This window comes from Lactuca sativa, chromosome 2 (genome assembly GCF_002870075.4).
Source record: "Lactuca sativa cultivar Salinas chromosome 2, Lsat_Salinas_v11, whole genome shotgun sequence".
Taxonomy (NCBI): domain Eukaryota; kingdom Viridiplantae; phylum Streptophyta; class Magnoliopsida; order Asterales; family Asteraceae; genus Lactuca; species Lactuca sativa.
In genome coordinates, this window is record NC_056624.2 from 44,239,702 (window position 1) to 44,311,790 (window position 72,089).

General features: G+C 37.0%; 2 protein-coding genes across 2 annotated transcripts; one reads left to right on the forward strand and one right to left on the reverse strand.

Moving 5' to 3' along the window:
• Window positions 1-1,621: 1,621 nt before the first annotated feature.
• On the forward strand, window positions 1,622-2,203 carry LOC111887167 (uncharacterized mitochondrial protein AtMg00810-like). Its single transcript, XM_023883327.1, has one exon. It carries the CDS (start codon window positions 1,622-1,624, stop codon window positions 2,201-2,203), a length of 582 nt encoding a protein of 193 aa, XP_023739095.1.
• Window positions 2,204-40,107: 37,904 nt separating this feature from the next.
• LOC111887181 (aspartic proteinase 36) lies at window positions 40,108-47,105 on the reverse strand. Its single transcript, XM_023883338.3, has 10 exons — window positions 46,808-47,105; window positions 46,002-46,131; window positions 45,100-45,350; window positions 44,000-44,224; window positions 43,422-43,584; window positions 43,255-43,328; window positions 42,153-42,243; window positions 41,987-42,059; window positions 40,954-41,025; window positions 40,108-40,377 (listed from the first exon to the last, which is right to left on the reverse strand). The coding sequence occupies exons 1-10, from the start codon at window positions 47,026-47,028 to the stop codon at window positions 40,232-40,234; spliced, it is 1,446 nt and encodes a 481-aa protein (XP_023739106.1). The 5' UTR covers window positions 47,029-47,105; the 3' UTR covers window positions 40,108-40,231.
• Window positions 47,106-72,089: the final 24,984 nt, after the last annotated feature.

Here is a 72,089-nt window from a genome sequence, read left to right on the forward strand (position 1 = left end):
TATGTTCTAGGAGCTTGAATGATCGTTTTTGGCCAAGAACACTAGTGTGTGTTCTTGGAGTTCTTGAAGAACACTTGAAGATCTAGCCAAAAATTGAAAATACATGGATGAAATGAAGTAAAAACACTAGATTAAGTGTTATATGAACGAATCTAGGCAAGAAACACTTACGTTTTAGCGGATTTGACGGAAGGATTTTGTGATACTTGAGAGAGAATTCTTGGGGTGGAAGTTGGAAAAATGAGAGAAAATGACAAAGTGTCATATTTATACTCTTGGGGGTTTGCGGTCAAAAACTACGAGTTTTCGTCCGTAAATTCCAAATTTTTGGAGTTCCGCGACTTATGCTAAACACGGCAACTCTAAATTTTACTTCCTTATTTTTGGTTCGCTTGACAAATACTATTTAAAATATTCTAACGGGCTTAAATCTAGCCAAAAATATTTTTGGGATAAATTTGGCTAATTTTTTTGACGTGCTTAATTACGGCGTTAAAACAAACGGAAATTTTGGGTTGTCACACACACAAACATTCATGGAATTTGTCTTTCGAGAGCCATTCGCTAATGAATTTGTGGCAAGTACTTCTCATGATCATAGAACGTCTAAAGGAGGGGATTCGGAAGCAGGCAGATTTGACAACATCATAAATCTTCCAGTCATAGTCAATGATATCAACCATCCAATCCTAACCAGATTTCAACGCGATCATCCTATCCAGAACATTATTGGTCTAGTAGAAAGTGGAGTTCAGACCAGAAGTCAAAGCGAAGATGTCAACGATTGTCTCTACCCGTGCTTCATATCCTAAATTGAACCAAAGAATATGGACATGGCTTTAAATTTACCGAGTTGGGTAGATGCAATGCATGAAGAACTGAATCAGTTTAAGAAGTTGAGAGTATGGTAGTTGGTAGAGCTACCAAAAGGCATGAAGTCTTTGGATACGCGTTGGGTTTCAGAAATAACCAAGATGATATCGGCGTTATTATGCACATCAACGCTCGTTTGGTCGTTCGTGGATTCAGGAAGATAGAGGGTCTTGACTACACCGAAGTGTATGCTCATGTGGCGCCTTTGGAAGCCATTCGTATATTCCTAGTGTATGCTTCCTACATGGGGTTTGCAGTTTATCAAATGGATGTCAAGACAGCCATCCTGTACCGAGTCGTGAAGGAGGAGATTTATGTTGATCAACCACCAGGATTTGCCAATCCAAAGTTTCCAAATCATGTCTACAAACTGGAAAAGGATCTATATGGTTTGCATCAGGCTCCTAGAGCTTGGTACGCTATCCTAACTGAACATCTGCTTGAGCACAGATACATAAAGGGAACGATCGATCAGACATTATTCATCAAGAAAGTGGATGCATATTTGATTGTTGTACAAATCTACGTAGACGACATCATTTTTGGGTCAACCAACATAGATCTATGCAAAGAGTTCTCGGATGTAATGAAGAAAAGATTTGAGATGAGCTCACTGGGTGAAGTGACAATGTTTCTAGGGTTACAAGTTCGGTAGGATTCGGCCGAAATTTTATTACATCAAGGAAAATATGTGGAAGACATTCTAGAAAAGTTCGGTTTTAAAGATTCAAAAATTTCCTCCACTCCAATGGCAGAAAGACCACTGTTGACACCAGATCTAGATGAGGAATCCGTAGATCAAACTGAATATCGATCGATGATCAGATCTCTAACGTATTTGATTGCCAGCAGACCTGACATCATGTTTTCTGTCTGTCAATGCGCTCGTCATCTGGCTAATCCTAAACTTCCCCATTTAATTCTTGTTAAAAGTATTTTTAGGTACCTTAAAGGTAGCGCTAAATTGGGTCTTTGGTATCCTAAAAATCCCGATTTCGATTTATATGCTTTTGCTGGCAGCAACTATGGAGGTTGTGATCTTGACAGGAAATCTACATCGGGTGGATGTCAGTTCTTAGGGGACCGATTGGTGTCATGGAAATGCAAGAAACAACAAATGATATCGACCTCAATGGCTAAGGCTGAATATGTTGCCGCCTCAGCCTGCTGCTCTCAGGTTATCTGGATTCAACACCAATTGTTGGATTACGATTTGAACTCTCTTGACACCTCCATTTTTTGCAATAATGATGCGGCCATTCAAATTGACAAAAATCCTGTTCAACATTCAAAAATCAATCAAATCGACATTAAAGTTCATTTTTTGTAATAATGATGCGGATTTGTTTACCAAAACTTTCAGTAAAGCTCGTTTTGATGTGCTTGTGGGTTTTCTAAAATGATTCGTTTTGAAGATTTTTTTTTTTGTGTTTAAATTGGTGCATTTATTTTATTTCATTTCTTCCCTATGCACAAATTTAGAGGGAGAAATAAAAAATACCAAAAAATTATATAATAAGAATTTCATAAAAATTATAAAATCAAAAATTCCAAAAAATATGTCTTCTTTCGTAAGTGTTCTTGGGAAGTGATATGAAGTTTAGTGTTAAACAACAATTTGAAATACATATAATGCACTAAAGCTAAATTGTTTACACTCTGTGATCAATGTGTTACATTTGGATTGACCGTACAACGTTTAGATAGATTGAGCAGTGAGATAAACAAGGGAGCCTACGAGATACATTAAAACTACTTATCGTTTAGAATTGTGGCTCAAGACTTCTTTGACGTACGAACTTATGTCCTTAAATCTAGTGCTGATAGGGTGACTGGGGGATTTTGATAAAGTAGGTCTGTTTGAATTTTTTTCTTTATTATCCTCTATGTCATTCATATGTTTCCCCCTTTGCGTGATTGGAAGATCCGACCTGGGACGCAACATATGCATCTCTATTTCTATGCATCATCTCTCTATCTATCTATGTCAGTCATATGATGTCCCCTTTGCGTGAACGGAAGATCTTACCTAGGACACATCATATGCACCTTTCTATCTCTTTATCTCTCTATCCCTCTATCTAAGTTAGTCATATGTTGTCCCATCTGCGTGATTGGAAGAGATCCGACCTGGGACACAACATATGCATCTCTATATCTATCTTCTCTCTTAATAAATTGAATACTCACCTAAAGTAAGGACCTCTTTGGAATTCCTTGATTGCTAGGGTATGTCGTGAAGTGGGGAACACATTCTAGTGCATTTAAAATTGAATTGGTTCATGACTAAAGGTTGACTGTTGATCTTGCTACTGAATTTAAGTGGACAACAATATCCTTGGTCGTCATCAGCTAAATGCTCTATTTAGAAATATAGTTGTAGTGTCTTGTCATTTATAATCTGCCCAACTTGCATATATCCTTTGAGTTTAATCGGACCACAATATTGGTGATTGACCAAAGCTATTCATGCAGGTGTGTGCTGAGAAATGATATTAGATTTCTTGACAACTTTTGATCCCAAAATGTCTTGAATTTAATTATTTAAGTGTGTTTCTTTTATTTTATTTTTATTTTTATTTTTATTTTTTAAATTGTTTAGATTATTTTTAATTTTATTTTACTTTTATTTTTAATTTGCGTTCATTTAAAATTTTAAACTTTAAATTTTAGTTTTATTTTATTTTTAATCTATGAAATGATTCATGAAATTAATTTGAAATTTTTGTTGAATGATTTTATTGTGGGGCCCATCGATTTTGCTGGCCCAAAGGGTCGAAAACCCATAATTGGTTTAATTAGGGTTTAAAAAGGATTTTGTGTTTCATTATTCCTCACCACCACCGAAATCTCTTTACTTTTCTCTCAAAACTTCAATCAAAAACCCTTTTTCTCTATTCATCTATTAATTCTCAAATCATCATTTTCTTTGATTCTTCGAAATCAGGACTTGGTAAGTGGATTTCGAGTTGCACACTTTCCGTTTTATGCCATTTCTTGAAGTTTTTGCAGGTGTGTAAAGGAGTTTCTGGTGAGTTGACGGTGGTTTCCGGCATTTCTGTTGAAGAATTTTGGAGTTTGAATCGTCGGGTTTTCGATTTGACCCGGATCCGCTGAAAACGCTTTGTTTTGACCGAAAACGCTTTGTTTTGACCAAAATGAAAAAAGCTTGACCAAAATCATCATTTTGACCGAAATCAACTTTATTAGACCGAAATCGACAATGTTGACCAAATTTTAAACTTTTTGAGAAAAATAAAATTTTAATTTTAGCTTTTAATTATAATTTTTATTGTTCTCACTTGATTGATTTGGTGTGGTTAAATGGCGGATCAGTTGAATTATGTAGATTCTCACAATATCGCAAGATATCTCTTGGATCCACCTGCTGCACAGAAGGAATTCAAATCCATGATCGTGGGTTTAAACAAATGCAGGATTTCCCACGCCTTGCATTCTAATCCAGTCATCTATAAGGACCTGATTACTGAGTTTTGGAAGAATGCCTCAATCAACATGCAGGGAGCAGATGGAGCTAGTGCTGTTGAATCAATGGTGAAGGGAACTCCAGTAATTATTTCCAAGCAAGTTATTTGAGAAGTACTTGAGTTTGGTGATGCTCCTGCATTTCCAATTGAGTACTCTACCGATCAAGGGAATGGAACCCTTGAGAAGATGTGCTATGAAGGAACCTATCCTCCCACCATCAAGAGACTGCTCCCACCTTACTAGAGGTTTCTGGCACACTACATTGACATTATCACCCTAGCAATGGACTGGAATTACAACTTTTCAAGGTTTATCTTTGAAGAAATGAAAAGCAACCTTCAGGGGAAGAAGAAGGACTTGTTTTTGATGTATCCCAGGTTCCTTCAAATGATATTCAATGAAAAATATCCCCAACTTGAGAGGTCATCTGACACTTTGGATATGAAAGCCTTGGGTCCCTACACCTTTGGGCTCATGAAGCAATCAAGAATAGCGGCCAAGGTCGCCTATCAAAGATTGAAGGAGTTGGTCAAATTTGAAAAATTCACTAAGACAGAAGGTGTTCAAGCTACTAGTACTCCAACTGCAATGGTGGCAGAGGAGCATGTGGCACCATCAAGGTCACATCTCAGTTTTTCATTTGAAGTTTCTGATGATGATGATGATGATGATGATGTTAATGATGATGATGATGATGATGATGATGATTCTAATGATAATGATGATGTGAATTTTCATCTGTTTGTACCACCGAAGGAGCTAGTCAATGAAGTTGTGATTACTCCAGCTGAGACAGAGACTGAAATCAATATATTCAAGCAACCGAACAATCCAACACCCTAATAGGTGGAAGCCCTTATTGAAAAATTATAGTCAACTATAAGGAATCCTCCCCATGTAGTTCATGTTACTATTGAGTCTCCATCTGGGAGTGATAAAGATGATTCAGATGCCTCCTTGTTTCCAAGAAAGCAAAGACATGGAGATCCTAGGCCGAGAGTGCTTATTATTGAACCAGTACAACCGCCAACTTTGAATGCTGAACCAACCCAAGCTATACAAGATGATCAAAGCCAAATTGCTGAACCAACCCAAGTTATTCAAGATGATCAAGGTCTAACTGTTGAACCAGCCTAGGTTCATCAAGATGATCAAGGTCCAACTGTTGAACCAGCCCAGGTTTATCAACACGTTCAAAGCCCGATTTTTTATGATGAATTCGACTTCTTAGCAAATGAGGAAACTTTTACCTCAAGAAGCTCTTCTGCCCCACCACCTCCAAAGCACAATGTTGCATCTGTCAAGTTAGCCAAGCTACTTGCTTTTCAAGATTCTATTCCTCAATCAAAAGGAAAGGGAATATCTATTGGCTTAGGTCGTGGAGGTGATAAAGACACTCAACAAACTATTTCTTAGCTCAAACAAGATATTTTACTTTTGAAGTGTTAAGATAGTAATCCTTGAAAGATCGATTAGATTCAAAACAGATTAAGAACAAGAACAAGACAATGATTCAAAATGTGCTTAATTATTATAAACCAGAGCCTCATAAGAACTCGATTAAGAATTGCTACTGTAGAGGCGTGATTAGGGTTACAAGAATAATTGTCAAAGTTTTGAAATAAGCCCAAGCCCGTTTACATAAATGAAATAATAAATAAGACTCAATGACATAACTCTAATTCAAAATGTGCTTAATTATTAAAAACCAGAGCCTCATAAGAACTCGATTAAGAATTGCTACTGTAGAGGCGTGATTAGGGTTACAAGAATAATTGTCAAAGTTTTGAAATAAGCCCAAGCCCATTTACATAAATGAACTAATAAATAAGACTCAGTGACATAACTCTAATTCCTAACAATCTCCTATTTTGCGTCCATTGAGGCGAGAAGCTCTTCACTGCTTTGTCTTCTTTGTAGTCTTGAAGAGCATGGGAATAACTGCAAGAAGATGCATGTGAAAGGAAATGTACCACCTTATCATATCAAAGTAAACCTTCTTCGCAGCTTCGTCATTCAATTTACATTAGCCTGTGATATCCAAAATGAACTCCAAGCAAACTGTAGAGAACAAATGCTTATCAGGCAATGCGAAGAGGCACTTCTGCAAACTAGCTCCTGAACCACGATGAAACATTACAGTCCAGTTATCTTTTTTCAATCTTCCCCATCATCATCATGTTGATGACTTTCGTCTTGCCAGTAAGGGGAGCAGTGGGTTTCCTCTTCAAAACTGAAGCAATTTTAATGTCAAACTTCGCCACTTCATAAATGTACGAAATCAACATTCGTTTTATATGCCCCAAAACAGGCTCGTACTTCTTTTCATCTTTCAAAATGAAGTGCAATAAAACGATCCAATCATAGGGATTAAGACATGGCAAATCAGCCAAGGAAAACTCGTGAACGGTGCTTTCGGATCCTCTTGTTGTTTTGAACTTGATTTTCACGAAGCTCCCTATTTCAATTGGCCCTATGACCTTCACAGTGGTAATATTTTGTGCACTCGAAGTAAGGTACTGAGGCTTGGCATGCGAAACATAAAACTCCATTAAAGAATTATCAACTTTTTCGTTTGTTGCAGGAGCATTCGCAATTACATCAAAACTGCAAAAGACGAATGCTCATGGATTGATATGAATGTCGAATTGAGAATCCTGCGAATTCTTTAGATCAAATGAAGTTCTAGGCTCCAACCAATTCATGGTTGGATTATCAACCGCATCATTAAGGATTTGCTCCAAGGTCCATGGTGGAAACAATGTCTTTTGACTTTCCAAAGAAACCTGAGCTTCGTGTTCTGCTCGTTCCTTCGCTTCAGCTTCTCGGATGATTCGTTTATGTTCCTCAATTTCAACCTCTCGATCCTTTCATCTTTTGAGCTTGTTCTCATCTAGCTCTTCATCGTCACTATCCACCAGTTTTTCTTTGCCTTTGGAACCCGAAGCTGCATTAACCTTCGGTTCATTTGAGACTTTCGGTTTTTGCTCATCAATCTTCGGAGGTTGTTGAGGTTCTTTTGATGACTCTCTCCTTGTTTTGGAAGGATAGGGGACTCCGAAACACCCTATATCTGATTAAGCATGGCAAGAGCAGGGAAAAACTTTTCAACCAAATGCCTGCGAATAGAGATTGGAAGTATAGGATCGTGAGCATCAAGAATATTGGAGAGCAAGGCATTATCTCCCACAACACTTTTAACAACAGCTCATTCAGACTTAATCTCCTTGATCTTTTTGTTTGCTTGGATGAATTTGGTAGCTTAAACTTGGACTTTCGTTGTTTTGGCAGCAACTTCGTCCATAATGCCACTTTCAACTGTCAGATATTCATGTAGCTAATCAATTTTTGAGGAAATAGACATCTGAAGCTCTGTGTTATCCTTTTTCATATCGGTGTGAACCTGCACTAGCGCTTCTTTTTCATTTTGAAGTGATGTGCGAACACCCACTATCGCCTCATTTGCTTTAGAGGTGATTGTCTTAGCCACTGTTTGTAAAGTCGTCATGAAATTCTGAGCATCACAGACAAGTTTTTCAACCTTGTCAAGAACCCCTTTGCACATAGTAGTCGAATTAGAAACCGCTTGATTTGCTTTATCCAGATTGGCCTGATGTTCTTTTGTCATTGACTGGAAAAAGGCTTCAACTGAGGCCTTAGAATATGCATCACTTGATGAAGCTTGAGAAGCATTGATCCACAAATCTAGCTTCTCAGTGATAACTTTGAACTGTCTTTGAGTAACAGAGGCATCGCCATCACTATCCTCCTGAAGTCTAAATGGACTAAACTGAAAAGATTAAAATTAAACCCATCTTCTTCTAAAAAGGTATCTAAATCATCTTGTCTCAGAGGAGAAATTGGAGGTGTAGACTGACCAACAGTTAAACCTGAAGCTCCTACCCCCGCATCAGATGTATTGATAGTAACAGGAGGTTCATTGGTCATGTTCGTAGTTGAGGTGGTGGCAGTAGAATCGGTGAACATAGGAATCGAAGAAGCGAGAGTGGTTTAAACTTGCGAACTAACAGGGGGTGGACATGGTACGATGGTAATCAAGGTAGAAATGGTAGCAGTAAGAAAGGGAATAGATGCATCCTCAATGAAATCATCAGTAATAGGAACTGAGACAGGAATCTGAAAGTTTACCTCTAGGTTTGGAGAAACAGGCTGCGAAACCTCAAGATTTGAAGTTACAGCAATGTCTTCAGTTTGAACAGGATTATCCACTTCAACGCGAACGTCTGACTGAGAGTTAGACTGCGAATGTTCACTTTCCCTGGGAGTGAGAGATATGGTCCTACGAGCGGCTTTCTTGACCTTTCGCTACTTGGTTGAAGGAGGAGCTTGTGCAGAAGAACTAGCTTTTTCCTTTAATTTCTTGGGGGTTGCAGCTACTATTGAAGGACCCTCTTTCTCTATTTTCTTTATTCCTCCTTTCTTAGGCTTATCAACCTCTAATAATACCGCTCATATCTCATCAGTCAAAGGAAGAAAGCCTGAAACTACAAGATATCTATAAGCCTCGAGAATTTTGCTAGCAATAGGAATAGATTAAAACATTGTTTCAGGAACAGAACCCATGAAAAAAATTTGGAGTTGTTAGCACTGATAAAATTCGTAGTATGAAAGATAGAGATAGTAGACATGAACGAATTTCACATCACCGAAAGTTTAAGCTTCTTAATGGCCCTTTGAACAACAATCGTCCAGAATCAAGCATAAGAAATTTCATTGTGTTGGTTTGAAGAATGTGTACTTTGGACAAATTGAGCCCAAAGAACTGCCTAAAAGTCGATGTTCTCACCTGTGTAGATCCCATATGTGATGGTCATGAACAGTTTGCTGACGCAGTCGGAGCCAGTCACACGCTTAGAGAAGCTCTTGAATAGTATAGTAAAAATTCCATTCCATTGAGGCGGCAAATTAGGTTTTCTGAACTTGAAGATGGTGGTTAGGGTTTCTTTGTAACCCCTTTGGTAGAACATCTCCATAATGGCGGCGATAGAGATAGAATTCGGGTCTACCATATCAGTGGTTATTTCATGCCCTAGTAGAGAACAAAATCGTGACTTAATGATTGAGGTTTTCCTATCGATAACTTTGAACGTGATTCTCTGTTCTTCCTTGATGTAGCAAGCAGAAGAGTATGTCTTGGAAAGAAGAGACATTAGAACAATCTCACATGTTTTCAGAGCTTTGCCAGTGGTGGGTATTTCAGGCACTCAACGATCGGTAACATGAAGCTGTCATACTTGAGAGGATCTAGATCAAGAATCGGGTTTTTGTTCTACTTGATGGCTAGAAGAGATGACTGCCTTGAGTGTTCTTGAACAGAAGGAGTTTCAGAAGAACCCTCCATTGATGAGTGCTTGAAGATGAAGATGATGAACAGTTGCAAGCTTTTCGATCGCCAAAAGTCATTGAGAGTATTTGTGAGTGGTAAGTAGAGATGTAGCATCAAAAACTCTTTATACCGCTTGTTTAGTGAGACAAATCCGGAGAAAGATTATATCGGCTACTGAAAAATCACCTGCAAAAGCATGATTGACAATTGTTACGTCAGAGGCGTGTGTTAGGCAGTGGTAAAGAAACGTCGGTTCAAAGTTTCACGTGCCCATTTGAATTCTTATCCATTAGAGTGTCGCCTCAGTTTCTCCCTTTAGCATTTAAGTGTATACCACCGTTCACATTGAGATACGAACTTTCGACTTTAAGTAAACTTGAGTGAAACTATGTAATTGAAAATGAGTGTAAGTACCACGAACCAGACTATTGGAAAATCACAAGGATCATCATGCTAGAGTGTGCCAAAGAGAAAGAAATAAATCAAAGTATGTGTGTGGGATTTTAGTGATGTCTATTTAAAGACATGAAACAGTGGATCTTGGGCAAAGATCTATTCCTTCGAAGTTAAGAGAGACTAAGAAGTGTCTGTGTGGTTCCCCGTTAAAGTACGATCACCTATTTATTAAGAAACAGTGAAAGGCATCTTTTCTTTAGGCTTTACAGGGTGGCTCTATCTTCAACCAAACTCCAAAACTTGATATAAGTACGGACATTAGGATGAAGTACTCATGTGACCAATGTAGACACGAAACAGTGGATCCTAGGCAAAGATCTCTTCCTTCGAAGTCAAGAGTAAGAAGTGTCTGTGTGGTTCCCCGTTAAAGTATGATCACGTGTTTATTAAGAAATAATGAAAGGCATCTGTTTATTAAGAAATAGTGACACACATATGAAGTACTCACAAGGATCGTCGTGCTAAAGTGTGCCAAAGAGAAAGAAATAAATCAAAGCATATGTGTAGGATTTTAATGATGTCTATTTTAAGACACGAAACAGTGGATCCCAGGATTAGATCTCTTCCTTCGAAGTCAAGAGAGACTAAGAAGTGTCTGTATGGATCCTCGTTAAAGTACGATCACCTGTTTATTAAGAAACGGCGAAAGACATCTTTTCTTTAGGCTTTACAGGGTGGCTCTATCTTCAAAGAAACTCCAAAACTTGATATAAGTATGAACGTTCAGATGAAGTTCTCATGTGACCAATGTTATCAGTTGAACGAGTAGCATTGGAATTTATTTTAGTGACTTGGATAAATGTAGAAATCTCAAGAAAATCAAAAAAAACTGGATCTATTGGGAAAAATGTCTTAGGTCTAAAGCATTTCATTAAGATCTCGCAAAATAGAAAGATATTTCTTGGTACAAACCACGAAAGTGGAGTTTCGTTAATACCTTGGTGAAATATCTAGAACATATAATTGTTCACCGTCAATTCATAAAAGTGTGTTGAATTTTGGGTTTCACTCAGTTTGTGGTTGAACGAAACTAAGATCATTAACACTGATGTCGTGTAACCATAAACTTCAGCGGTGATTTCTGAGAGTCTCAAGGGTTACGATTATGAAAGACAAAGTGATGGAGAAATGTATAAGGTGGTTCCAAAGAAAGGAATGTACCTCTGCTATGCGAAAGTGACCAAACAGACAACTCTTTACTTAATATGAGAAGAGTCAGGTAGCTCATGACTTATGTGAATTCGTAGCCTAATTGGGAAGAAGCGATTGGTATTATCGATTCATTAAGGCTTCAACATAAAGTCGCCGAGGCTTTAGACAACATGCAATAGCATGCTTCTAGTGACACTTAGCTAGTACATAAACAAAGAAATTTATACCTGCCCCATCATTCGTGTTTATAGGTAAAAATTTTGCCTTCAAATTTGCAAAAATATTTAATGAAAGAAACTAGAACAAAAAAAATATTTTTGAATTTTGAGTTTTTCTGAACAAGAAATAAGAAAATAAAAAGAAGTAAAATGTTTTTGTATTTTGATTTTCTTAAAAAAAATTAAAATAAAGGAATAAAATAAATAAATAAAATCGAGTGAAAACAAAAAATAAACGCAAATAAAAATATACATAATATCAAAAAGGATATGAAACGCTCCAAACCACGAACAAACAGTTGAGCATGAGCTATGTCGAGCTTTCGCATGAAGTCATAGGATAAACAAGGGTTGCGAATTACTACGAGCATTCACACCAATTCGCATGACAAAAGATGACTGCGAACTACTGCGAGCGTTCGCACCAATTCGCATGACATGCTCTAGACTGGGAGTGCGAAAGTACAAAAAAAATGAAAGTGTCATTTTTAAAGCGAAAGTGGTTTTGGAACAGATTCAACTTCGATCATTCACAAGCCTTGAAGAATCTGACTGAAGGTAGGTTCAAGTAAGGCTTTCGTGAATATGTCAGCTAACTGATCATCAGATCTTACGAAGTGTATTTCAACATTACCATCTTCCACATGATCCTTGATAAAATGATACCTCAATGCTATGTGTTTCGTTTTTTAGTGTTGCACTAGATTGTGACAAATGTGAATGGCACTTTCAGAGTCACAGTGTAATGGGATTCGTTTCATGTTTAGGCCATAGTCACGAAGTTGGATTTGAATCCAAATGACATGTGAAGTGCATGAGGTTGCAGCTATGTACTCTGCTTCAATAGTTGAGAGGGATATGCAATTTTGCTTTTTTGACTACCAACTTACGAGCTTACCGTCCAAGAATTGGCATACTCCCGTTGTAATCTTTCTATCCAGGCGACACCCTCCAAAATCAGCATTCGAAAATGCTTGTACGAAGAAACCTGAGTTTGATGGATACCATATGCAAAGTGAGGAGGTTCGTTTTAGGTACCTGAAAATGTTCTTGAGCGCCATCATGTGGGGTTCGCGAGGATTCGCTTGGAAGCTAGCACAATAACAACGGAAAACATAATGTCCGGTCGACTAGCTATTAAATACATCAATGAATCTATCATCTGACGATAAAGGGTCATATCATCATCTGGTTTTTCCAGATATAGTGTTAGTTTCGTTTCGAATGCCATTGGAACCTTCGTTTTTGAATCTCCCACCATTCCAAACTTAGCTAGCAGGGTCTTCATGTATGCCTCCTGATTTATAAATATACCTTCCTGACTCTGTCTTATGTTTAATTTAAGGAAAAATTTAATTGGACCCATTGAGCTCATATCAAATTTCGTTTCCATTAGTTTTGACATTCAGCTGTTAAGCTGGGGTTAGTGGATCCGAAGATAATGTCATCAACGTAAATTTGGATAATCATTAAGTGGTCACCCTCTTTCTTGCAAAAGAAGTTTGGGTCAACCGAACCTTGTTTAAATTTGGATATTTTTAAGAAACGCGTCAGAGTTTCTTACCAGGACCTTGGAGCTTGTTTCAGACCATAGATTGCTTTGTCTAGAATGTAACAGTGACTCGGATACTTCTCGTTTATGAAGCCAGGTGGTTGTTCCACATACACTGTCTCTTCAAGTTCCCCGTTCAAAAATGCACATTTGACGTCCATTTGGTAAACTTTAAAATTCTTGTGTGCCGCATAATCCAGAAAAATGCGACAGGATTCTAGCCTAGCAACAGGTGCGAAGGTCTCCTCGTAGTCAAGACTTTCTTCTTGACAATACCCATTTACAACCAGTCGTGCTTTATTTCGTATAACGTTTCCCTCTTTATCAAGCTTGTTGCGAAACACCCACTTTAATCCTACAACAGATGCATCCTTTGGAGTAGGAATCAATCTCTAGACTTTGTTTCATTTGAATTCATTGAGCTCCTCCTGCACCGCTTGTACCCAATCCGAATGATCCAAAGCAATCTGAACATTTTTGGGTTCGACTTTGGAGATGAACGAATTAAACATGCAATATTCTACTTTGGAGAATAAAGCAGTTCGTTTTGCCTTTTGTTGTGCTCTTGTGAGAACTCCAGAAGACGATTTTCCTATAACATGCGTTTTTGGATGATCTCTAGTCCATTTAGTCAGAGGAGGATAATTAGGATCACAAGATGGATCCAATTCAGCATTTATGTCCTCAAATTCTGACTGCATATCCGAATCATCATTTTGTACATCCAAATCATCATTCGTATTATCTTTCTCCCCCTCGAATGATGTGAATGTCTCTTCATCAGGTGTTGGATTCTCCCCCTGGAGTGGACTGTCGTGAGTCTCTTGTGGAGTAGAGTGCTCCCCCTGAAAAGTTGCATTGGAAGGTGATTCAACACTCTCCCCCTCGAATGTAGCGTTCGTGTTATGTGGGCCATTCGAACTTGGTTACTCTTTGTGCATATCATTCGCAATGTCGTCAATTATCTTTTTTAATTCATCGACCTTGTTGTCGGCCGCTTTGGATTCGGAAGAGATAGCCTTGTTTGGATCATCGAATAGTAGCATGAATTCTTTGTAGAGATTGGATAGTGGAATCGTAGCTGGGCTTGGTTTAGGAAAGATTTCTTTTGATTGACTGTCATTTGCTTTAGTCCTCTTTAAGTAGCTATCGTCGAACGTGACATAATAGGTTTCTTCTATTTGTTTTGATCGTTTGTTGAGAACCCTATATGCCTTAGAGGTCAGCGAATATCCCAAGAAGATACCTTCATCAGCTTTCACATCAAATTTGTTCCTTTGTTCTTTAGAATTAAAGATGACGCACGTAGAACCAAAAACATGGAAAAACTTTACGTTAGGTTTTCATTTGTTTAGGGTTTCATAGGGAGTGACAAAAAATCGTTTATTGAGAATTGAACGGTTTTGGGTGAAATAAGTTGTCCCAATCGCATCAGCGCAGAAATATAGTGGCAGATTCGCAAATGAGAGCATGGTTCTTGCAGCCTCACACAATGATCGGTTTCTCCTTTCAACGACTCCATTCTGTTGTGGAGTGTATGGAGCCAAAAATTTGTGTGACACTCCTTTTGCAGTCAAAAATTCTTCAAACTCCTAGTTTTTGAATTCCAACCCATTGTCACTGCGAATATTGCAAACCAGCTTTCGTAGTTATAATTTAATCTGCTTTATGAAGTTTTTGAGATTGGGAGTGGCTTCATATTCCTGCTTAAGAAAATAAACTCAAGTGAAACGAGAAAAATCATCTACAATAACGATTATACACTTATTACCACCAATACTTTCGATCGCAGACGGACCACAAAGATCGATGTGCAAAAGTTCGAGTGGCTCAATGACTTTTGTATTCACTATCGTTGGATGACTTTTCCTGCTTTGCTTTCCCATTTCGCATGCGGCACAAAGATGATCCTTTTCACACTTTAGGAGAGGAATCCCTTGCACATGATCACCAAGAACGAGCATGTTGATATCTATGAAGTTATGGTGCGAAAGTCTTCTGTGCTATAGCCAGCTATCATCTGGATGAGCTTTCATTAGAAGGCAAATGGTTGGCTTCCATCGTATCGTATTTAAGTTCAAAAGATACATCTTGCCTTTGTGTTTAGACTTTAGAAGGACGAATTTGGTTTTCTTTTCTATGATCTCAGAACCTTCGTCATCAAATGAGACCTCTAATCCTGTGCCAACGACCAACTGCGAATCACTTATAAGATTGTCTTGCAGACCCTCGACATACGCAACTTTACGAATTGAGAATTCGCCATTTGTTATCATCCCGTAGCCTTTGATCTCTCCAAGTGAGTTATTTCCAAACTTCACTCTTCCACCATTTTTCAGTTCTCTATAGTCTCGCAGTTCTTCCTTTCTTCTTGTCATGTGACGCGAACAACCACTGTCGATATACCATTTAGTGTTAAACTGTTCGTCACGAATTACCTGCAAAAATTAAGCAAATTTAGGAACCCAAAGTTGGTTAGGTCCTTGTGAGCCTTTTTACAGAAATAGGGAAAATAATTGCAAGGTCAACCATATAGGTTCGTTTTATTAGAGTGGTGTTATCTTTCTTTGTAATTTTAAAAGCTTTGATCCTCTTATCTTCCACGTTAGTATCTTTTGTGTTAGTGTCGGACTTTTTGATTGGAGCTTGGTGATCTGAAACCAACTTTCCTTTTCCCTTAACATCTTTCAATGTCTTGTTAGGATGCGAAGCATAATTGTCTTCTGAGTTAGGAGGTTTAGGATTCTCTATAGTGCTTTTTGGCTTTGAAAGAATAGGTTTTTGAAGAACGTTTTGTTTAGATTCATGTGGACTGCAAAACTGACTTCGCCATGAGCTCTTAGGGTTCACATTTGATGCTACTTTCGCCTTTAGATTGAGAGGTTTTTCAATGCGAATGAAGTTGGGATTTTTGGATTGCTAGAACTATTTTATTTCCTTGAGATTTTTGTTGTATCTCGCGTTCCTTTGACATTTATGTGCTGCAAACTGTTCTGAGGATTTGTGAATGTTAGCTTCCCCTCTTGGCTTTCTTGCTAGAGTTTTGTTTTGCATTAAAGATGTGTCGCTAGGAACATTATTAGCTCCACTGGGACTTCCTTTCTCATCATTGGAATTGACATTGTTTAAAGGATCTGCTACGTATCTTCCTTTTACTCTCCGTGAGGTCATTTCTTAGAGACCAACTGTTTCATCAGCATTATCGATAGGAGTTGACCAAAAGTACTTATCATATTCATATGTGTTGTCTTCTTCGACTAAGGACGTTAATTCGGCTGTTTGATTCTTTTTTACCCCCATTGACTTTGAAAACCTGGTTAGGGACAGTTTGGACTTTTGGAAAGACAATCACAATTTCTTTTAAGATCTTTGGATTATTTTCAGAAAGTCATGTGAATTCAACAAAATTTTCAGAAATTAGGACTTTCGCAACATCAGGTTCGTTTTTAACAAACTATGAGAAATCAACCTCATCCTCTACAAATATTTCACTCATATCACGGTCATCGTCAAATTCAGATGTGTTATCGACATTAAGTTTCTTATCTGAACTCAACTTTGTACTCAATAAGTCAAACTTCTGCACAGTGTCAGATTTAATTCGCTTTTTGTCATTTTCGTCCAAAAGTTGTTTTAGCATGTTCTTGTGGTCCTTTAACTTAATAAATGATTCGATTTTGTCCAGATCAATCATGTAAGCTTCCGAAGTTTTCATTAGATGAGATGATGGATTCGCACTTATAACAGTCAACGTCGATCTCATCCTCATTTAATTCAAGGAAGGGCAATATCATCTTATAGAGTTTTTGACCAATCTCACAATCAAGATGCAATTGAATAATATTAAAATAAATCCTTTTCGCCATCAAACAAAAAATATTACATTGTTTCAAAAGCATTAAATTGTCTCATTGCAAATAAATTAACTCATCCCTAGACTTGGCTAAATCAGACTCAATCCTCTCTATCCATATGCGTCTCTCCTCACTTTTTGACAAAACCCTGCTGATTTGATCGGTTAGGTTAGAATTTATCAAGCGAGTTTGTTTCAAATTGTTACTGATACTAGAAAATGTGAATTTTAATTCATTTAGTTCAATTTCGTATCTTGACACACGTATATTGAGTGATTCAAGAATAGAGAGTACATTGTTGATCATTTGATCACATTCGCTGATTTGCTCAAAAACTGGTTTTGCAGTGAAGCAGCTATCACTCCCATGTCCACTATCAGTGGCGTATCCTCGCATCTGTGACACATCACTTGTCACCGTGAAACATCTTCCTCCAGAATGCGAATCTTCTTCTTTCGCAACGAAATATCTCTCATGAGTTGGCCTGCAAACCTCCTCATCTTCAGAATCCGTGGACTAGAATTCCACCCTGCCAAATTCATCATCAACATCTTTTTCCTACACAATCAAAGCAGGCATAGAATTATCAGAGTTCTTTTCCTTCTTTATCTCCTCAAGCTTTTAGAGATGGTAGGTATCATCGTCTTCTCATTCCTTCTTTTCATTCAACCTTCGCAGCATTCACTCTTTGGCCAAGTGATTTTTGCCATGAAAATAGTTTCAGTCATAGACAGATTCACCAGTTAGCTTCTTTTCCTTCTTTTCCTCTTCCTTTTGTGAGGTATACGCACTTTCCTCTTTTACCTTCTCAGAGCTGTAGCTTCCCTGCGAATTTCAGTTTTTGTTGGAAGGAAACTTCTTCTTTGCGAATCGCTTCAGATTTGACACCATCAATGCAAACTCTTCATTTGTAAGCTCACAATCCAGAAAGATCAGATTCTGAACCATCCTATGCTACTTTCTTGCCCTTCGCAATGAGAGCCAAAGATCCCATCCCAGATACAACTTTCGCTTCTTTTGTCACATCATTCTCATGTGACTTCAGGATTCCAACAAGCTTTTTCAAGGTATAATTCTTAAACTGCTCATGTGCCTTGACTGTAGACACCTCCACCATCCACTCAGATCTAAGCCCATTCATGAACGTCACTTTTTGTTGTATAACTTCATGTCCAATACCAAATTTCATCATCCTACTTAGAAGATGATTGTAACGATTGAAAGTTTGACTCAAACTCTCTTCAGGCTTCTGTGTAAAGGCACCAAACTCTGAAAGCAAGAGTGTTCGTGTGGAGTGCTCAAGATTTGCATCTGTAGAGTAGAGTTCCTTAAGCCTATCCCATATGGCTTTGGTTGTGTCACATGAACTAACCAGACGAAAAGTATCAGTCGGCAAAGAAAATCGAATGATTCTCATTGCCTTAGCATTGCTAATCAGTTTTTCTTTCTCATATTGAGGGACATCTTTAACATCAAGAAGAACTTGGTTGTAGTCAAATTGAGTTTTAATGACTCTTCTGGTTCCAGTGTGAACAAATGCTCCAAGAGTGATGATCTCCAATATCAGCTATCAATTGTCTTCTAGACAAAGAGTGTTGTCTCCGAAGTGAAGCACCCATACTTCATATTCATTGGGGAAAAAAATTGGGATCCTAGTGGTCGATCCAATGCTGCTAGAAAGGTTTATGTAGTTGATGTGAGAATCGTCGTGCTGCATGATGATATACCTTTTGAAACCTGTTAAGAATCAAACGTGTAAACTGATGTAGTTTTAGGGTAATATTAAGATCACATATTAGCGTTAATGAAACTGTGATGATGGCTAAACCATATCCAATATTAACGGAAACCCTAATGAATTTATAAACAGAACAGATGCATATAGATTACACAGTCTCCTGCTCTGATACCAATTGTTAGGATATTAATCCTTGAAAGATCGATTAGATTCAAAACAGATTAAGAATAAGAACAAGATAATGATTCAAAATGTGCTTAATGATTATAAGCCATAGCTTCAGAAGAACTCAATTAAGAATTGCTACTATAAAGGTGTGATTAGGGTTACAAGAATAATTGTCAAAGTTTTGAAACACAGTGCATGCATGCACCTTAAACACTCTAACCCTAATAAATGATGCGTGGACAAGCCCAAGCTTGTTTACATAAATGAACTAATAAATAAGACTCAATGATGAAAATCTAATTACTAACATGAAGCAGTAATCTATTGAGAAGGACTTGCAACTTGGAAGTTTGGATGTGAGAGTTTCAGAGCTTGAGAAAGAAAATTCTAAAAAGAATAAGTATGTATCAGACCTTCCTGTCAATCTTGGCGGTTTGACAACTCTTTACTATGATCTCAAAGACAAATTGATTGGAAATTTTGTAATGAGTTCAAGACTTCAAGCTCTGATGATGGAGAAGCTCCCAAGTCATATAAAAGAGTCACAGTTTCTCTTGCTCCAGATGCCAACATTGATCAATTTTTGTCATCTAACCCTATCACTACTGAAGAAAGAAGGGAGAATAAGAAGAAAAGGGTTGATAAGTTGAAGAAAGATAAAATGCTTCTGATGAAAAATTCTGATCAGAATGCACCTGGTGATCACCTGCAAATGTTTATCAAAGAAGTTGGAAAAAGAAAATTTGTTGATCGACATGATGATCGTTCTGGAATTCGCATGTGGGGATTTGAAGTTGATAAGAAAATGTGGGTTGTGAAACGAAAGAGCAAAAACATTAAGTACTATGCGAAGATGACTGATTTTGTGTCTGGGACAATAGTTGATCTTGCAGAGCTGGTCCACGCACCGTTCCACAATCCGACAAATGATCCCAATGTGTGGGCATTTAAAAACTTCCTTGAAGACAAGGCTAAGATGAACTTCGAAGGCATGAAAACGACATCATCGTTCATTAAAGAGACCAAGGATATCATAGAATCCTACACTAACAAGACTTTGGTAAATGTCATGTGGCCGCCTACGACTAAAGCAAAAAAGATTCCTATCACTCAGCGTTTACTTGATGGCTTATTGAATGATTTATTATTTTGGGTATATGATGAGGCGACAACAACTATGGTTATCAAGATGAAAAAGGATCAGATTCAACTTGTTGATCCTAGGGATTTACTAAAATTTGTGGAGCATGACATTCATATGTTGTCTAAACATTTGCTTATGGTGGAGAATGAAATGTTTGAAGCTGCTGCAAAGGATTTCACCAGCATGATTGCAACAATCATTAATAAGAAGTGGTGGGCAGGAGCATTGGATGATTCTGACATGCATATTATGGAGAAGCCTTGAAGTCGGCCAATAATAAACCAAGGGGGAGATTGTTGGCTCATATTTAATTGGTTTGTGCTGTGCTTGTATTTATTATTGTGTTTGGGCTTAGATATATTGTTGTTAATAAGTTTATTGGGTTTTCGGTTTTGGAGACCGAAATCACTATGGTGATTTCGGTCAAGTGGGATTGGGCCATGACATGGTCTTGTACATGGTATATATACATTATTTTTCATCCGTTCAAGTCCTAGTTGTTCATTGATTGTAATATTCGACTGTGAAGAGTGTTCTCAATTGTACTAGATGATTTAATCAATATAATCGTGTGCAATTGATATTTCCATGTGTTCTTGAATCTCTATTTGGTTTACATTCGGCATTTACTAAATAGATTAATTGGTTTTGTATACGATCCATAGTTATCGGACTTATAGGATATTCGTGAGTTTGTCGCGAATACCACTTATCGGACATTGGCCGAGCTGCAGACCAATGTTAGGAGGAGGGAGATCGAGTTGGAGACTTAGGATAGAGGGGAGAGGGAGACTCAAAGGAGAGACATAATGCTATTACAGTCACAGTTGGCGACTAAGGAGGCTAATCCCGCTAATCAGAGATCTGGAGGCCAGAAGGGCCGCACTTGCAGAAAGTGCGGTAAGGGACATGAGGGACCTTGTCAGTACGGGTCAACATGCTTCCTGTGTGGCAAGGAGAGACATATGGCTAGGTATTGCCCCAAGGGATTTCAGTTTTGCTTCAACTGTAACCAGACAGGCCACGTGAAGGCAGATTGTCCTCAGCTTGCATCTAGGGCGGTTTAGACTCTGGCCCCAGCGACCCTGCGTATCACTGATGGTTGGCAGGGGAGGGATGAGGCACTGAGGGCTTGAGGGAGAGCATTTCAGTTGACAACATAGGAGGCCCGCGCAGCTCCAGACATTGTGGTTGGTATGTATTCTTTATATTTTTGTTGATTTATTTATGTTGCTTATATTAACAATTGTGTAGGTACTTTTCTTGTGAATTCGGTGCCTGCGCTTGTGCTATTTGACTCGGGTGCGGGTCGATCATTTGTGTCATCATCATTTTGTCGCGGTTTTAATATTTTGCGAAAGATCTTGAGAAGTCCATTGAGAGTCTCGATACCTGATGAGCGTCCTATCTCAGCTACTAATGTCTATCGGGGTTGTGTGTTAGAGATTTTCGATATTGGATATCTGATAGACCTCATCCCCATCGCAATGGGGGATGTTTGTGAGATTATGGAATGGATTGGTTGAGCCAGTTTTGGGCTTTTCTTGATTGTGAGCGTCAGCTATTAACAATTCAGGATCCTAGTCAGGGAGTGCTGACTATCTATGGCAAGGGTACTAGATCGGGATCAGCGTTCTGTTCTGCCGCCAGGGCAAGACAAAGTTTACAGCATGGGTGTATGGGTTTTTTGGAGGAGTTACAGGGTTTGACTCGTGAGAGGCAGGTGGAGTTTCGGATCAATTTGATTTCGGTTAAGGTACTGATCGCCAAGGCACTGTACCGTCTTTCCCCTCCTGAGATGCAGGAGTTATCCTCTCAGCTGCAAGAGCTTTTGGGAAAAGGGTTCATTAGATAGAACAGTTCTCCTTAGGGAGCCCTGATCCTTTTCGTCAGGAAGAAGGATGGTTCGCAACGAATGTGCATTGATTATAAGGAACTGAACAAGCTGACGGTGAAAAACCGTTACCCTTTGTCGAGGATTGATGATCTTTTTGGCCAGCTTCAGGGGGCCTCTTGGTTTTCCGAGATCGACTTGAGGTCCAACTATCACTAGATGAGGGTACGAGAGGAGGATATTCAGAAGATGACATTTCAAACTCGTTATAGGCATTACAAGATTGCGGTGATGCCTTTTGGACTCACCAACACATCGGCAACGTTCATGGACCTCATGAACCAAGTGTGTAGGCCCATGTTGGATCGATCAATGATCATTTTTATCGATGACAGTCGAGTATATTCGAAGACTAGGGAATGACATGAGGAGCATCTTTGAGAGATTCTTGGGGTTTTGAGGATGGAGACGCTTTATGAAAAATTCTCCAAGTGTGACATCTAGTTGTGAAAGGCTGAGTTTTTGGGACACCTCGTCAATCAAAATGGTATCTTGGTCGACCCAGCCAAGATAGAGGCGATGACGCAGTGGGAGGTGCCAAGATCTCCATCTGAGATTCGAAGCTTCCTCGGATTGGCAGGTTAGTATCAGAGATTCATCAGAGACTTCTCCAAGATTGTTGTTCCTCTCACCAAGTTGACAAAGAAGGATGTTCCTTTTAGTTGGAGGCCTGAGCAGCAGGCATCATTCGAGACTCTTCGCCAGAGATTGTGCGAAGTAAAGTACCAGTACTTTCCCTCATTGAGGGAGTTGAGGATTTTGTAGTCTATTGTGATGCATCCATTGCAAGATTGGAGACGGTGTTGATGCAGAGAGGGCATGTGATAACCTACTCTTTAAGGCAGCTGAAGCCTAATGTGGTGAGATATCCCACTCATGATTTCGAGTTGGGTTCGATGGTTTTCACCCTCAAGATTTGGTGTCACTATCTCTATGGTGTCCGATGCACCATCTACATAGACCATAAGAGTTTGAGATAACTTATAGATCATCCTAACTTGAATATGAGGCAAAGTATGTGGATGGATGTAGTGAAAGACTACGACTGCGAGATCTTATATCATCCGAGAAAGGCCAATGTGGTGGCCGATGCCTTGAGCCGGAGGGCGGCAGGTGCCCAGACTAGGGGTTTGTGCATGATGATGACCATGATGACTCCAATCTTAGAGATCATCAAGGAAACATAGTCAGAGGCCATAAAAGAGGAATACCAGAAGAATGAGTGGGTGATCGGTTAGATTTAGGATTTTGATATGGATAGTAGAGGGCTTTTGACACATCATGGGCAAGAATGGGTACAATATGTGGGTGGGGCTCGATGGAATTTGATGGAGGAGGCCCACAAATTGAGGTTTTCTATCCATTCGAGGGCTACAAAGATGTATCATGATTTTAAGCACAATTATTGGTGGTCATGTATGAAAAGAGATGTGGGATGGTTTTTGGAGTAATGTTTGACTTCTCAGAAGGTCAAGGCGGAGCACCAACACCCTCATGGCACGTTACAGCCTCTGGAGGTTCCCATATGGAAGTGGGAGCAAATTACTATGGATTTTATTACGAAGCTACCAAGGACTGCAAGGGGTGTTGACACTATTTGGGTGATAGTGGATCATTTCACAAAGAGTGCTTACTTCTTAGCCATTAGTGAGAACTATTTTGCAGAGAAGTTAACCGAGATTTATGTTCGTGAGGTGGTGGCTCGGCATGGGGTGCCGACATCTATGGTGTACGACCAGGATGTGCGCTTTACTTCTAGACTCTGTAATAGATTTCATGAAGAGTTGGGTACTGGGCGACACTTTAGTACCGCATACCTTCCGCAGAAGAAAGAGCAATGCAAGCGGGCGATTCAGACGCCTGAGGATATATTGCGCGCTTGCATCATTGATTTTGGTAGGATTTGGGACTCCTATCTTCCATTGGCTGAGTACTCGTATAACAACATCCATCATGCCAGTATCGGTATGCCCCCGTTCAAGATCCTTTATGGTCGGAGATGTCGGAATCCTATTTGTTGGGGCGAGGTGAGACAGAGGGTCATGGGGAGCATGGAGGTCCTGCTCATGATGACTGAGCTTATACAACATGTTCGATAGAGGTTATGACAACATAGAGCCATCAGAAGAGTTATGCAGATCGAAGACACTCTGAGTTATAATTTCAGGGGGGAACCTAGTGCCTCCTGAAGGTATCACCCTGTAAGGGTGTTATCCGCTTTAGGAAGTAGGGAAAGTTGGGTCCTAAGTTCATTGTTCCTTTTCGAGTATTAGACCGTGTGGTCAAGGTGGCCTATTGGTTGGAGATACCGAAGGAGCTAAGCCAGATCCATGATACCTTCCATTTATCCCAGCCGAGGAAGTGTATAGCCGATGAGGCCACTGTGGATCCCTTGGATGACATTTAGTTCGATGATCGCCTGAATTATATGGAAAAGCTTGTAGCTATTTTAGATGGAAAGGTGAATAAATTGAGGAAAATGTTTGTAAAGATCATCAAAGTTCAGTGGAAGTACCGCAGAGGTTCAGGGTGGACATGGGAACCAGAGTCCGAGATGCGTGAGCAGTACCCTGAGTTGTTTCCTGAGGAAGAATTTGAGGGGGAAGTATGATTTTAGTGGGGGATAATTGTAACATCCCGAAATAAGGTATGTTTATTATTCTTTAAATCTTTTTCCAAAGTTTCGAAATTGGTCCCTAAATGAGAAAAGTTGACAAAAGAGTTGTGTGCAGGGCGTGAACTTCTTGTTTCAGAAGGCGAATCTATCAAATTTGAGCAACCGTTGACAAGTAATCCTAATGTGGGCGGATTTGGTCATGGAGATGCAGAAATAGTACTTCAAGATCCATTACGTGTACAAGGCCTTTTGTTCTTCTTAGCATCTGTTATTTTGGCACAAATATTTTTGGTTCTTAAAAAGAAACAGTTTGAGAAGGTTCAATTGTCCGAAATGAATTTCTAGACTTGCGGATTTATCGACCTCAAGTTTGTAAAAAGAACCAAATTTTTTTAGTATGTTGAGCGTAGTAGCTCAGGTGCCAAACCCCTAATATTTGAAGTAATCCACATATAAAGAATATTATGGATTCATTTCTAACCACCCTTATCAGCCTCAAACTCTCCCATAAATCCTAATATCATGTGTGTGGCTTGTGTTTTTGTTATTGCAATTTTTGACTGTTCTTGGCTCATGTAGTTGAAGAAGGAGTTTAGAGAAGAAGAAGAAGAAGAAGGTGCTAGAAAGATTGAAGATCCAAAAAATTTCACCCTTTGTGCATCATTTTCAGGTATCAAGCTTATACCTTGGCTAGTGTTTTTCTAGATCTCTTTAGCGTAAGATTTATGAGCTAAGTTCCCAAGATTGGACCTTTTTCAGTTTGGGGATCTCCAGAGGGTTTAAGTTGTTCTTTCATGCAAGTTAAATCATCTAGATGGATAAAAATGCTTGCTTGATCTTCCCTTTTGACTCATGCATGAGTATAGTATACTAGAATGGGTAAAATGATGTTTGAGCCTCTCCTAGCCATGCAATGGCTTAAAGCCCATGACTTTATGGAATATGAAGCTTTAAATTAGTTGGATCTATAGTTGGGTTGATTGTCTTAACGTATTAAGATATTTATTGCTGGATTTGGAGATCTGGGGAGTACACCGTGCATACTCCTTACTACGCGCAACGTAGTCTGAATTTCCCCCGATGCAAGTTAAGCCGGTTGTACGCCCAACGTAAGGTTTAGTATGCCCTATCTACTTGTCGTGTGTTGACTTTGCTGACTTTGACCTTTGGTCAAAGTTTAGGCTTTTTTGACCTAGGGAAGGGCAAAATGGTCCTTTTTCCCTTAGTAGGTTTTGGTCATGGGGTTTTGGACTCGTGAGTGGTTTTTGGGGATTAATTTTTAATTAAGGTTTATTATTTTGTTCACTAGGCGAAGTCTAGATCTGGCAGTTCAGGTGCTAGGTTTTTCGTGTCATCAGCATCAGGTGATTCTCCTCACTTATTCTAACATATATGGTAGAATAGTTGTATCTATGTTGATCAACTGGGTCTTACTGGTTTTATTATGTACTGCTTATTATATGTGACTGAGTCTGCTGATAGTCTCCATGGTGGTTGATAACCCATCGAGGGTGCTGTTAGCTCATTGGGACTGCTGATAACCCATAGTTGTTTATTTTATGTTGTGTTGTATGTGGTATTTTAGGGACTCACTAAGCTTTGCTCTTACATCTAGTGATTATATGTGGTAGGTACTTCTGAAGACCGTGGGAAAGCGAATGTTTAATTGTACACACTCACTGAGATGTTTGCTGTTGGGACAGATGTGAACTCTGATATTGTGGAAAAGAATGTTTTGAATAATTATGTACTTGAAAACTTGTTTTGTGAAACTCTATCAGCTAGTTCTCATTTTATTTTTAAAGTTATATTTTTAACATGGTTAGACTATAAAAGTCTGTATGGAAATCATAACTCCTTTGTACGAAATCGTTTCTTGATTGTATTTATAATGACAAAATCATATCGACGAGATCTTCAACTCTCATTTAGATTGTTTTTACTAACAATCAACAGATTTGAATTTCAGTTTTTGTGTTAAAACAACTATGCTAAAAACTTTGAAAAATCATAACTTCCTCATATGAAGTCAGATTTGGACATTCTATAAATGAATGCTCTTGATTTTATGATTACTATGACTTTCATTAATATTACTTAGAGTAATAAACAATCTATCTAAAATTGACTTTTTACGATACGCATAGCCGTGTTGGTTTAATTGCGAAACTTCGAAGAAGCATATCTTCTTCATACAAAGTCGAATTTCATATTTCTTTACATGTACGTAATCCTTGTCACATATAATATAAGTTTGGTTAAGATTATTTATCATAAATAATATTCTATAGAAATGTATTTTAATCGCTCATAATATCTTAATTGTCTAGCCCGAAATTGTAGGCGTTACAATTACCTCCCTTAGGATGATTACATCCCATAATCATTAGCAAAATAGGGTTGGGTAATGACCTGCATGTCATTTTTACCATCCTAGGGTATAACCGTAACTCTTATACCTTCCTCATCAAGCTCATATAATTTTTGGCGGATGGCGGTGCTTAATCTCACACTCTCTCTTCATTCTTTGTCAGACCTTTAGTCCTAATCTTCGAGTGAAAAAGTCGATCTTCATCGGAAACTCCTGCTTTAGAACATACTTAACCCAAGATAAGGTCTTTACTTTGACTATCGTACAAATGGAATGGTCATATCATAATGACTTTTCCTTTGCATAATGCAATGTCTAGACTCAAGGATTATTTTAGTCAGACTTTAGCATGCAAGGTACCTTCTTTCTTGTTCTAACGTCTAATAGTCACATCATATCATGTAGCATTTCTAGAAATAGGCTAATTAGTTTTAACGGCGGCTACGACACTTCCGTCGATTCCTTCGATTATCTTTTCCTTTAGTCTTTTAACTACAGTCATACACTACATTGATCACAGCTTTCTAAATCGAGTTATTCACTTCGCAGATATTAATCAGACTAGATGACCTCGGAGGTCCGAACGAATAATCAACTTCATAGTCATCACCGAAACAAAGGTAAAGACAGAAATGAACAAAAAAAATTCAACTACAAGTGCCTTACTAACCTTGTGACTCTTTCTGATCCAAGTGTGAGTCTTATGCTTCTGGTAGTATAGGCCTCCGCTACCTTTTACACATACTCATACACGTCCCAATAATTACCTTGTAGTTCTCCAAGTCACCATACAAGAAAATCAAACAAAAAATTACATCGGATAGTGTAACATAATTAGGGATTATATTACTTAAAAGCAAACGATTACATTTTTATCCAAGTTCCCCATACTCCATGCCTCTTACATTAGGATACACAACATGATCCTATCTATATGGCTACTTTATATCTTGAACTTTGGATAACTAGCTCATCATTCTTGATCTCCTGTAGCAACACCTACTTCATCAAGGATTATCTATAATTCTCTTTTCTTTGGCTTTGGCGACGCATTCGACCTTGCTGCTTTGTTTTTCTTTGGGCAGTCAATCTTAAAATGTCCTGCTCCTTTATATTTGTAACACATGCTTTGGGTGCAGTTATTAGCATAGTGACCAATATTTCCATAGTTGAAGCAATTCACCTCATTGGAGCATCTCCCGAAGTGTTTATTTCTACACTTCTCACACCATTTTGCCTCAATGGTATCCCCAAACCTCTTTTCATTGGGTCCAGACTTTAAAAACCTACTCTTTTTGTCGGACCTTGAAGATCCCTCAAACTTCCCTTTCTCTCGAGTTTTAGCTTTCTTTAGACCCTTTTCCTTTACCTAGGTCTCTACATTGCTAGCTACCCAGATGGTTGAATTCAGAGTGATCTCTAATTTCACTGTTAGACAAAAATCCATCGGTGATCCCATATCGAACTTATTTATTTTGGAAGGTTCGATAGGTACCAAGTGAGGAACTAGCTTCATATGTTCAGTGAAAACTACAGTATACTTGTTGACATTCATCTTTCCTTTCTTCAAATTTTGGAATTCATTATTGATCAATAGAAGATCTTTTTCAGAATAGTATTGCCTTTTTAACTCCTCAAAGAAGTTCTCTCATGGCATCTTACTTGCTTTTCTCTTCGGAATGGAATCAACTAATAACATTCACCAACTTAATACTCCATTCTTTAGATATTTAACCGTTATGATGGTCTTCTGTCTATTGCTGCAGTCATGGTTATCGAAAATCATATCTTATAGAAAGAATTGGTGGTTTGGAAGCCATTAAGTCCTTATACTTGCTTCCATTCCTCCCAACCTCTTCGTTAGGGTTGTTCCTTTTAACCCTTCATGGTTCAGCTTGGTCCATAATTCTACTATAGCTTCCTTCTTAGGATTGGCCCTCATTCAACTTAGGTTTGATGGGTTTTAGCCATAAGAACATCCTATGTGCCCATACAAACCCTAATGCTTGGATCTAGGTTTCTCTATTGTACATGCTATTCATCCAAGACTATAAAACCCTAGATCTAATCAATATAACATATGAATTAGGGTTTAAATCATACCTTGATTGGTATGTAGTAATAACAATCTCAAATCCTCCTTGTAATGACTTTAGAAAGCTTAAAGTCACAAATGTCACTCCTCTAATGGTTCACAAACACCAAGAGCAAGAGGATGAAGAAGAGAAGAGAAGGAGGCTGCCCAAAACGTGTTGAAACCCTAGAGAACAAGTTCTACACGTTTTTGGGGCTTAAGGGTTCCTTAAATAGTGAGGCTATTAGGGTTATTTAACAACGAAGCCCTAATTTGGATGCTTAGGCCCTAAGCAACCCATGAACCCCTTTCTTAAAGGCCTTTGGACGATTTCTAATGGGTTTCCCCATAGAATTCGTCCACCCTTTTAATATGGAGTCCATTAGCTCAATATTCAACTATCACACAATTGACAGTTCTAGTCCCTCAAGTTTAATTAATGTCTTTTAGCCACAAACTTAATTCTTATTAATTCTTGACTAATATTAATTAAACAATATGATTTCTCCTTTAATATATTATTCTCATAATATATTAATAAATCATATTTAATCCTTTCTCTCCATAATTCATCCTATCAAGTTGCTTCGGTGAAGGCAACCCAAAAGGACCATGCACCATCGGGTCAAGTACATACCAAAATAGTTATGGACTTAGACACTAATCCAACAAGGTTGCACAAGATGTACAATAGGTTCATCCCTATTATTTTGTCGCATTTGTCTCATCTCTTCCCTTTCCTCGGATAACATGGCCTATATCATTGCTTGGATTCCTGCCATCGTGAAAGTCCAACTATTGACACGTCTTCAGGTACACGCTCATTCACACGAGGCTAAGGTGTCAGATTCCATTACCATTTTCTAATCCGCTTTGTGTTTTCACGATGATGTTCTATACACCATAAATATCGTTTAGGGTACCGGAAGTCACGGGTATATTATGATAAAGAAGGTTTTAGTTATGTTTAGTCGCATAATCCCCTTATCACACTGAAAATTTATATGCCAGCTCTAATACAGTAATTAAATGTTTAGAATCCTGAACACATAAAGTTTCCTAACCTAGATCAACAATAAACCTTAAATCTAGTGATGTAATAGCAATTTAGACAAAACTAAAGCATGATATGAATCAAGTAGCACATAACAACAAATTAAACATCTTATTCTAATGTATATTACTGCTAGTGTCAATTGAATATACTACCTAAAATAAAATGGACACACACCTCACGATCATTACTTAGCATTGTAAGTTTAAGTCTAGAAATCCTCAAATATTCCTAGTTTTCTTAAACTAAAAGCTTTGATACCAACTGTGACATCCCCATTTTCATGGTTAAAAAAGACCTTTTCATTTATGCTTATTTTAAAACGGAGTTTACTTGCGATTGCCGAATTTGTTCCATAAAAGTATTTATGAAGAAATGTTTTTTATTGATTAATAATACCTTGGGATGCCATAACTGATACAAGAAACATAAGCACAAACATAGTCACTATGGCCTTACAACATCTAATGGCCTATATTTTCTTAAATCTCTCATGGGATCCAAACATCATATACCTTCATACTGCTAGTTGTTATTCAAAGAAACTAAGTGGGTCTGGTTACGAAACCTGGTGAGTAGATAGGGTTTTCATCCCACAATATTATATTTAATTCTTTTTAATTATATAATTCCAATCAAACAATTAGCCCGATTACCCATTCCTGTTATCCTCACTTTTTGATACTAAACCAATGATGTCAAGGGATCTATCCTAGAGGGTCTCTAAGTAAATAATATTTCTTCAGATATTATTTTTCAATATGTGCTAATAAGAAAACCATGGGTGAACAGAGTACCCACATGAATAATTTAGTCACACCTACAATTTGTAAACCTCTCCATATAAGGTTCCTTAACGTCTACAAGTCAGGGACCTGTCCAAGTATAGTTCAATAACACATATAGGTCATAGAGCTATCCACGTACTATTTATCAATGCCCACATGTGGTAGAGTTGTCCGTATACAATTCATTAACATCTATAGGTTGTGTACCTGCCCATGTATGATCAATTAACACCTATTAGGTGTAAACCTACCCGTGTATGGCTTATAAACATCTACTGGTTGGAAGCCTCCCCATGTTTGACCCAACTTGTCAAGAATAGTATGCAGTCATCATCAATATCCTACTAGGTGACTACATTGCTAGTCCGGTAGTACTATAAAAGTCATAGCCTCTCATCATTATTTTTATCTCTCTTCACCCTTCACCACACCATATATTATATGTATAAAAATACATATATTGTTAAATAAAATCAGCTCATACATTTTCATAAAACATAGAAAGTCTTAATCACGTATAATAGACACATATAACACTTAATTATCTAAATACTTTGTATCTATGTGTTAGATGAAAGTAACAATGCACTCATTTGTTAAAAGTGGATGACTAGTGATTTTGGTAGAGCTTCGCCTAACACCTTGGCTTTTCCTTTGGACGTGATCTAGGTACAAATATCACAAAGTCTTAGTCTTATATTCATTATGACTAATGATAGTCTAGATTCCTCACTATTCATAATGTCTACATTAAGATCTATCAAGTAAGGAACAATCAGGTAGGATCATATTCGAGGTAGGGTCTGTTTGGTATGCATTGTATACTGTTTGGAAATCTCACTTTAAACACCTCATTAAATCTAGCCTAAACATCATTCTTGTAAGTAGATCAATCAGTATCATGACTTGGAATAAATGATAAATCTTATTTATATGTTCATAATAATGACTATGAACATAAATATAAGTTACACTTGTAATAAAATAAGGCCCCATTAGATAGTTGTTGATTTAGAAAGTGTTGGCTGGGAAAGATCTGTCTGGGTAATAAATTCTGATTGAGTATGAAACCATGTTGTTTGATTGTACATCTGACTAAATGTGCTGACTGATGCAAAATGAAGATTTTACACTGGTGTTGTATACACTAATTGATGAATAATTATAAAATCATACAAGTTATGTTACTAGTAATTCTTAATTGCAACATATAACCCTATAGAAGATTTACTGATTGAATAACATCCAATTAAACTCTCCTATTCCAAATTAATAAACTTTTTAGGTAGTGATAATGTAGTATCAAAGAATTGAATGAGTGACAGTTATGACATAAAAGAAACATTAAATGGAAATTACAATTTATGATAAATATAAGCAAAGTCTTGCCAAAATTAAGAACCCAAATAAGTTTCTCAGAAAGAAAAAAGAACAGACTGAAAAGGGTGTTTCATAGAACTCAATTACTCAAAATCAGCAGCGTAATTGAGCATATAAGTATAAAACCAACAAAGTAAAATTTTCATCCTTCAAGAATTATAAAAGATTACATGAAACAAGAAACCATTTTCAAACCAATTCACTAGTTCAAGGATACAATTATCTAAGAGCAGCAAAAAGAACATACCCAATTAGTAGAGATTACTATTTAGCCTAATTTCGTTATTGACTGATACGAAATTGAATCAGTCGACAATAACACCACCAAAAGATAAGGAATTACAACAAGCATAAACCCGAGATCAATTACAACAACGAAGGAAGATAATCGGATTAGACAAAAACAGAGTACATGAGTGTAAATGAAAAAAAAAGACAATTAATTGTGAAAATACCTAAAGAAAGGTCAATGAAGTTGATGGTGGACGATGTTGAGGTGAGGACATGAAATTGTGACCATCAGAGGTGATGCCTGGTGCTAGTGTGCCGACGATTTCTAATACAATTTCTTTTCTTCGTTCTCTTCCCGAATCCCTATCACGCTCTGATTTTCAATTCAAAAAAGGTGGACGACATTTTTGGTTAGGGATAGAGAATTCACTAGAATTCAGAAATTGTCGATGCTTGCTAGTTGATGTGTAGCTATGGAGGCATGGAAAGAAGGAGAAGAACGAGGATAGAGGCACTGAAAGAGAACGGTAGGGCAAGGGTAAAGATGGAAATCGTATCTCCCTTTCTCGGACGGCTATTTTACCCCCTTTTATCCAAATAAGACGTTGCTTGCTATGTCAGATGCCCAAAGTTGGTTTACCAAACACCTTTTGTTGACCGAGCCACCCAAACACGTCTAAACTGACTCGGCCAGACGCATATCAAACGGTGCCTAAGTGTAGCCTAAGTTATCGAAATTTTATAGAAAATTGGAAATTTTGCACAGGCATAACTACGACCCGAATAACTCTAATTTCCGAGCTCCTAGCTACTCCAAAGCCTAGCTAAAATACTCAGAAGTCTGAAAAAGTCATATTTTTGGTTGAGAAATCGTTTGAGAGATATTGGGATTGATTTGTTTGGAGAATGGAAGAAAATCACCATATATATATATATATATATATATATATATATATATATATATATATATATATATATATATATATATATATATATATATGTGTGGCACCATGCACCAACCAGAGGCGCGCTGCACCCAACAACTGACATCGTTCCTGCCCCCCTTGTTGCTATGTGTCAGGTCCAGATTCGTTCGTGTCGCTGCTTATAGAAGGGCTGCATGTCACGCCTAATGCCTATGCGCATGAATTTTTCCAAATTTTCAAATATTCATATCTTCTTTCTTCAAGCTCCATTTTCGATCTTCTTTATATACACATGTAGCCATCGACGATATCTACAACTTTTGTTTGGACTCCGTCAGCTAATTCTCAATTTATTTTTAAAGTTATATTTTTAACAGGATTAAACTGTTAAAGTCCATATAAAAATCATAACTTCTTCATACGACACTCGTTCTCAATTCTCTTTATATCGAGGGAGTCACATCGACAAGATCTTTGATCCTCATTTAGATTTTTTTTTGTTCCTATCAATATACCATTTTGAATTTTAGTTTCTATGCTAAGACAACTACGCTAAAATTTTCTAAAAATCATAACTTCCTCATATGAAGTCAAATATGGATGTTCTCAATATGCACACTCTTGGTTTTACGATTACTATGACTTTCATTTATATTACTTAGGCTAGTAAGCAATCTATCTAAAATTCACTTATTACGATATGCATAGCCACATGGGTTTAATTGCAAAACTTCGAAGAAGCATAACTTCTTCATATGAAGTTAGATTTTAGAGTTATTTATAATCACGGAATCCATGTCACATATATAATAACTTTGGCTTAGATTATTTATCCTAAATAATATTCTATAAAAATGTAGTTTTATTGCTCATAATACCTTAATTGTCTAGCCCGAAGTTGTGGGTGTCACAATTACCTCCCCTTTAAGATGATTACATCTCAGAATCATCAACAAAATAGGGTTGGATGATGACCCACACGTCATTCTTTCCATCATAGGCTATGACCAGAACTCTTATGTGTTCCTCATTAAGCTCTTAGAATTTTTGGCTGCTAGTGGTGTTCAACCTCGCACTCTCTCTTCATTCTTTGTCGGACCTTTAGTCCTAACATTCGAGTAACAAAACTGATCTTCATTGGAAACTCCTGCTCTGTCTAGAATAGACTTAAACCAACATAAGGTCTTTACTTCGACTACCGTACAGATCGAATGGTCATATCCTAATGACCTTCCCAAGCATAACACGATGGATGTAATCAAGTCTCTTTTTGAGTCATACTTTATCAAAAAAATACATTCCTTCATGTTCTAACATAATATAATCAGATCATAGCATGTAGCATTTCCAGCTACAGGCTGCTTAGTTTTAATGATGGTTGCGATACTTCTGTCGATCGTTTCGATTATATTTTCCTTCAATCTTTTAACTAAATTTGGACACTACATCAATCCTGGTATCTTAACCAAGTAACTCACTTCATAAATATTAATCGGACTCGATGACCTCTGAGGTCCGAATGAACAAGCATCATCGTAGTTATCACCAAAACAAAGGTAATGTCAGAAACGAACAAAATGAATTCAACTACTAGTTACATAGTAACCTTGTGACCCTTACTAATCCAAGTAGGATTCTTATACTTGTGACTCTTACCTTATGACTCTTAATGTCTCGCAGTTCACCAAGTAACTATACAAGAAAATCACATAACAAATTAGCACATCGGATAGCGTAATATAATTATGGATTATATTACTTAAAAATAAATAATTACAATGTTATTCAAGTTCCCTATACTCCATGCCTCTTATACTAGGCCACACAACATGATCCTATCTATATGGATACTTTATATCTTTAAGTTTGGATAACTAGATCCTCATTCTTGATATCCTACGACAACACCTACTTCATCAAGGATCATCTGGAATGCTCTTGCCTTTGGTTTTTGCGATGCATTCAGCCTTGCTACTTTGCTTTTCTTTGGGTAGTCATTCTTGGGATGCCCTGCTTCTCCATGTTTATAACACACGCTTTAGGTTTAACTGTTGGCGTAATGACCAATCTTTCCATAGTTGAAGCAAGCCAACCTCATTGGAACATCTCCCAAAGTGTTTATGTCTACACTTCTCACACCACTTTGCCTCATTGGTATCCCCTGACCTCTTTACGTTAGGTCCGAACATTGAAAGCCTGCTCTTTTTATCGGACCTTGAAGATACCTCAAACTTCCCTTTCTCTCAAATTTTAGCTTTCTCTAGATTCGTTTCCTTTATATGGGTCTCTACATTCCTAGCTGCCCTGATGGCTGCTTTCAGAGTGGTCGCTCATTTCAACGTTGGACTACAATCCGCTGGTGGTCTCATATCAAACTTATCTACTTTGGAAGGTTTGGTCGGAACCAAGTTAGGAACTAGTTTCATCTTTTCAGTGAAAGTTGTAGGATACTCGCTCACACTCATCTTTCTTTTCTTTAGATTCTGGAATTCATTATTGATCTCCATAAGATCTTATTCAGAGCAATATTGCATTTATTACTCCTCAAGAAAGTTCTCCCATGATATCTTCCTTGCTTTCCCCTTCGGCATGGAATCAACCAACAACTTCCACCAGCTCAATACACCATTATTTAGCTCTCTAACCACTAAGATGGTCTTATGTATCTTGTTGTAGTCACGACTATCGAAAACAATCTCTATTTTAGAGATGCAATCCATAACTTCCACTGGTTTTGGGCTTCCAGAAAGAGTTGGCGGTTTGAAAACCATGAAGTCCTCGTAATTGCATCCATTCCTCTCAACCTCTTGGCCAAGGTTGTCCTTTTTAACCCTTTGTTGTTCAGCTTCATCCATAGTTCTACTTAGCTTCCTTTTTCGGAATAACCTTAAATCAACCCAGGTTGCATAACAAGTGCAGTAGGTGTATCCCTATTATTCAGTAGAATTTCTCTCCTACCATCGTGACAGGTTGTGTTATTGGCACGTCTTCAGGTGCATGCTCATTCACACGATGTTAAGGTGGTCAGTTTCCATTACCGTTTCCTAATCCGCTTCATGTTCTTACCATGATGTTCTGTACACCAGAACACTTGTTCATGTGACATCCCCATTTTTATGGTCATTTTAAAATGTTTTATTTATGCTTATTTAATATATATTTTATTCATTAATGCAAAATTTGGTCCCGTAAAAGTTTTTTCAAAGAAATGTTCCCATTGTTTTATTAAGGATGGGGATGTCAAAACGATGCAAGAAACATAAGTATAAATGGAGACTTACAATGGCTCAGTATACAAAAGATATGCATCTCCTTGAATCTCTTGGCAAATACATACATCATTATCCAAGTATCTTTAAATAATTACATGCGATTCAAATAAATTGAGTGGTTCATGTTGGGAAACCTAGTGATACAGAAGGTTTTTAAACCCACAATAATATAATTAATATGTTTAAGTATCAAACAATTCATCCAATTACCCATCCCCATTTTCTTATTTATTTTTCCATAAGGATCTATCCTAAGGGTCATCATAGTCATCGATGTTGATAGTAGTGTTACAGGGATTTCTCCGTAATACATGTTAATAGGTTTCTTTCTACTTTCATTCCTAAGAATTCATCCTAAGGATTATTTTAATCATTATTACTGACAGTACTATTACAGGGATTTCTCTACAATACATGTCAGTAGGGTAGAGTACATCAAATGGACATGAAGACCATCACCTACAGGTTATAAACGGCCTATGTTCCACGAGATTATCATCAAATAGTCTGGTGGTTGTCATCTATACTCTGTTAGATGACTACATCTTTGGTACACTAGTACCATTCCTAAACTCGTTGGCATGCGAGTGCCACTTCTAGATCATTTGTATGTTAATACCATTTCCAAAGTCATGGCATCCTATCATTGCCTAAATTTTTCATTATACCAAATGCATCTTCTCTTTCATCATACTATGACATCTTCATTACCCTTTGTTACCGAATGTATTATATTTATAAAATACATATACGGTATAAATCATATAAACTTATATTTATAACATTTCATTTAACGCATAACTTTTTTGCACATTAGCACGTATAGCATTCACTTATATAAACACTTCATATTTACGTGTAAGAGGAAGGTAATTATGCACTCACCTGACTTCGATGAATGAGTGGTGATCTCGGCAGAGCTTCGCCTTGGTGCTTTATCTTTTCATATGACCATACCTAGGTTCACACTCCTAAGTCTTAGTCTTATATTCATGGCGACTAACGATAGTCTAGATTCCTCACTAATCCCAATGTCTACATGAAGATCTATTAAGTAAGGAACAACCAAGCAGCATCATATCGGAGGTAGGGTTTGCTTTGTATACAAAGTATCTTGTTTGGAAATCTCACTTTAAACACTCACTAAATCCAAGCTAGACATAATCGCCGTAAGTAGATTAATCAATATAATGACTTGGAATTACCGATAAATCTTAATTATATGTTCAAAATAACGACTATGACTATAATTAAAAGTTGCACTTGAATCAAATAAATGCAGCTTAACTTATAGAGTATTCTGATGAAAACCGGGAATTATGATGACAGAACTATGATTTGGGAGCTTCAATTTGCCGGCTATCTGAAATTGTAGGGCTTCGCCAAAGTGGCCAAAAAACTCAGGAGTAAAGGGTTAAAGGTTGGAAAGAGATCTAGAGAAAATCGTGTGGAAGTTGAGTGAGAAAATGAACAGATTTCGCAGGCTTATATAGGCTAAATTTGGGGGGGGGGGGGGGGGGGGGGGGGCGTACAGTTCAAGTGAGCACCACGCATCTGGTTGGAAGGTGCTTACATTTTGTTTTCTACATGGTGCCACATGTCACATTTTGGGTAGTGAGTCAAGGCTCGTTGCGCCCTCTATCTGTGCACGTGATTGCGCACGAAGATTTCTGTTTTCTTATAAAATTCATATCTTTTTTGTACAAGCTCCGTTTTCGACGAGTTTTATATCCACGTGTAGCTATCTAGGAGGTCTACAACTTTAATTTAGGCTTCTTCGGCTAATTTTTATTTTATTTTTAAATTTATATCTTTAACAGTCTTAGACTGTTGAAGTCTATTAAAAATTCATAACTCTCTCATCCGACATCCGTTCTTAACTGTCTTTATATCGAGGGATAGGTGTTGACGATATCTTCAACTCTCCTTTAGATTGGTTTTCCAAACAATTGATCGATTTCAATTTAGGTTTATGAGCCCTATACTATTATGTTGAAATATTAGAAAACACATAAATTCCTCTCATGAAGTCAGATTTAAGCGTTCTTTATATGTATGGAATCATTTCAACATATACCATAATTTGGTTAAGATTATTTGTCCTAAATAATATTATATCAAAATATTTTTAATGCTTATAATATTCAAATTAACTAGCCCGAATCTGTGGGTATTATAATTATATCCCCTTAGGATTATTACGTCCCAGAATCATCAACAAAATATGGTTTTAATAATGACCCTACACGTTATGTTTTCATCCTAGGTAATAACCATAACTCTAATGTCTATTCAAATTAGTACCTTACTTTTAGGACTTCTTGACTATTGGCGGTGCTATATCTTGCACTTGCTCTTTATCCTATATTGGACTTTTAATCGTAACCTTCAAGTTACAAACTCAATCCTTATTAGAGACTCCTACTCCTTCTTAAACAGATTTAACCCTAGATAAGGTCTATACTTCGACTACCATGACAGACCGAATGGTCATGTTCTAATGACTTTCCATCACATAATGCAATAGCTAGACTCAGGTTTGTTTGAGTCGGACTCCAACAAGGAAGTTACTTTCCTTCATGTTCTAATGTAATATAATCACATTCTAGCATGAAGCACCTCTTGCTATAGGTTGCTTAATTTTAACAACGACCGCGATACTTCTATTGATCGCTTCAAATGTCTTTTTCTTCAATCTAAAGGTCGGATGCTTCGTCGAACTTACTATGTAGATTACTCATACTCGATTCAATATAACCACTAAGGTTGGAATAGTATTCATCTTTTTAGACATTACCGAAAATAATAAACTAACATAAAGTATATTACTTTGGTGACCCTGAATGGTACACTGGATAACACTACGATTACTAGCAAAGTCAGTAAAAATGTAACTTATAACAGTCTTCATGTTGTGTTCGTTTGCGGGTCTTCTTCATGTCTCCGATTCCATATGATGACAAAACAGTCTTCGGGCAAGTCTTCTTCGGTTCACAAGGCTTTGAGGTCTTGGGGTCCATCTTAGTTGAAGATGGTCACTTTCTTGTTTCAAGAGAATCTCTTATGGCTTGTTTCTCTTGATATTATGTTATATATTTGCAGGTATAATTTTATTGTCAAAATGTGAAGTCGTGCGTGATTTTTATAAGGATTAGAAGGATTCAGTGACTAATTATTTTTATAACTTTTTATGTTATAACGTAAGACACGGTTAATTTGTAACTATAAATTGTAAACTATTGTTGTAGATATACTTCTTGTCTCCTTGTTAGAACAATGCACACCATATGTTTATGTTAAAACCTTTATACCAAGAATTGCTATAATTTTTTGGGTGTACTTTTACGTAAATACAACTACATTATTTTGTTCCTGCATGTTTGTCCTAGCGTTAAAGATGTAAAATTCCATAACCGATATTCAAATTCAACTGAATATACAACTTTATACACAATTTTTTTATAGAAAACTCAAATACAAAATGACAAAGCTAACAAACAAACAACGACCATGAATCATTTCTCTAATTACATCCAAATATCAACAAATATGTATCTTTAGGAACATATAGTACATCACAAAAATACAATCACTTTAATGTGCTTAATTACATAGAACCACATTTTAATTCATCTAGTTAATCAACACAACTGCAAGGAATAAGAGCAATCCCAAAATCACTCTAGAGCTACATGGATAATGTGAAGAAGATAAATCTCTGGCAAAGACTTCATACACATTCCCAGACTCTTCATCTTTCACTTTGATGCTTGAAGAGCCTAAAATGACACAAAATCGGATGTTTAAAATTTGGGATAATTCGGTAATTTACATTATCTCAGTAATTAGTTTTCTTGTATGTACTCTTGATCTGATATCGAATTTTGACTCTAGATAATCAAAATACCAATTTAATACTCATTTTACCCGAAAACTTAAAAATAGTAATGGACAATTAATTAGGTAATTTTAAATTTTTCTCAATTTCTAGTTTTTTTTTAGCTACTCTTTACTTGAATATCGAATTTTGATCCTAGACAATTAGAAAACCAACACTCAAACAATATTTTGCGGTATCTTCTGACTGCCATAATCATATGTTTAAAGCTGGGGACAACTTGGTAATTTTACATATATCTGAATTATCAGTTTTCTTATAGACATTCTTCACCTAATTATTGAATTTTAACCCTAGATAATAATAATAATAAAAAGTTTATCAGTTTAGCCAAACATTTAAAACGTTATTGCAACTCCTTCTAATGACAATAGTTAATTAGACACTTAAATTTAGGGACAATTAGGTAATTTTACATTTGGCAACAAAATAAATACATTAAGAGAAGTGTACTTACAATTATAATCGGTCCATCCAATGACCTGATTATCTATATCATACGTAACCAGTTTATCTGATAGAACAAGATCTGCATAAAGAAAAAAATTGGAAATTTTCAATTTAGTCCCATTAATAACCCTTACTTCAAGTTATTTAATGCTACGCAAATATTTATAGAGTCCCTATTTGACTTCTGATAGTCAAAAGTTTCTATTTTGACTTCAAAAGTAATAAGAAATATTTTGATTGTTGTAGAAAGTCCTAGTGAAATTTTTTAAATATAAAATGTATTAAAATGGCATGAATTTGAAGCTAAAATGAAATTTATATACACTCAATTTTAATTTGAACAAACTTGGGTTTGAATGTCAAAAGTAAAAAAAACCAATGTAATTTTGAAATTTTCAAGTTAATTTCCATGCGTAATTTAATATAACTAATTGCCAATAAGTTAAATGTATAAAATAACCTTAAATAAAATAATAGTCTTGTGGACCAAAATGAATAGTGTGAAGAATTTCCAATATGAAAATGAGTAGATAAGCAAATTTAGCTAGAAATTATGTCAAAAGAGAAAGTGCTAAATGCAAAAAACAGAAACATTATTCCATTTATTTATTTATTATAGCAGCAATTTTTCTATTAAAACATTGTACTTTTAATTTTTTTTATTATTAAGGCATTGTTCTTTGAATTATCTACCTAATTCTAGAATAGTATTTCTAAATTTTTTCTTATAATTAGGTAGATATTTTGAAAGTACAATCTTGTAATACGAAAAAAATAAAAATATAATATTATAATAAACAAATAATTAAAAATATGTCGTTTCTTGCATTTAACCCAAATAAAAAACATTTTAGTTCTATAGCTGTGCCTATAAATCTACCAAAAGGGTTTAGAAATTGATTACGATATTCTTTTGTTGAACAAAATATATTAATTTATGATTTTATACTGGAACTTTTAAAACTTCTATCAAGTACAAATATTAAAGAGGCGAAAATAATTTAATTTATTATTGTATACTGAAATTTTATTATAACTACCTCCCAACAAAGTTAGATCTCCTCCGTCCTTCCCTTGAACGTTACTGTTCATAAAACCGATGCACCATTCGTCCTGAAAAGTGAAGATAATACAAATTGTTAATAAGTTTTAAAATTCAAGGAATAAACAAGATTAGATTTTATTATAATAAAATAGAATTTATACTTCAACTGCAAAGAAGTATTGATGCGGCACAACTTTCAGTGGAAGTTTGTTTGCAAAGTGAAAAGTGATAACGGGAAATCCTTCATCAATGCTGCATTAGGGGACAACAAGACGAGATAATAAGTCATTTTAGTCAAATTTGAAGTTAGGAAATCTCTAATAAAGTCTCAATATTTTGGGTCGGTTTAAGATTTAATCCTAACATTTAATTTTTGAACAAAAAAGTCTTGATTTTTTAATTTTATACAATAATATATCATTTTCTATTGAAAAAAATAAACATTATTTCATTAATTTGGGTAAAATATAAAATAATCGGAACTTTTCTATTTAATAAAAATAAAAGTTGGGATTAAACTATAACTAAACATTATATGGAATATATTCTTCAAGATTTGTGATATTTCATCTAAATATAATGAGCTATATACGATTTTTTGAGCTAGTGCAGATTGACGGACTTAATATAGAAATTCAGGAAAACGATGTTAACACTAAAATATTAATAAACTTTCCATCAATTATTTTTTCTTTCAATTTCCACAAGTGTGATGTCATGTATCATGGTCCTTGTTTCTTATTTAAGAAATTAAATATCCTCCTAGCTTTTTTCTTATTTATCTTCTTATTCATTTGAAATGAAATGATGACAAATATATTTACATATAACTAATATTATCAAAATAGGACACTTGTAGGAATATAAGTAGGAAGAAAAGGTACTAGGATGTTTAATTTCTCTTCTTATTTCTTCCTATACGTGTTTTTCGCATAAACTATTGTGTGGATATATGATGCTTACAAATTTGAGAAAATCCCAACAAATTTAAGGAAATGAAAGAAAAAAAATAACAAGGGAAAATTTTGTAGAACAGTAAGACTTAATAGTCTATTAAATCGTTATTTCTATATTAAGTTAGAAAAATCTACTATGTGAACTATATATTAGTATTTCCTATTTACTTAATGCAAATAGAATAACGACCATAGCAAGAAAGTAAGACTTTCTATATCAAGTCCTAACTTTTTAAAGAATTTCCCACATTTTCCTAACTAAATTTAATTAAATGAAAAAAAAAGAAGCTAATGAAAAAATCCATACTTTCCGGAGTACTTGTAACATTTAAACAACTTCTCAACCGTGTGCGGCTTGTTGTCGGGTTGTGCTGCCATGATCTAGGTTAGAAGGATAACATCAATAATTATAAAGGAAAAGAAAAATATAAGATAACTGAAACGAACTTAAAAACGGAAGAAAATGGGGCATACCTTCTCCATTAATTGCTTGTAAACATCATCTGGAAAATAAGCCAAAGTTGTACCACTATCGACAACAGCTCCTTCATTCTTCATAAAGTCAAATATACTTGTTGGGAGTTTTATATTCTCACCGTTTACATCAATCGACTTCAATTCAATGTTATAATGGGTTCTACAAAGTATATATGTAACAACATCAAACTAGGAGAAAACAATACAAAATAGGTTGCAGTTGCAGAAGCAATTACAATAACAATAACAATAACAATAACAATGACAGTGATTGAGACAGATTTTTGTCACGCCAAAAAAGATACAACAATATAGGACATGGAGTCATTTTTTATCACCTATATATGTACAAAAGACGTGATGCCCTATCCTCACTCTCTTCATTAAAAATATAACCACGAAGAATACACTTTACCCCTAAAAGCATGTATTCCAAAACATATTTAGTCTCATTTGTTTAACGTAGCTTCAACGAATTGTAACATCTGTAATTTTGAAGGTCATTTCTGTAATTTCACTCCGATCACATCGATTCTAGTTCAATAAAACACAGATGAGGAAGAAAGATAACTTACTTGTCATCTAGAATTGGTGTCGTTTTTACTTTTGGCTCCACCACTTCTCCAATAGCAAAGATGCCACCACCTTTATTACCATCCAAGCAATGTGAAAAAGTTTTTTTTATCTTTTTAGATGAAGCAAGTTGGGAAAGCACCGAAGTTTTTGCCTGCCCAAATCCTATAATACCATCTAAAGCTTGTTCTGTTGAGCTTAGCTCCCCAGATTGTTTAGCTCCACACCTATCTTGGATCATAAAGTTATGAAAATTATATATCTTCTTTTCGATTAAATGTTGTTTCAATAAATGTTTAAAAAAGATTTGACAGAAATAAATGAGTGGCAAAACATAGAATTGAACTTAATTGGAAAAATCTTATTTTCGTGACTTTCTGGTATTAAGTAAAAGAACTCATATATATTTTATTTCACAGATTAAATCTTGTCCCCGTTATGTCGTTTTAACTCAAAAAAGAAATATCATTTTGTGGTAAGTAGATGCATTTGAATACTTTAGTATAAAATCATAAATCAAATAAATTTTTGGTCCAATAAAAATATTGTAGTCGATTTGTAAATTATGCATCTACTTAATAAGATTTTTTGGGTCCATTAACAATTCATTTAAGTCTTGTTTTTACAAATTTGGCAAAATATGGAGAAACATTTTTACTTTTACAATTTTACCGATTTACACAATATAATTATTTATAACAGTGAGTAAATCATTGTGTTTTTTAACCGTTTAAAAGAAAGCATTTTTCCTTGTTATCGTGTTTCAGAAAAAAAAAATTGTACTTCCATTATTTTATCGATTTAGCCACTAAACGATTATTTGTCTATCACTTCAACCACTAAACTATTACTATAATAATCATTAAAAAGGAGAATATTGACTAATTAAATCAATGAAATGGTAAAATTATATTGTGCTTTTATGCACTTTGACATTTTCTAAACCAGTTAACAGCAAAAAATAGTATTTTTAGTGTGTCAAAAAAAATATATAATGATTTAATCACTTAGTCGATAAAATGATGAAAATAATTTGTTGTGATTTTCTTTTCCCTTTAAAACTTTATGTTTTCTAATGCTTAAAGAAAACATAAAAACTCACCCAAATGTTACATTCCCATTCAAAATAGTCGTTTGACCATTTCCAGACACTTTGGCAAGATGTATATTATCACTAACAAAATATCCAGAAGTTGAGCTCCCATCACCATATTTACATGCATATTGACAAGGCATTCCAGCCTTACAATCACTATTCTCAGGGGCATCAAATGTTTTTGTGCAAAATTCATCATCACAAGAAATCTTTTTGGAAGTACAGGAGCCCTCTGGATCATAAAGTAATAGGGGTACCTATTGATAATAACATGGTGACAATTTTTAATTGAACAAGAATTTGTAATACAAATGTAAACTATTACTATGTTGTTTAGTTTTAGTTAATCGGGTAAGTTATATATGGATGTTTCTTTTTCATTTAAAGTAGAAAGAACGATTTAATAGAGAAAAACGGGGAAATGAGACTCTCCCTATTAAGTCCTAACCTTTTACTAATTTAATTTCGGGTTAAATGAAATTAATAGCAACATACTTTGATTTATTTGTATATATACCATCCTACTTTAAATTCTTTTGCATTACAAAATTGCACTTATATTTTTTTTATTAAGGTATTGTACATTGAAAAATTTATCTCGATATAGCATTATATTTCTTTTTATTAGGACATTATATTTAGAAAAATCTACCTAATTACGAAAGGAAAATGTGCTTTGTATTTGGATGCTCTTGCTATAATTTGGGTAGATTAGAAATGAAAGTCAGATGCTATAATAAACAAATCAATAAAAGTAAAATACGTTGCTATTTTTTGGATTTAGCACTTTACTTTTTCCTTCCATTTCCCCAAGTGTGCCTTCATTTTCTCAAATATTTTTTTTGAAAATCATTTATTTATCCGGCCAATACTTTCAAAATAAAATGTTGCCTTAAATTGTTACATACGCCAAGGTCACTTCTTGTTGGGCATGTTTCACATTCTATACAATTCACCCATAGAAGGTCACTCCCGGTATCGACTTGCACATGATAAGGATTTGGTGGTTCCCCGAGTGTAATCTTAGTGTAATACAGACTGCAATTGCAAAACATACAACATAATAAACAATATGAATTGAATTATATAAAATGATAAATGCAAGAAATAACAAAATGTTTTCATTGATTTGTTTATTATAGCATTATACTTTTATTTAAATACAAAACAATTTTCACTGTTATAATAAGCAAGCAATTCAAAGTGCAATGCCATATAACTGGATAGGATTTTCAAAATACGATGTATTAATAAGAAAATAAATAAAAGTAAGTGCTATATTAGAGAATATGAAAGTAGGATTGTCTAATACACTAATATATGGAAGTACATTGTTGTTTTGTTGAAAAATGAATTGACTAAAGAATGGTAAATTTGGTAGGATTAGTATATATGCCTCGATTAAACAACAGATATACTAATAACTAATAACCAAGATACTCAAGGATGCATATTAAACAAACATATATTTATATCTATTTTCCATATGTGAGAATCATGTTATAAGTTATATCATCACATTCAATACAATATGCATTACGACAATCGGCATTTCACAATTATGAATTGAACTTTGAGAGGAAAAAGAACAATTCAAATAATGAATTAGTTCATCATTAATCCGATATAATTATTAAATAACCAGAAAAATGCATTTATTATATGAGAGAGAGAGAGAGAGAGAGAGAGAGAGAGAGAGAGAGAGAGAACTAACGCGGCGGAGGTGGGGCTGCGGTCGCCACCAATAGGGAGGTCAGCAGCGGCAAGTAATCTCCCATGGCGTTGGGTGTCGTGAGATTTGAGTTGATTCAAAGAAAATTTTTTGTTAAATTTATGCTGAACCTGAAAAACCATATTGGCTGATGCCAAATTACATAATTGAAGAAGAACAACAAATCCAATCACCAAAACAACTCCTCTTCTATTGAGATCCATATCTCAATACCAAAATCAAAATCAAAATATATGTAATCTTCAAATGGGTTTTATTGAAATCGAAAAACTAAACCTATTCGTTTGTGTGTATTTTTTTATTTCAATGCTATATATTCTCTCCTATTATTCAAAGCATATAATCAGAACGAAGGAAAGAATGAAGAAAAAGAAACCCACCTCGGTTTTGACCGGCTTTGAAGAAGCAGAAGAGAGAAAGGGCGCGCGGCTTTAACGGCAAACAGACGATCCCAACGTTTTAGCTTTGCTGGCAGGTGGCAAGGTGGTGGAGATCGATAAACATTTTTGGTTCACATTTGACTTTGCTTTAGGTTTTTTAATTTGTCTCATATGATCCTTATACTTCTGTATTATCATAAATTCGGTCCTTTTAGTTGTTTCTCATTGGGGATTTTTGTAAAGAAACTTTTATATATTTTCTGTGGTCAGCTTTTTGGGTCGTTGAAAAATGAAAAGGAACGCATGGGTATCATAATAAGAAATTCATTTGTGCATCAAATAGTTCGAATCAATAGACTAGCATTTGCGCTAATATGTTTTTTAATATCTATATATAATATAAGATTCAATAACTATGATCCAAGATAGTTGTACATCTTTAGTGTATTAATTTAATTTTTTTTAATAATTAAGAATAAACAAAATTTTAGAAAACCGATTGAAAAACCAAATCATTGGTTCGTGAAATGTTTAAACAAGTTTCATAACCAATCATAATGGTTCTTTGGATTTTAAACTAATATTTAGTTAAACATGGAAAAGAAATGCAAGCAATTATTATTTGATATATCTAGAAGTTTCTCTTACTTTATTGAAAATAGCTAGTAGGTTTATCTTGTTTAGGTTGCTAGGTATGGTCAACATTGTTCAAAAGGTCACATTAGCATAAATTTTTGTCTTCTCTACGTCATTAATAAGGATAATTTTTCTCATGAAAAACGTTGTTAAGAAAGAAGAAAAGCAAAGGGAAGAAATGGAGGATGAGATAAAAAAAATGGCATTGAGGGGTGTTACGATGGATGGCAACAAGAAGCAACGAGAAACCAAGTGGGGCGGTGTTGGTGGCGTTATACCAGCGTTGAGGTGCCTCCACATAGGTAAAAACGCCCCTTAACGGGCTCATACCTTGCAGCCTTATGAAACGGCGTAGGATGAACTACTTTTGAGACTTGGATTTTTTCAAACGTCACATATCAAATGAGTTCAAAAGTCACATATCAAATGAGAGTTTGAAAGAAACGAATTAACAAAAATTATAAAAAGGACAAGACTTCCACAAAAACCATTTTAGCTCTTCACATAAAGACAAAGAAGTGGATTGAATATGTGGTTGAAAAGTATAAAACTTTAAATTATAATTAATGGGCATAGGTTCTATAAATATCACAAGTTTTATAAAGTTTGATGTTATTTCATTTTAACTCAACTTAAATCTTACTTGGTTTATAAAAAATGGACTTAACTCAATTATCGTGGTTCAATCTAGAGCTTCTTTTTCTAAAGCTCTTCTTGAATTGCAAAACATGGAGGTTATGGATTTATCTCAATGAGCTAAGGTCCAATGCTTGATAGAAGCTAATGAAATACTTGATATTTTCATGGTGTGATTAATAAAAAGAGACGTCAAAGAGAGATTAGATGTGTGTTCTCTAATGGTCCCTGGATTGAAGACCTTGGATCAAAAAAGATTTTTCTCATTTTTATGATAGGTTTTCTGCGCCTTCTTCCTCTTGGGTTCTGGTTAATCTCGATTTTCCTTCTTCCATCTCCTTGGAACAACTCTCGGTTTTAGAGGGTGAGGTTACGAGTGTCGAAATGAAGCAGACGATTTAGGATTGTGGCTTTTATGATAAGTATCCTAGGCTTGATGGTTTTACATTTGAGTTTTTTAGAAGATTTTGGAGTTTGGTGGAGTCTTCGGTGGCGGATGCGGCTGCAATGCAAGAGTTTTTTAATTCTTGTATTTTTCTGAGAGACTATAATCCATTGTTTATTGCCCTGATTCCGAAAATTTTTGATGCTAAATTTGTCAAGGACTTTCGAACTATTAGTTTAATAGGTTGTCAATATAAGATTGTAGCCAAGATTTTAGCTAACCGTCTAAGCTTGGTGATTTGGTTAGTGAACAACAATCAAATTTTGTATCCGATCATCATATTTTAGATGGTGATTTGATTCTGAATGAGATTTTATGTTGGTGTAAGTTTAAAAAGAAGAAGGTTGTGATTTTTAAAATTTATTTTGAAAGGTGTATGACTCGATAAGATAGGATTATCTAGATGATATTCTAGATAAGTTTAGTTTTGGTTGTAAGTGGAGGGGTTGGATTAGAGGTTGTTCATTTTCTTCTACATCTCCGGTTTTGGTTAATGGAAGTGCTTCTGATAAGTTTGGTTTTGGTTGTAAGTGGAAGGGTTTTAGTTGTAAGTGTAGGGGTTTTGGTTTTAATTCCTTTTCATGAAGTCAAGTTGGTGGCCTTATATGTTGGTTGTGCAACTTTAAAAACTATGTGTGTTTTGTTGGAATAGTGTCTAAGGCTGCAACTATATTAGGCAAGTACTTGACCCGGTTGTGCATGGTCCTTTTGGGTTGCCTTCACCATAGCAACTTGACAGGATGATTTATCAAGAGAGAGTAAATATTATTAATATATTATGGGAATAATATAAAGAATAATATATTGTTATTTGATTAATATAAGTCATAGAGTTAATTGGAATTAATTTGGTGACTTAAAGAGATTAATTAAATAAAGGGGTATAAACTATCAATTGTTTGATAGTTAAGATTTAGACTGTAAATCCATATAGATATACAAGGGACGGATTCTAGAAGCTATGATAGCTTCAAAAATCGTCCAAGGGGTTATCTATGAAATGGATTTGGATAGCCTTAAGAGAAGATTATCCAATTAGGGTTTAGATTGTAACCCTTAAGGAGTGTACAAGTATAAATAGATCCCATGGGCAAGGGAAATCGGCACCTCACCTAAAGTAAGAGAGCCCTGGCTGATTTCCTCCCCTCTCCTCTCTCCTAAGTCATCTTTCTTGCTATTGGTGTTTGTAAGCCATTAGAGGAGTGACAATTGTGACTCTAGAAGCTCCAAGACAACAAGATCAACAAGGAATTCAAAGGTATGGTTCTAGATCTGTTTCAATGTCGTTATTTAACCTAATTAGCCATTAGAAGTCTTGGATTTAAAGCATGTTTAATTAGAAAGCCTAGATCCAAGCATTAGGGTTTTGCATGCGCACATAGGAAAGTTCTTATGGCTAAAACCCATCAGTGGTATCAGAGCCTTGCTTGGTTTTCTTTAAATTGTTGCTTAATTAACTGAAACAAACCTGCAAAATTCGATTTTTTGGTTTCTGAGTCATGGACTCGGCGAGTTCCAAAGTGGACTTGCCGAGTAGGCCTGACTCGGCGAGTCCAGGCGTCAGGAATGGCCAGATTCGGGATTTTTTCATAGTTATCTTATGGAAACTTACCTTAATCATAGTAGATCAATCTAAATCCGATTTTTTGATATATATGGCTATTATCTTGATCTATTTAAAGGTATTTGTCAACTAATAAAATATTTGATTTCCTTATATGATAATTAATTAATTATTATAATTATTTTGGTAATTATCTTTCAAAGAAATCTTGAATAAAATCAAATATAGATAATTAGGATATTAATTGTTAATTGGAATTATTTGTTATTTGATCCTCTATGTTTTAAATGTTTAAAACTTTCCCTCAAGTTTTTAAATTTATATTTGTGATTAAAAGTTTTAATTTAGACAACTTAAATTTCAAACCCTAGATTTTAAAAGGTTTAAAATACAACCCTATACTAATATGATATTACTAGAATAATATATATATATATATATATATATATATATATATATATATATATATATATATATATATATATATATGTATAACTAAATGCTAGTCTTACCGTTAGTAGACCTCATTCACGAAGCCGATCTATAAGGTGGGTATAAGGTTGCGGCCTATAAAATGGCGCTTAATGGGTGTACACTCACACCCACCGCTTGCTTGATTGGTGGAGGGTCGTTAGCCGAACGGGTAGGATAGGGCAACCTCATCCTCTCATTAAAAGTATAATAAGTAATACAAAGTAACTACACATTTTTTTAAAAATTTCCCAATCTTAGTTACTTTAGGAAAAGTGAATTGATGCAATCCCATGAAATTACACTTTGCACCCTTGCTAAGAAGTTAGTGGAGCGTGTGTGGTTTACCGGCACACTAATTGGTTCTAAGCAAAGGTGGAAAAGGGTGATTCATTGTTTATCATAGTTCGATGGAGCGTGTGTGGTTTACCGGCACATCGAATAGGTGATCATTACAATGAAGGCACCATGTGAATTTGCATGGTAATTCACACCCGCTTTGTGATCCTCGGTATCCCAGTCACAAACAAGAGGGGCATATCGAGATTTAAACATGCCATTGAATAGTTTCAATGAATCTCATTCGAACCTAGGAATTCTTAATACACTTAGGACTAATAGTTAAGTTATGTGATGGAGAATTAGTGAATCGTCATTCACTTACCTTCAATTTATTTGCATGTTAGATTACGGCATCCCTTTTCTAGTATGTAAATGTTATTGTTGGATCCTAGCCCTAATTTTCTTATTGGGTGATAATTAGGGATTCTTATTCTAATCTATCTTTGTCCTTTTCTTTTGTAAAAGGTCACCTTCGATGGAACGAACTTTAGCGAATGGATAAGATACATTCGCACCATTGCTCGCTATGAGGATAAGGAGTATGTCCTTGATGAGAAGCTTGAGAAAATCAACCCCGAAATCGCTACTCCAGCCGAAATCACCACTTTTGAGACTCATGAGCGAGATGCAACGAAGGTACATTGCATCATGATTGCTACCATGAACTCCGAATTCCAAAAGTCCTACGAGGACATGTACCCGTACGAGATGCACCAAGACTTATTGGAGAGATACCACCAAAACGCGAGACAAGAGCGTTATGAGATTTTCACCAACATGATTTCCGCTAAGATGGGTCATGGAGAATCTCTTACCGTGCACTTGCAAAAGATGCAAAGGTATGTCGACCGCCTTCGCAAGTTAAATGTTGACTTTGGGGAAGACTTGGTGATCGACATGGTGCTTCACTCTTTGCCTCCAATGTACAACCAATTTAGGATGACCTACCACATGAAAAAGAAGAGGTCAACCTAAGCAAACTCCAAGGTCTCTTGAGGGTTGCTGAGAGCAACTTCAAAGAAAAGTCTGTTGCGCCAACTCCCAATCCGCCTGCTGCTCCTGTCTTGGCTATTGGTCAAGGAAAGGGAAAGAAGAGGAAGGCTTCATCGAAGAACTATCGCAAGGTCAAAGCCCGAGATGGTGCCTCTTCTAGTGGGACCAAAGTTGATCCCGCTAAGCCCTGTCCTAACCCGAAGGAGGCAGAGTGCCACCACTGCCACAAGATAGGACATTGGAAGAGAAGCTGCCCAGAGTACCTGCAAGCAATCAAAGAAGGAAAGATCAAGCCATCTTTCGCAAGTATATACACAATTAAATCTAACAATTCTAATCATGCTATTTCTTGGGTTCTTGATACCGGTTGTGGTTATCACATTTGTTCTAATGTGCAGGGACTAAGAAGAAGTAGGGATGTGGAGCAAGGAAGGATCAATCTAATCATGGGGAACAGAAGATCGTCGCCTGTGACCAAGATTGGAGTGTATTCTTTAGTGCTTAGGAATAATTTATGTTTAGATTTGAACAATTGTTGCTATTCACCAGAAATGGCTAGAAACATCATTTCATTTCATGGTTTATATAGACAAGGATTTAGATTTTCTTTTAATAATGAGAATGGTTCTATTTTGGCTTATCTAAATGGTGTCTTTTACTTTGAAGCTATACCGTGTAATGGAATATATGAAACTGTTATGATTGTTGATAACTTAGGAAATGATGTTTTGAATATAGATTCTTCCACTAGTATGGATAAAGCATCCTTGTGGCATTGTCATCTTGGACATGTCAACAAGAAACGCATAGCCCAACTCCAAAAGGATGGAGTGTTGGAGTCATTCGACCTTAGGGAAGATGACACATGCGAGTCTTGTTTACTTGGAAAGATGACTAAATCACCCTTCACGAGTACATGTGAAAGGGGTGAAGGTCTATTGGACCTAATACATACCGATGTATGTGGACCGTTTAGATCAACCACGAAGGATGGAAACTGCTTCTACGTGACCTTTACCGATGATTATAGTAGATATGGGTATATCTATTTAATCAAGCAAAAGTCAGAAACCTTTGAAAAGTTCAAAGAGTTCAAGAATGAAGTGGAGAATCAATTGGGCAGGAAAATCAAGATGCTTCGATCCGATCGAGGAGGAGAGTACCTAAGTCTTGAATTCCACGATTATCTCAAGAAGTGTGTAATAGTTTCGCAATTGACGCCTCCTAGGACACCACAGTTGAATGGTGTGGCAGAAAGGCATAATCGAACCTTATTGGATATGGTTCGCTCTATGATGAGTCGTGCTTCACTACCTATCTCTTTTTGGGGGTATGCCTTAGAGACTGCCGCCCATATCCTTAACCGAGTCCCTACTAAGAAGGTTGCCAAAACACCTCACGAGATGTGGACAGGGAAAGCTCCCTCGTTGGCACATATCAAGGTTTGGGGTTGCGAGGCTTTCGTAAGACGAGATACTCACGACAAGCTTGAACCTCGAAGTGAGCGATGTATTTTCATCGGCTACCCGCAGACATCCTTTGGATATCTCTTCTATAGACCGAAGGACAATGTTGTCTTCGTTGCGAGGAGAGGAGTTTTCCGAGAGCGAGAACTCATAAGCCAAGGAGACAGTGGGAGGAAAATCGAGCTTGAAGAGATTCAAGAGTCGATAGATGAAGGAACCTCTTCCACTGGCACTCAACCCGAGGAGGAAACTCCGGTTGAACCGATTGACGAATCCTTACCTCTTAGACGTTCCGATAGATTTAGAGTTCATCCCCAGTTTTATGGTTTTCATATTACTACCGAAGGGGACACGTATATTAGTGATGGTACACTAATAAATCTTGATGAACCTAATAGCTATAAGGAAGCCATGGCAAGCCCGGAGTCTGCAAAGTGGAAAGAGGCAATGGATAGCGAGATCCAATCCATGTATGATAACCAAGTTTGGAATTTGGTTGATTATGTGCCCGGACGTAAGACCGTTGGGTGTAAATGGATCTTCAAGAAGAAGACCGACGTGGATGGAAAAGTACACACATATAAAGCACGATTGGTTGCGAAGGGCTTTACTCAAACTCCCGGAGTTGACTATGATGAGACCTTCTCACCAGTTGCGAAGATAAAATCTATTAGAGTGATGCTAGCGATTGCCGCATTTCATGATTATGAGATTTGGCAAATGGATGTCAAGACCGCTTTTCTTAACGGAAAGTTGGCTGAGGATGTTTACATGGCCCAGCCAGAGGGGTTTGTAGATCCGAAGCATCCAAATAGAGTGTGTAAGCTTGAGAAGTCCATTTATGGACTTAAGCAAGCGTCTCGCAGATGGAATCTTTGCTTCGATGAGAATGTCAAAGAGTTTGGATTTGTACGAAGCGAAGACGAATCATGTGTATATGTCAAAGCCATTGGGAGTGTAGTAAGCTTCCTCATTCTATATGTCGATGACATACTACTCATAGGAAACGACATCCCGACTCTGCAGGAGGTTAAGTCCTGGCTCGGGAAGTGCTTCGCTATGAAGGACCTCGGAGAGGCTACTTACATTTTGGGAATAAGGATAGTAAGAGAAAGAAGTAAGAGACTAATTGGACTTAGTCAGAACACTTACTTGGAGAAGGTACTAAAACGTTTTAGTATGGAAAACTCGAAGAAGGGAGAATTACCGATACAGAGTAATGCCAAGTTGAGTAAGACTCAAAGTCCGAGTACCGAAGCTGAGATAGCATAAATGAGTCGAGTACCATACGCTTCCGCAGTTGGCTCAATCATGTACGCTATGACTTGTACTCGCCCTGATGTAGCCTCCGCTTTGAGCATGGTTAGCAGATATCAGGGGAATCCTGGCAGAGCACATTGGATTGCGGTGAAGAATATCCTTAAGTACCTTCGGAGAACGAAGGAATGGTTCTTAGTCCTCGGAGGGAGTGATGACTTAAAGGTGCGAGGGTATAGTGACGCCAGTTTTCAGACCTACAGGGAAAACTACCGTTCGTAGTCGGGCTGGGTCTTTACCCTAAATGGAGGAGCAGTGACATGGAAGAGTTCCAAACAGGAGACCGTAGCTGATTCAACGTGCGAATCAGAGTACATTGCAGCGAGCGAAGCGTCGAAGGAGGCAATATGGCTAAAGAACTTCATCGGTGATCTTGGAGTTGTACCCGCCATAAAGGAGCCTATGGAGATTTTCTGTGATAACGAAGGAGCGGTTGCCTTGACCAAGGAACCAAGGGATCATGGTAGATCAAGACATATCGACAGAAAATACCATTTCATTAGACATCGTGTAGATGAAGGACAACTTATAGTGAAGAGGATATCATCAGAAGATAACCCAGCAGATCCGCTTATGAAGGGACTGAGTAGGGTTAAGCACTTCCAGCATGCTAGGAGTATTGGGCTGAAGGATGATATTAGCATAGATTAGATAGTATTAGAAACGTGTAATAGATAAATGTAATTAACATTTGATGATTAAATAAAGGAGTTTTATTTATGAGTAATGTTACTGTCTTATGTTAATTGTTTAACTATTGTTTCATTTTGCATGTTTTGACTTCCAGAATAATTGAGTTTATTAAGAATAATCGAATTGTTCAAATTATCCACAATCGTTCATATGTTGGAAGTAGATATGAATGAAGATTGTCATGAATTGGTGTGTAGATTGTCTAAATGGTTTTAGACATAGCAAAGGGTTGCTGTAACGTTCATGAGTGCTTATGAGCTAGTTTTGAGCATTGGAACAAACCCACGCTTGCTGGAATCACCTTATGGAATATGATATAAAAGGTGATCGCAAGACGATAATATCATATAGTCTTAAAACCTAGATATATGGTTTGTTATTTGTTAATTGATTGTACATTGATAATGCGAAAACGCATCAGTAACTCGGTGTTATAAAACGCATTGTTGTGTATAGTTGATTATTGAATAAGTAAATGCATATAAGTCGAAGTTTATCTGTAACTTTTATCTAAGAAGGTAAAAGTGATATCTCGGCCGCTCGATGATTTGATTTGACTTATGTGTCGGGCCCGGTCAGAACTGAATTGATGTGTTCGATTAAGTTCTATGTCGAATAAATCAGAGATCGAGAAACCTAAATGCTTGACTAACCATTCCATAGGATTGTCAGCATGATATCTAACAGAGGACTGTACGATCCCTTATCTGAAGGACAAGATTGATTAGATCAGAGTTTGACAGCGTCTTTGAGAGCTACGATTGCAAACCAAATTGTACTTGTGCATATAGTTACTAGACTTATCCAAGTGGGAGACTGTTGGAATAGTGTCTAAGGCTGTAACTATATTAGGCAAGTACTTGACCCGGTTGTGCATGGTCCTTTTGGGTTGCCTTCACCATAGCAACTTGACAGGATGATTTATCAAGAGAGATTAAATATTATTAATATATTATGGGAATAATATAAAGAATAATATATTGTTATTTGATTAATATAAGTCATAGAATTAATTGGAATTAATTTGGTGACTTAAAGAGATTAATTAAATAAAGGGGTATAAACTGTCAATTGTTTGATAGTTAAGATTTAGACTGTAAATCCATATAGATATACAAGGGATGGATTCTAGAAGCTAGGATAGCTTCAAAAATCGTCCAAGGGGTTATCTATGGAATGGATTTGGATAGCCTTAAGAGAAGATTATCCAATTAGGGTTTAGATTGTAACCCTTAAGGAGTCTACAAGTATAAATAGATCCCATGGGCAAGGGAAATCGGCACCTCACCTAAAGTAAGAGAACCCTATTCGATTTCCTCCCCTCTCCTCTCTCCTAAGTCATCTTTCTTGCTATTGGTGTTTGTAAGCCATAAGAGGAGTGACAATTGTGACTCTAGAAGCTCCAAGACAACAAGATCAACAAGGAATTCAAAGGTATGGTTCTAGATCTGTTTCAATGTTGTTATTTAACCTAATTAGCCATTAGAAGTCTTGGATTCAAAGCATGTTTAATTAGAAAGCCTAGATCCAAGCATTAGGGTTTTGCATGCGCACATAGGAAAGTTCTTATGGCTAAAACCCATCATGTTTATCTTGGGTCTATGGTGGGTAGATCCATGTCCAAGCTTCAATCTCGGTGGGATAAGGTGTTAGTTGTAGAGGAGGTAGGTGGTTTGGGAGGTGGAAGTTTCTTTGCTTTAAACAGAGCCTTACTTTTTAAATAAGTGTGTTATTTTAGAACTAAACCGATTTCTTTATGGGCCCGTGTTATGAAGGTGATTCATGGGGATAGTGCTCTTTTGGACTGTGATATATTCTGCCTTATCATAGGTTACTTTGGATTGATATTATTCATGCTACTTATGATTACGAGCTAAAGGTATTAATCTATTTGATAGTTGTAAGAAGGTTATTGGTAAAGTTGATAATTCTCTCTTTTGGTATGATGTTTGGTTGGGGGAATTACCTCTCAAAGACCCGTTCCCTCATTTATTTCTCCTATAGAATGATAAAAATGTTTTAGTGGTTATTAAGTGTCGTAATCCTTCTTGGATTAATTCCTCTCGGCATCCTACCCTTGGTGGAGCCGAGAGTGAGCATGCCTCGCTTCTCTCTCAACTTCATAACTTATTCTCCCTTAATGATGTGCCAAATCGTTAGGTTTGGGATTTAGAGTCTTCAAGAGTTTGTTATGTCTCTTCTACTTGAAGTTTGGTAGATTTGGCTACCATGGGCTCAACTTCTACTACTACTAGATGGGTTAAATTGGTTCCTTTTAACGTGAATGTTTTTTTATGTAAATGTTCATCGATAGATTGCCTACGAGAGAAAATATGTCCCTAAAAGTTTTGGATATTCCTTCTATATTGTGCCCTATTTGTGATGTTGGAATGGAATCAACTAATCACTTTTTTATAAGTGTTTGGTTGAGAAGGTGGTGCATGCTAAAATTATGATCTGATGCGGGTCACAACCTCATTTTTTTGTGTGTTATGATGATTAGGTTGATTGGTTTAGTATGTTTAGACTTATGAAGCAAACCAAAGAAGTACTTGAAGGAGTGTTTTTTGTTACTTGGTGGTATCTTTGGAAGTCTAGAAATAAGGCTATTTTTGGTAAGGATCAACCAAAGAAAAGCCTTATTTTTTATGACATAGTTTCTCATTCTTTGTTTTGGTGCTCAAATAGAGCTAAGTTTAAGATAAATTGGGTCTTTTGGTTACAAAACCCTATCTTGGTTATGTTCTAGCATCTTGCTAGTTCTTGTTTGTTTTTTTATAAAATTTATGTCGTTTAAAAAAAACTCAATTATCGTGGTTAGTTAAGGAATACGTTATAAATAGTTACATTTATATGGTTGTGTCTAGGAAATGATTTTTTCACATAATTTTTTTATTGGTCCACTGATAAATTAATGTATGGATAATTTTACCCTTAGACCTATTTTAATTTTAGTTTAGGATATTGAGGTGGGAGAAACTCAAACGGTTACTACTACATGACACGTCAATTATATCCATTTATAGTATGGATCTCGGAAGAATCTTTCCTCTTTATTACTCCTAATTACTCACGTACTGTAGAGTACAGGTTGTTGTGAAGATATTTATTGTCGAAGTCTTTGTGTCTTAGTGTCTATATCGAATAGTTGTTTTGTACTCTATATCAAAGGTTACGAACCTTCAATATATCTATGTATTTTAGAGAGCACTTATGTAGTCACACTTTAATATCGAAGTCTTTGTGTATACTTTGTAGTCTATTGAGGGAACTATAAATAGTGATGTGGTCTAGGTTACTGTAAGCACTTTTCTAGAACTCATTTCGTATATTGTAACCTTTATTGCATCCAGACTAATTAGAGCTTAAACAAATTTATATACTTTTTGTGTTCTATTACTTTTACCTAAATTATTATTTGATTGAATTCATAACTCAACAAGTGGTATCAGAGAAGGAATCATCAACGTGTTTGAAGAATTCTTTTCGATTTCATCCCTTGATTCAATCGTTTCCAAATTCAACAATTTTGCATTTTGAAATTCGTTTTTCTTCGAGCATTTTTTGAGATTATATGATTCTGCAATCAAATTTTCAATCAATTTCTTTTGATTTTAGTTCAATTCGATCTTCTTACTTTTCTAAACAATTCAATGTCAAACATGAATGTGAACACGATGATAAATTATGCATACTTGCTTGGATCTTCAACAAAAACTCCAATGTTACTTCCATAGTATTATGATCAATAGGTAGATCACATGGAGGATTTTTTGATTTGAATCAATGAAGATTTATGGGGTCTAATTAATAATGGTTCATATCGTGCAAATGTTGTTAAGGCTATTAGAATTACTGCTCGAAATGAAAGTATGACTGCAACTCGACTCAAGCAAGAAGCCAATGATAAAAGATGCATCAGAAAATTAAGAGGTGCATTACCTCCAGTGATTTACAACTATCTTCGTGGTTGTAAGACTGCACAAGAAATCTAGAATACTTTGAAAGAAAAGTTTCAAGGAAATGAAATAATAAAGAAGAGTTTTATAACTCATTGTTTGTTTGAGTTTTCTGAATTTACGCAGAAAGAGACTAAGTCTATTGAAGCTTATTATGATCGATATAATGATTTGATCTGTAAGTGTTCGAGGTATAAGGTTATTCGAACTAATTTGGAGTTCAACATAACCTTCATAAAAGGATTAAGGAAGGAATAGAAGAATACTCTTTTGATGATCAAAATTCATGTGAATTTTTATTCGTACTCTTTGTCAATCTTGTATAATATTCTCAAAGCGCATGAGTCTACAGTTGTAATGTCTGGTTTCTGGTATTTATTTAAAATCACAATGTATTCATTTTTTGTATAGAAACTCAACGAGTTTCAGGCCCCAAACTCATCGAGTAGGGATGCATTGGGACGCGGGTTAAGAAGTCTACTCGACGAGTAGCCTGGCAGAATGAAACCCTAATTTTCAGGGTTTTGCACCCTATTTAAACACCTTAACCCCTATCAGTTGGCCTCATTTATAGCCTCCATTGTCCCAAACCCTAGCCACATAACCCTAATTCACTTTTGAGAGTTTTGAGCCATTTTTGTGCATTCTTTGTGATTTTGAAGAAGAAGATACTTGAAGAAGGAGCATGGACATGTTGGAGGAGAGTAGATCCAGAAGTTGTGATTCATTTCTAGTTTATCTGAGGTATAAAGCTCCTACCTTGCCTATAGTATGCTTAGATCTAGTTTTAGGATGTTTTCTCCATGTTTGGTCCAAGAATGTTAATTATTGGGATTTGGACGTCCCATGTGGGCAAACCCTTCTAATCTAGGGTCTTTAGGGGACTTCATGGCATAAAGGTGCCAACTTTATGGCCATGGAAGTCCCATGAAACTTGTAGACTATCTTTTTGGTCTTTTGAGCTAAGTAGACCATGCATGCAAGTAAAGATAGGAACTCTACGTGACCAAATTGTCCCTAGATTCTAGATCTATGACCCCTTGGCTTATCTTGACGTTTTGATGGCTTTTGGATTTGGATCTAAGCCATTTTGAGTTAGGGTTAGAGCTCATTTCTTCTAGGATGGGTCTTAATGGGTAAAGTAAGAAACTTTACCCTCCTAGAGGTGTATTCGGCCCAGATCTGGAATGTGGGACTTAAATTCGATGAATGTTGGCTTAATACATTAAGAAAGCTTAGAAAACTAAAGAACTTGACGAGTTCATAGAGGAACTCGACGACTTGGGTCAAGTGTCCCGATTCTATAAGAGGATGGACTCGATGAGTTTAAGGACGGACTCGACGAGCTGAGTTGGAAAATCCTGATTCTGTTGATATGAGGAACTCGACGTGTTCGTGAAAGAAATCGACGAGTTGGATCGCGATTACAGGGTTTTATGATTTATGGAACTTGGCGAGTTGAGTCAACCCAGAATGTTGACTTTGACCATGGTGTTGACTTTGACTTTGACTTTGACTTTGGCTTTGACTTTGACTTTGACTTTGACTTTGACTTTGACTTTGACTTTGACCAAATTTGACCCTTAAGGGGTCATGAGTATGAAAGGGTAATTAAGGAAATCTTTTATGTATAGGAGCTTGAGTTGGGTGGATTGTCGGAGCCGTGGACTTTCAGCTACTTTCCGATATTCGAGGTGAGTTACCTTCTAGTAGAAGTGGGTCGAAGGCACTAATGTCGGCCCACTAGTAGTTGATTATAGTAGAGATGATTGTCTTTGTGATAATTTTCTGGAATGCCACTATATGTTATGCTTGATGTGCTAGTCTACTATGATATTATGTGATAGTGGTAGCACGGGTGGGATAGACCCCGTTACCGGTCGAAAGGACCAAAGGGGCAGGCCAACACCCATATATGCTAGGAAGTATGTGACTTATGTGCTTATGTACTAGAATGATATGTGGTAGTAATAGGGGTGAAATAGTCCCCGTTACCGGTTGAAAGATACCGAAGGGGTAGGACAGCACCAAGATATGCTAGGCAGTTACAGGTTGAAAAATACCGAATGGGTAGGCCAACACCCTGATATGCTAGGTGGTTACCGGTTGAAAGAGATCCAAGGGGTAGGCCAACACCCGGATATGCTAGTAAGTATGTTATTGTATGGTATGTGATATAATGGGGGAACTCACTAAGCTTTGTGCTTATGGTTTTCAATTTTGGTTTCACGTACTTCCTCTTCGAAAAGAAAGGAGTCGGCATGATTGTAGCGCATCACACCAGGATTTCCGCTCATGAGATCTTTGGGAGTTATACTCTGATGTTGTTTTATTATGACATGTTTTGACTATTTATACATTGGTTTCGATATGAGTTGATACTATGGATGTTTCCAGACAAATGGTTTTATAATTGTAAATTAAAAATGAAATTTTTGGTCTTAAATTTTGGGATGTTACAAGTTGGTATCAGAGCCTTGGTTTAAGGGATTCGGACACACCTTCGGGGGTGTCTGGACTCAAATAGAGGGTTTGAGAAACTTTACAATAAAACAATTTTTCAAAAAAATTAAAATTAAGGGTTTTGAGAAAGAACAAGGAGTGTGATGCGTGCAATCGGTCAAGCTCAAGTAAGTTTTCCCCAAGATACCCCCATACATGTGTGCTATGATATATGATATGATTATGAGAACCGCATGGTACATTAGGGATAAGGATCTAGGAAGATGCCTTATGTGTCTGTTGTATGTGCTTATTGAACTGCATGATATTACTGACTAGTCAGTGATATGATAGTCTGATTAGGATGTGCTTAATTTTGGTTACTCAATGCTCAAATGTTGTTTGCTTTGTGCTTTTAGGATTCCTTGTTATCTTTAATTAGCTAGTAAACGAATACATTAAGTTACATATTATGAGGACTAAATAATTTCAGAAGGGAAGGACCTCTCATTCAAAGAATTATCTGGTCTTAGTAATAAGTAATGGTATTCATGAGCTAGTTAGGGAGAGATAGCAAGGAGTTCTTATGCAGATGATGGCGGAGAATGGGTCGGAGATTACCCTAGAGTAAGCCTATGATGAGATTAGCGTGGAGAGCATTAGTAGTGAAAGGGACTTGGTGAGGTCAAAGAAATCCTTGAGGAAAGTATGGATCAATGTGGAAGGTAGTATGGGCCCGTAATACTGAAAGCAGAGGATCTGTACTCGAGTCAAGGAGAGTTGAGATTAAACCAGGGAACTTGTAGTGAACATACGGTCTCTCAATAGTATGTATGACTCTGATGATTGTGTGGTTTGTTTGAGAATGGTGATCACACATCACGGAGCAGGAGGTTCAAGGTCTGGCTCAGGTTCGGGTACAGGTTCCGAGCTAGTTGATGACTGATTGCGCGAGTTCATTGCGTCCGAGATTATGAGAGGCATCCTTGAGGAAACCCCGGTGATTTTCGGGTCGATCAAGGAGGGTATCATTGAGCTGATGTAGGATTGCCTTAGGGATTTCAGGAGTGACATGGAACCTGTCAAGTCCTGGACTAGCACGCTCTCCTTCAAGGATATCATGGGATGCGGGGCACTAGACTTTAGCAGGGTGAAGGACCCCATTATGACGAGACGATGGATCGCAGACATTGAGTCTGTGCAGGTCACGTGCTTCTGCCCTGAGGGGTCGAAGGTCAGGTTTGATGTTGGTTGTTTGAGAGAGCAGGCTAAAGACTGGTGAGAGGCAGTCAATGATATGTTGGCAGCCCCAGCCATTGAGGCTATGACCTGGTCGTACTTTGTGACCGGATTCTGAGTAGAGTTTACACAGGTTGTGGAGATTCAGCAGCTAGCCAACGAGTTTTTGGATATTAGACAGACTACTGAGTCAGTGGGGAAGATCACAGCCAAGTTTAGGGAGAGGTCCTTACTGGTGCCTCAGTACGCGAGTGATGAGGAGATGAAGAAAACCTGGTACCATGATATGTAGAGAGATGACATTCGGAAATATGTTAGCTGTTCGGTATGCCCGACTTTGGATGATACGATAGCGAGGGTGAGGGAGAGGGAGATTGATATAGAGAACATCAGGAAGAGGAAGGCGAAGACTGGGCAGACGACTAGGGTTTCTGGGAAAAACCCAAGGGATTTGACTCGAGGTCGAAGGGTCAGTAGGGTCGGAGTCGCTGTGGGAAATACAGCAAGACACGTGAGGGGGTTTGCAGATTAGAGGGACCAAACTGCTATAATGTCACACCCCCAAACCTGAACGGCGGAAATGTTCGGGGGTGGAGGACGTCATATTCAGTATCATAACAATTGAATAGTAAAGAAAGTACACACCACCATAGTATAAATATATTTGAAAAGTTTACAAGATTGTATGTGTTACATGTTTGAATATCAAATATAATATGGTGATCCGAAATATATTACTAACGCCAGCGTGTTAGTCTTCAAAAGTAGTTGCTACCTGGCTTAGCGTTTTCTTGAGAATACATGTTATTTCAAAGAAAAAGTGTCAACATTAGAGTTGGTGAGTTCATAAGTAGTATTTTGAGAAAATGTATGCCATTCGAAAGTTCACGTTTGTTTTCCAAAAAAATCCGATATTTTCTTATGAGTGTAGGAAATGAGTATGAATGATTGTTGTATAAATTGTATGTATTTGAACCAGGAAAATCCTATATTTCCCTAAAAGTGAGGAGCAGTCTTAAATGTACAAGACCGTAGCTTGTAAGCAAATATGCCATGCTTAAAATAATGATGTATAATCTTATTATAAAACAAAAATATAAGAAGCTTGTATTTGTATGTGATAATAACTGTAATATCACTTTTCCCGTGAAAACATAATACCATAATAATTGTCTATCCAGTGAGTTTTCATAACCGTACTATGATGGATTTGCCTGTAGCGATGTTTTTCAGACGTCAAAGTGTTATGATATTTGTCACCCCGCGGACTGTAGCTAACAGTCAGGGCGCGGGATCATCAGTCCCGTATAGATCTATACACACTTATCACGTTCTCCGGACAGGGGACTCTGGTTATAAAACATGACTTTCTAGCGGTACCTTGATAGGTATAATGAAGATGAATGACTCACGGATTCTCAATTAAGTCACGTATTCATGAAAATGTGCTTTTGTCTGAAATGATTACCCTTTCTATAGTATGAGCAAAGGCATAATAATGAGTTGTATTTATTTGTAAAATACATAGTGTTATAGTTGAAATGGTTACCCTCGATTTGATGTAATATGCATGTTTAAAAATAAAACATATTTCTATTTATAAAACATAATGTATCTTAATAGAGTAAAGTTGCATTGTGAGATGTTTTGTATGTTAATAACTTCCTATGATAGTTATAACAATAGCATGAAAAGTACAGCAAGAGAATTGTGTTTCACACGATTTTAGTCGTGTGTTTACTTGTATTCCCTCTCCCCCCCCCCTTAAAATTATTTAAAAAGGAATTTAAAAACGTAGTGATAGGGATATGAACTCACTTGGTAGAAGTGACGATTTGATGAAAACAATACTTTTCTCAGGCAACACTTTGACCAAAAAGAAGTCGATTTCTCGGACATCTCGGGGCTTCGAACTTCCGTAAGAGCTTAGATATGAAACCGGGATATCGGGATAGTCTCGAGAGGGTAGAAGTATGAAATTTGGGAGAGATAGTTGAGAATTAGCAACCAAAACCTGGAGCCTTCGCATCCTTTTTATAGGGTTGGAAGAGGCCTCAAACGCGGGGCGTTCCCTCGTACGCAGCGCATTTCGGAGCCTAGTGCGCCACTGCTTACGAAACTCGTATTGGATGGTGATGGGACTCGGTTCTGATCTGCGAACGTGGGGTGTTTCTTAGGGAATGCAGGGCGTTCCCTTCGTACCAGCCTCGAGATGTATGCCCAGTTCTTTGAATTTCCGTAACTTTTCCGTACGAGCTCTGATTTTGACGTTCTTTATATCCACACGTAGGTGAGAAAATGTTCTACAACTCTCATTTAGACTCCGTTGGCTAATTTGGAATTTATTTTTAGTAATATATTTTTAACAGGCCGGGACTGGAAAAGTCCGTTAAAAATCCATAACTTCTTCATCTAATGCCTGTTTTTGTTAGTGTTTTTACCGTTGTATTACCATTGATGAGACCTTCGATTCTCGTTTAGGTCACGTTCTCTAAAAGTCGCTCGATCTCTATTTCGAGTTTTTAGTTGTCTACGATATGTCCGAAACTTCGAAAAATCATAACTTTCTCATATGAAGTCAGATTTGGGCGTTCTTTTCATGTATGCTTATGGTTTGGGATATCTACGACTTTCATTTAGATACCTAAGGTTAAAAAGCATTTTATTGGAATTTCGCGTTTTCAGCTTAACAATGTTTTACCGGTATTGTCGCGAATCTTCGATTAGTCATAACTTCTTCGTTATAACTCGGATTTTAGTGTTCTTTATATTTTTGGAAACCTTGTTACGATATCTACCATTTAGTATACTCAATTATGGTTACTGAAGAAATTTGTTTTTGACCTAATTTTTGCTGGTGTTACATATAAGTACGACAAGCTTGGGCACTTTAGCAGAGATTGTATCGCCCCTACCCCTACCGTCCAGATATCAGACCTGATTTGCTTCCATTGAAATCAAAAGGTCAGAAAAAAGGCCAATTGACCAAGATTCACACCAGGAGTGCCAGTGGCGGCGCCAACTCCAGCGACCCTGCAGATCACAAATGGTCGGTAGGGCAAGTCAAATGCTCTGGTGGTGAGGAGCCAAGCCTTCCAGCTGACCGCTGAGGAGGAGCGTGCCACACGGATGTGGTGGCAGGTATGTATTATTCTACCTAACTTTTATTACATGTCAGTTTTGATATTTATGTTTTATGTGATTTCTTTAGGATCATTCCATGTGAACGGCATCCCAGTACGGTTATTATTTGAATTGGGGACTACCCGATCATTTGTATCTCTTACACTTAGCAAAAGGTCTGCTGAGTTTTCAGGCATGTTGGGTTTTCCTTTAGAGGTCGAGATTGCAGACGACCCATCCGTCCGGGCATCAGAGGTTTACAGAGATTGTGTCCTGAGGATGTATGAAGAGCGTTACCTTTTGGATTTGGTTCCCATTCCTTTTCATGGAACAAGGTCATCACAGGCATGGATTGGTTGAGCCCTAATGGGGCGGTGATCGACTGTGAGCAGCTGTTGGTTCATGTCGGGACCCAAGTGGGGAAGAGTTGGTGATTCAGGGAGAGAAGTCGCAGCATGGGCCGACCTTGTGTTCAACAACGAGAGCTAGGTGTTACCATCAGCAGGGTTCTGTAGGTTATGTCGTCTATGTTATGGATATATGGGAAGGGGGTAACGCGACCGTGAGCGATGTACCAGTTGTGTGGGAGTATCTGGATGTGTTCCCAGAGGAGTTTCCTGGGATACCTTCGGAGAGACATGTGGAGTTCAGGATTGACCTAGTTCCTGGTGCGGCACCGATAGCCAAGGCACCATATCAGTTGGCTCTTTCCGGGATGCAGGAGTTGTCTGCACAGCTGCAGGAGCTGTTAGACTAGGGATTTATCAGGCCGAGCAGTACACCTTAGGGAGCCCCGATTATGCTTGTGAAGATGAAGGATGGGTCACAATGGATGTGTATAGACTACCGCAAGTTGAATAAGGTAATGGTGAAGAACCGTTACCCACTCCTGAGGATTGACTGCCTCTTTGAACAGCTTCAGGGGCATCTTGGTTTTCCAAGATCGATTTGCGTTCAGGCTATCACCAGATGAGATTCAGAGATGAGGATGTACAAAAGACTGCTTTCCGGACTCTCTATGGTCATTACGAGTTCGTGGTGATGTCCTTTGGGCTCACCAATGCTCCTGTCGTGTTCATGGACCTCATGAACCGCGTATGCAGACCGATGTTGGATCAGTCTACGATAGTCTTCATTGATGACATCTTTGTTTACTCCAAGACGCGGGAGAAGCACGAGGAGCACTTGCGAGAGGTGTTGGATACCCTGAGGAAGGAGAGCTTGTACGCCAAGTTCTTCAAGTGCGAGTTCTGGTTGCGCAAGATGCAGTTTCTGGGGCACCTCGTCAACCAAAACAGTATTTCGGTCGACCCGGCCAAGGTGGAGGTAGTGATGAGATGGGAGGTTCCGAAGTCTCCATCTGAGATTCGGAGCTTCCTCGGTTTTGCAGGCTCTTATCGAAGACTCATTCAGGATTTCTCCAAGATAGCGGTACCTTGACCCGACTGATGAAGAAGACTGTTGTCTTTTGTTGGGGGCCTGAGCAGCAGGCAACATTCGAGACTTTGAGGTAGAGGTTGTGTGAGGCGCCTATCTTAGCCCTGTCGGAGGGCGTTGAGGATTTTGTAGTGTATTATGATGCATCCATCTCGGGTTTGGGCGCAATGTTGATGCAGAAAGGGCACATCATCACCTATGCCTCAAGGCAGTTGAAGCCTCTCGAAGCGAATTATCTGACGCATAACCTGGAGTAGATCTGGGAGGCCCAGCAGGAGGCTGTGACATCCCCATTTTCTCGGCCAGAAAAGACCGATTTTTGTTTATGCTTGTTTAAAAATCATAGTACATTTTAAAGAAAAGTGTTGAGGAATTTGTTCCCAAAAAAAACATGAGAAATACGTTATCAAAGCATTTTTTGAAGAAATGTATTTTATTCATTTAAAACTTTGGGATGTCATCGTCAATATAGAAACATAAGCATAAACAGAACTTACATTCATTAACACTAGTGATTTACATCTCCTTAATCTCTCAGTGTAATGTAACTTCATATCGATATCTGTGATACAATAAACTTGAGTGGGTCAGCTTGGGAGCCCTGGTGAGTACATAGGGTTTTCAACCCACAATAATATAATTATGTTTAATCATTAAACAATCAACCCAATTACCCATCCCCATTATCTTCTTTATTTGTTAAGGATCTCCCCTAAGAATTATTTATCATTCACTCATTCAGTCCTAAGGATTGTCCTAAGGTGTAGGCACGAAGTCCATCATTGCCAATGACACAACTGTCAATATTATCTATTAAGCACATCTGCCAATATTATCATTTAGGCATAGCTGCCAGAATTATGACATTCTCCATTAGGCGCAGCTGCCGATATTCTCCTTTGGATGCGGCTGCCAGGGTTATGATGTCCTCTATTAGGCGCAGTTGTCGATACTATCCTTAGAGCGCAGCTGCTAGGATGTTTAGAGTAGATCAAAAAATCTACAGATTGTGGCGCAGCTGCCAATGCTCATCTATAGGGTACTAGGTCCATTGCTGCCAATGTTCACCTATAGGGCACTATGTTCATACTACCAATGTTCCTCTGTATCAACTTTCATCCCTCATCATTCATCTACCCATGTTTTACCCAACATATTTTGTAGATATAAAATACATATACAGTTTAAATCATTTAAAACATGTATTAAATTATTCATCCAACATAAATAACAAGTATACATATAATATGCACACATAGCACGTAAGTTATATAAAATACTTCGTATCTATGTGTAAGATGAAAATAACTATGCACACACTTGTTAAAGTGACGACTCGATATTCGAGCAGCGCTTTGCTTGTTAACAATATGATTTCCTTCGACGAAACCTAGTATTATTACCACTAATTTTAGTCTAATATTTATCGTGACTAATTATTAGTCTTATTATTATTATTATTATTATTATTATTATTATTATTATTATTATTATTATTATATCAGTGTTTAAACAATATTTTCCAACCACTATGTATAGACAGGGTCCAGACATAAAACACCGGAGGGCAGGACTATTTTGGTATATAGCGCTTCTGAAATCCAACAACCCTATACGGCCATTTAAACCAGATTCACTGTACCGCGAGTAGTTAAAAAGATATTATAACGACACTTATATAAGTCATAATAATAGCCCAAATATTTATTATAAGTTCATAATAACAATACTAATTTTAAATATAAGCTATATTTAAAATAGGGTAAGCATAACTTACTTACAAGGGGTTTTAGTTAGGAGCCGAGCTCTACAGGGGCAGAACTTCGTCGCTGAATCTTTCTAAGAAAGATTCATGCAGCGCTTCGGTGCTCACCTTACTATACTAAAACTACAGAAAGAAAAGTCGAATCACGAGGGACCGAAATGCTCGGTGGATAAGAAGAGAAAGACTCTTGAATCAAGAGAATGGTGCAAGAATTATGAGAGCCCAAAGCTCTTATTTATAGTAATTGAATTTTCAAAAACTATCATCATAGTTACTTAATGACCTTAACAACTAAACACCCTTTTATAATACTATTTTAAATAGATTTAACGATATTTGTACTAAAATAATGTCGAAAGTATTCAACACTAGTCTTATAATGACCGCATCGTCGATACATTTCTAATGATATATACATATGTATATATATATATATATATATATATATATATATGTGTGTGTGTGTGTGTGTGTACGTATATATGATTTATACTTTATTTTAATACATAAATATGCTATTATAATTTGTAACTTGATCATACGAACTCCGTTTTTGACGCTCTTTATATTCACGCTTAGGTGGAGACGTACTCTACAACTTTCAATTAGACTCTGTCGGCTAATTTTGACTTTATTTTTAAAGTTATATTTTAACGGGACGGGACAGGAAAAGTCCGTTAAAAATTCATAACTTCTTCATCTGACGTCCGTTTTCATCTGTCTTTTTACCGTTGTGCTATTATTAATGAGATCTTCAATTCTCATTTAGGTTGCGTTGGCCAAAAATCGATCAATCTAAATTTTGGGTTGTGCACTGCTATGCAAAATCTTAGAAAAATCATAACTTTCTCATACGAAGTTAGATTTTGACGTTCTTTTTATGCACACTCTTGGTTTAACACATATTACAACTTTCATTTAGATATCTAAGGCTAAAAATTATTTTATCAAAAATTCACTTTTTACGTTACGCGATGTCGTACCGGTTTCGCCGTAAAACTTCAACGAGTCATAACTTCTTCGTTATAACTCGGATTTCGACGTTATTTATATGTATGAAAGCCTTGTAACATGTACTATAACATGGTTAACATTAATTCTTCTAAATAATCTTCCATCAAAACTCATTTTTGATGCTCATTGTCTCTAAATTGACTAGCTCATATATGCGAGCGTTACAGAGGCTGTGAAGGAGGAACATCGGAAGAATGAGTGTATCGTGGGTCAGATTTCCTCCTTCGACTATGATAGTCGTGGGTTGTTGACACTTAATCACAGAGCATGGATTCCGTACGCAGGCGGTGTGTGCCAAATCCTGATGGTGGAGGCGCACAAATCTAGATTTTCCATGCATCCCGGGGAGATGAAGATGTATAGAGATCTTCGTCCTTATTACTGGTGGCCCTGCATGAATCGGAATGTAGCCTGATACGTTGACAGCTGCTTGACCTGCAGGAAGTTCAAGGTCGAGCACCAGTGACCTCACGGAAAGACGCAGTCGTTAGATATCCCTGTGTGGAAATTGGAGGATATTACTATGGATTTCATCATGAAGCTTCCCAGGACTACACAGGGAGTGGATTCGATTTGGGTCATCGTGGATCGGTTGACTAGGAGTGCCCATTTCATTCCTATTCAGGAGAGCATTTTAGTGAAGAAGCTGTCTGACATCTACATCAGGGATGTAGTAGCTCGACACAGGATGCCAGTTTTCCGTGATTTCTGACCGGGATGTGTGGTTCACTTCCAGATTTTAGAAGAAATTTCATGATGAGTTGGGTACTTGTTTGCACTTCAGCACAACTTTTCACCCATAGATGGACGGTAAGAGCGAGCGGACCATCCAGACCTTGGAGGATATGTTGCAGGCGTGCATTCTAGAATTCAGTGGTAGCTGGGATACCTACCTTCCCTTGGTAGAGCTTTCCTATAATAATAGCTACCACGTCAGTATTGACTGTCCTCCCTTCGAGATGCTTTATGGGAGGAAGTGCAGGACCCGGTATGTTGGGGTGAGGTTGGACAAAGGGTCATGGTAAGTATCGAAGTGGTACTCAAGACGACATAGAAGATCCAGCAGGTCCAGAGTAGACTCCAGATGACCCAGAGTCGGCAGAAGAGCTACACCGATAGACGCCGATCAGACCTAGAGTTTCAAGTAGGGGATATGGTGCTCCTGAAGGTGTCACCTTGGAAAGGTGTCATCCGTTTCAGGAAGCGCGGCAAGTTGGGCCCCAGATACATCGGTCCGTTCGGGGTACTGGCCCGGGTGGGTCGGTTTGAATATCGACTGGATCTGTCAGCCGAGCTTAGTCAAATCCACAGCACCTTTCATGTCTCCCAGTTATGGAAGTGC

Bases quoted from the DNA above. Each gene is read 5' to 3' on its own strand.
- LOC111887181 (XM_023883338.3), bottom strand. From the start codon at position 47,028: ATGGATCTCAATAGAAGAGGAGTTGTTTTGGTGATTGGATTTGTTGTT. The intron at 46,132-46,807 runs GTTAGTTCTCTC...TTGCAATTGCAG, and splicing joins CGCAGCCCCACCTCCGCCGC to TCTGTATTACACTAAGATTA. The intron at 43,329-43,421 runs GTATGCCCCATT...CTTCTAACCTAG, and splicing joins ACAAGCAATTAATGGAGAAG to ATCATGGCAGCACAACCCGA.
- LOC111887167 (XM_023883327.1), top strand. From the start codon at position 1,622: ATGGCAGAAAGACCACTGTTGACACCAGATCTAGATGAGGAATCCGTA.